Source organism: Misgurnus anguillicaudatus, chromosome 1 (genome assembly GCF_027580225.2).
Source record: "Misgurnus anguillicaudatus chromosome 1, ASM2758022v2, whole genome shotgun sequence".
Taxonomy (NCBI): Eukaryota; Metazoa; Chordata; class Actinopteri; order Cypriniformes; family Cobitidae; genus Misgurnus; species Misgurnus anguillicaudatus.
The window spans coordinates 19,618,524-19,690,612 of NC_073337.2; the positions used below are offsets into that span (position 1 = coordinate 19,618,524).

Consider the following 72,089-nt stretch of genomic DNA (forward strand, 5'->3'; position numbering starts at 1 on the left):
GCCCATGGGTTTGAAATTAACAAACGTGTGGTGTCCATATGCTTTTGGTCATATAGTTAGGGTGACCATAAGTCGTATTTGTTGACTGCATTCAGTTAAAAACATAAGACACAATCGTAGTTTCATTCATACCTTAAAATGTAACAGTTGCTTTTCTGTAATAAAAATAATAATCCTCTATGACGTATGCGGTCGACAAATATGACTTCCGGAAGATGCACACGAAATCCTGGCCAGGACGCGTCCGGGAAGAATGGCACGTATGGTCACCAGGGGCGGCGTTTGCGTATGGCAGGGTATGGCAGTTGCCATACCCTAGCATTCAGACAAAACACCAGAAATCAACAGGTTATAATGATGCTCATTAAAGATCATTTTAAATATTTTCAGTAGAACATATCTGAACATTGGTACATCACTAATATGGATAATTTACACGTGTGCTCGACTTCATGCTATAATACAGGAACCGACATGCGGATGACATCAAGCGCCGCGAGAGCGGTTCGAAAGCAAACTTTTACGATGATTTCTCGCCTCACCCTCGCGGTACTTTGATGTCATCAGCCTGTCGTTCTTGCTTGCAGTGCAGCTTTTAATCCTTGCAGGAGGTTTCATGATGACCGCCTTTGTTATAATCTTTATTTTCGCAAGTAAACTCCTTTTTTTTGTTTTAACATTCAAACAGACTCACGGTTCTCCCCCACACTCGTGCAATGCATATTGCATACATTATTCCAGAAGTAAAATGATTTGTTCTCTGTGGATAAATAAACATGTTCTTACACTGGGAAATTGTTGCGCAGTCGAAGTGTATTAATTATTTGCGCACGTTTTTGAATATGGTGACTTGTGGAATAAAAACTGCACGACGACAAAAGGTAAGACTTGTTTTTGCATTTAGCCCTGTTTTACTAAGAGTTTTATTTAGTGTTTTAGTCTTAGTTGGTTAGCTGGCTGGGTTAACTACGTGTGCTCTATCACATCATTAAAAGTCTTTTTTGTGTTTAGTGTTTATTGGCGGCTGTCATGACAAGATTTGTGAAGGGATGTTACAGTATGTTTTGATATGATATTGTTTTAGTTTATCTGTTGCTGGAGTTGCACTTAGTTAAGAATGACAACATTTGAAAAGCATTTTAAACAACCATGATTTCTATTTTTGCTTTTCAATTGTATATTGCTTTCGTATTGTAGTCAGTAAGTGTACATCCGTGCAATCATAGTATGATTTTGTACAGGTTGGTGGAGTATGTACACATATGGATATAATGTGGTTTCATAGATTCGTTATTTGAAAGGCCTTCTTGTACGAAATTTTTTTGCCATACCCTAGGTTTTCGTGAAACGCCGCCACTGATGGTCACCCTACATATAGTTAAATATTATTATTTTTTGGCCATTTTGCCTTTATTTAACAGTAAGTGAGGAGAGAACTAGGAGGAGAGATGGGAATGGGATTGGCAAAGGACCACGACCCGGGAATCGAATTTGGGTTGCCGAAAGTGTAAAAGCACAACATGTAAGAGCACTGCCCACTACACCATCGGCTCCGACATATAGTAAAATATTTTATAGTTCAACTTTAAATAAGATGGTGAAAGATGATTGATCAGATAATGCTGTTTTGACTTTTTAGTGGTAATACTTTACGTGTTTTAAAGAATGATCAATCTTTAAAACACGTCTGGGTCTTGCTATCATCTGGTACTGATCCCTTTGTTTTTATTTAGTTTCATTACGTATATAACAGAGGCAGATTCTAGTAGCCGCATTTTAAGCCTTTCTGATCTTTTTATAAAGCCAAGCAAGTTGCTATTTTGAAACGTGTTTTTGTGAGCATCTGTGACTCTTACTCCGCATCCTTAGATGTTTGACTTTCACTGATCTCTGGCAGAACACAGCAGGTTTGTTTTGCATCTTTATTCATGCCATAAGGCAATCACTGAATAATTCGGGAATGAGAACGTTCAGCTGTGAATTTATCAAATTTCTGAATACAAAAAAATTCTTAAGCTTTCATACAAAAACTTGGCTGCACTGCTGCTGTTAAACCACACAGATGGGAAGCTGTAAAATGCGCTCGTTTGATTCTTTAACAAGTCAAGGGCTGCGCTAGTGAAATAATTAGGAGGCTTTGGAGCACAGCACGTGAGATGTGAGAGGAACGAGAAATGTCATCATCCAAAATAGTTGTGACATTAAAAACGTCTCGGGCGGAGGTGAAAAGGAGCAAGAGGCAGGTTAATGAAGAAATGTCATAACCTCTTTATGGATCAGAAACTACTTCACAAACTTACCATCTTTGAACTTTGGTAACCAAGGTATTTAAAGACTTGTGTTTTTCCTGTTCACACTGTGAAAATCTCTAATCTCACTGTTCAGAGAACCTGCTTGTATCTTATATACTGTATGAAACATTTGAAATCGTGGTAATTTGGAGATAAGGACATTAGGATTGGACTGGTGCCATTGAAGACATCTCTTTCCTTTCCTAATTTCCTTTTGGGAAATGTTACATTTATGCTTTGTTATGTTTGCATTTTATTCATGTGTGTTTTCACCAATTAAGTTACAGCAAAACAATTCAATTTACAAAATCAAATCAAGAGAGAGTTCACCTGAAAATTTAGTCATTATTTACCAAATCTAAATTACAAGCAAATAGTTTTTTTTTGTGTGGGTATATGTCTGTATTAATAGCTTGTTACTTTAAATACACCAACAAAATTATAGCAGTAGGCCTACTATAGCAATTTTGCTGTAATAATTATTTTGAAAGTATGTACTTAAATAAATACCCTGCTATTAAAAGTATTTACAGTACAAAATAATATCATTTAATACATTTGTAGTATATCTGACTATAAGCAATACAGTCAGCAAAATGCAATTTTATTAAAAAGCCTTTACTTTATTTTTATCACTACACCCCCCTTGCACATAACTTTTACTAATATGTGTATATGCATTATTTAAAATCGGCCTTGTTTGTTTATATACAGCATGTAAACGCTGATGAACTTCCTTGCATAACATACCCTTGTTAAGATATTTCTTTGCTTTTTAAAAAACACTTTACGACAATTTAATTATTATATTCCATCACTCCTGTCCTGTCAATCCATTTAATTTGCCGCCCAATTAAAATAAAGTTGGTTTTATAGTTGTTTACCGATGTTGTTATAGCTGCTTGTAAAAAGCAGACAGAGCCATTAGAAAGGACTCTTATAAGATTTGAAAAGCTCACATTATCTTGCAGGTTGCAGGTAAACATTTAAAGAGACAGTTATACACTGTTGGCCAGGTCTCTTGTGAGAAATCAACATGGAATAGGAGGGAGCAACCGCCACTCACCTCTTCATTTTTGTCTACCAGGTGTACCATGAAAGTATAGATATGATTTCTGAATCCTTGTGCCGGATGCCAACATCATTTACCGGTGCTGCTGTTGTGTATTGAGTGGGTGTGTTTCAGTGGCTCCCTTTGGATTTGCTTCTATTCTCCAACTTGGAGTGAAGCATGGGCGCTACGCAATTGTCTGTAATAAACATGGTTGTTTGTCTTTGTTTTATGGCTGCAGTCACACACTCAGGAGTTATTCAGACAATGGCTGCATGCATCTGAAAGCTAAGGCAGCTGACTTGTTGCCTCGCTGCCTTGTGAGACATTATTTTATTAAACTATATATATAAAAATAGCATATAATGAGATGAGTGCCATGGCAATATACTTTTATCCTTTTCTTTGCAATGTCTGACCCTGGGCAAATCTCAAGTTGTGTTCGACTTCACGTGAAGCTGCTAGATCGGAAGATAATGCGCAAGGTGTCAAAAACGCGTCAGTGCACATGCACCAGCGGGCGCACTGGCGCAGAGCAGAGTGAGACCTTCAGCTTATGTGTCTGGGATCAGCCCCAACCCAATTTAAACCCTGGGTATCATTAACTTTCCTGAACATGCTTGGGCAGGTTTGATGTCGAGTTTTTATAAGATGCAAGTTCAGTCACCTTGGGCAAACACAGCTAACACTGCATATTAAAGCTATTGCCTTTCTTGCACTTGTAGTCAAAGTAGTCACATAAATATGGCCAGAACCTTTCATAAGAATTAAATTCAAGGGGTGCATCACTGGTCTCGTCCGTCTTCCTGGTTCTTTTTGTAAGTTTAGCGAACATCCCCAAACATCAATCAATCAGTATCTGTGGCTAAACAAACTAAACATACATCAAAAAGTAAAAGTGCACAAAAAACGACTCAATTATACAATAACGCGAGAAAAGTTAATGTAATTTGTTACTTTCCAAGTCTGCCCGTGACGTTAGGGGTGGGTTTTCATTATTGTTTTTTATCATTTGTAGGTTTTTGACCGATTCACTTCGTACAAATTCATACAAATTAGCCAACTCGTAAAATATGTGTTGTGTGAGATCAGGCTGATATTTTAATACATTCAAAATGCACAATATCTGGTAAAAATCCAACAGTTGGTTTATAGAAAATGTCAGTTTTTACTACCCAGTCTCACGAAATTTCGTACTATATTTTTTCGAAACTTTTTTATTCTTTTTTTCGTAATATTGTCACAAATTTCCGTTTATGTGTAATTGTTACGTATTGGTTACTCAACTGTTTTGCCCTTTTTTAAACCATTGTCGCTTCAGTTTAGGGTTAGATTTGGTGCTTGCATTAGAATGTGGTTTATACAATTTTTTCTGAATTATTTTTTATATTTTCTGATTTTTAAACCATTGTCGCCTGGCGTTAGGGTTAGAGTTGGGTTTGGGTTAGGATGTCATTTCATGTAAATCTAACCCTAAACCGAAGCGACAATGGTAAGAAAATAGGACATAACAGTTGAGCAACCAATACATGACAATTACACGTAAACAGAAATTTGTGATACAATGAACTCGGAAATTCGTGAAAAATCACGAAAAAAGAATCAAAAAAGTTACGTGACTATTTCACAATTTTTCATGAGACTGGGCTGGTATTTTTCCCAACCATGGTACCATATATTATCATATTAAAGGTATTGCGGAGGATTTTCTTTTTCCGGTTGGGTCATCAAGACTATTGGTCCTCCTAGTTATCAATCAGGAGTGTTGCGCAATTGCATTTTTTTAAAAAGTGGAGAAGGCGGTTCTTTTCTAAAACTCAAGAAAATCCTCCGCTATGTCTTTAAGAAGTTAAAATATTTTTGGTTTTATTATTGTGTGTATTATATTCTCCTCATTAATGACTGTTATAGCTCTTTGCGAAACAATAGTTGTGCAAGTATAAGACTCATGTGGAACAATTAAGGTTCTTGAGATATAGCAAGTATATGAGATGTGCGGGAAAGAAATGCGAGATATGAGTCCAGACAAAGTCGGCCTGAATGACACTTTCTGGATGAATATGTCAGCTCAGGTGATAAGGGGCAGACAGCTGAAATATGTGACTCTGTATGTGACAGACAAAGATTTTATAACTTCTGCTATAGAAGCATTAACCTTTACTTAATTCTAGCAGTACTGAACCTTTAATCTCTTTTGGACTAAATAAGATCCTTTTTTTAGATGCTAAAGGGGTATTTTGCAGAGGGGGTCTTTTATATTCGTTTAATCAAGTCTATTTTTATATGTGCCCCTGTGCATTGAACTTTTTCAAAACCATTTTACAGTGTCTGTCGTTTCAGAATAGGCTTCACGACAAAAATACGAACAAGAGAAAAACGATGAGGTAATAACTACAATCAGCTCTAAAATGATGATTGTTATGTGTGAGAAAAGTTCGCTAACTACTTATTGATGCCCCGCCACCACTGAATCACACGGCATGATTTCATTCACTCTTGAGATGACTTCATTAGCAGGCCTATTTTTAACTCTCTCGTCTGAAGTTTAGGCTCTCACATCTGAAGTTTTGTCAGAAACAAAGACTGCATGAGTCTATGTGAGAGAAAGAGAGCAGCTGTTGGAGCCACGTTGCGGTTCGATGACGCTCATCTTGTTCAATTGTGCGTGACGTGCTGTCACGTACATTCCAGGAAATCAATTGATATCAAGAGAAATCAAAGCAGATAGAAATAAGGTACCTGGGGGTTCATTCATGTGCTTGTTCAACAAGTATATTTTGCAATATTTTTGCATGTTCTATAATCCAGTTTTGTTATAAATCTTGACTTTTTTAGGTTTTCAATATATCTGTCTGGATACCTGCATGTTTAGCTTCACCTTCTTTGAAATTGCTACTGCGGTTAGAACATAATTAGAGATATTTCATAAACTGTCTTCAGAAAAATAAATGACAAAACATAATGCACATTTAAATTCATATCATTGTTTGGTTTCTACATCTTGAAAAGTAATATTGAATGAATTACTAATATACAAGATGTTTCCAAGCCCTCGTGATGCAAGTCGAATCGGACTCGTGTGACCTTTTCTCATTTGTTCCCTGTTTCCCTTTCATTTCCTGTCTTATTGTTCCTATAAATAGGATGTCAAAAAGGTCATACATAAGAGTTACTGTAGGTACAAAATGATGTAATGCACTTATCTTCCAGCCACCAGGCAGGACAAGGCAGATGGGAGCATCCGTTAATTCTCCTTTTCACCTTTCTTCTGTTCGTTTTTGGAACTAGAAGGGTCACTCCAACCCAAATGGGAAGTTGATGAACTTGCCTCATCTAGTGAGTCCCCAAATCCCCCGCAACACCCACCCCTGCACAATGTGACAATGGCTCAGTATGATGAGGTCTCTTGAAGATCACAAAGGGAATCTTGAGCTGGACTTCAAAAATGGCTGAACTTGAAATAAAATTTCTAAAATGTGCAAAGGGTTGTATCTTTACCTCTTGTCTTCTAATTTGATGTTACATGAGGGTACTGCTGTTGGACATTTGGTCTAGCTCTTAATAAACAGAAGATCTTTTAGATATTAGATATTAGGCATTAACTAAGTCAACAACACCAGAGTAAGCTGCCAATTGTTGAATGGTGTGTTTGTTTGGGCTCCGTTTAATCTCTTCCTCTGGTTCCAAGTGTTTTACCATGCTGTGCAATTGGTGTTCCTGTAGCCCATTAGCAATGCAATAGCTTTTATGCCCAAGGAACACATGTTAAAATGCATACCTTTACTGCTACACAGCAGAGGTCTTCCCCGGGCTCCTCTACGCAACCGAAGCCCAGACTCTGGCCTACTCCTCTGGCTTCTGTTCCTCCATCTGCCTCAGCTCTTTGCTGTATTGTGGCTCATAAAGGTGCAATGAACAGCGTATTAGAGCATCACGCTTGCGAAATCACCCTCTTCCATATAATATTGATTACCTTCCGCTATTATTGTAACATGAAGTCTGGCTCGCTCCACAACGTCTGTTAGCTTAGCTTAGCATAAAGACGGCGGCTGATCGTTTATTTCGTCTGTGTTTGTATATTTTGTAAGTCCCAACCACTGATCTGTTATAGGTCTGTAGTGTGAGTGAGTCCCACCCATAGCCCCCACCTTGGAAAAATGAGGAATGAGTGTCTGTAGTCTTTCACGCTCGACAAAGATACAGCAGTTCCTTCTTTCAATGACGCAAAATGATGGTTTTTACTTCATTGAAAGAAGGAAGTGCAACACTGAAATCTGTATTTCTCCCGTACCGTCTCAGGGGAAACTGAGGGAATGATGCACGACCATTCAAAAACATGACTGGGGTTCTAACGATACAAAGCTTAATGCAAATCGGTGAAGTGTCCCTTTAAGGCTTTAGATAAAATCGCTTGCCAAATGTAATGTAAATATAGAGCGGCCAAGGAACTGTTACCTACTGATTGCGTTTAATGTTGTATGTAATGGATTTCATCTTTAGCCATTTCATGCTGTAACCTACCGCAGGTTCAAGTTCAAAAAAGGAAATGTTTAAACCTAGCAAATGGGTTCAATGGCTTGCCAGGTATTACAAATTAATGCAGTTATTCTGTCTGGATGAAATATTGGCCAGCCGAGGCCACTTAAAATGCTTAAGCACCATTTGGCATTCACATGGGTCTCCTCTACCAAACGGAAAGTGGCTGAGCTCCATCATGTATCTCCTTTCACCCCCGCTATCTGTGACTTCGCATTCAGAACCTCCAAGCATCACAAATGCACTATTCAAATCCTTTTGGAGCAAAAACATAAAGGTACTCAAAATTACTTAATGATGTATAAACAACGCCAACTCCTTGTAAAAGATTTATTGCAGCTTTCAGTTCTGCTACCTGTAAAAGTGCGAAAATCGTAATAGCTGAACTGTTAGAAAAGCTGCCACTCGGGGAATCGAAATGTCAGGGAACATACAGACAGAGCTTTGAAAAATCCCGTAGGAAATTATTTTCACAGTAAATCGTCATTGATCTCTCAAAATAGCTTCTCGCAAGTGTAATTCAGAACAGGAATGTGTGTGTGCATGTATTGAATAAATCAATACAACCTAAAATATGTTGCGCCAAGAACATTTCAGACTTACAAAAAAGCCAATGTCTTACTTGAAGTTATCATGTAGGGTTCTTTTAAACAGCCCTTGATAAAATAATAATGTTTATCCCTAGCACCTATAACAAAGATAAAGATGCTTTCATCATTTTTTCTAAGAAACGTTAAACCATTCTTATTTTTTTAGCGCCCACAGCAGTCTTTACTGTATCCACATCGGATAAAGCAAAACAACAAGCAGATATGTGAGCAGCGAGTGTGCCTCTGGCCTGTATTACTGTAGGTCATATCCTACTAAAATGGCAATAAGAGTTTAACCTTTCGCTCTGCTGGGATTGCCTGTAGAATATTAAATTAGGACAGTCGGATGGACAGATGAACTGCACTTTCGGTCTGGTTAAGTGGCCTCATACTGGTATGAAACTCTCATGGGGTCCAATACGGCACGGTTCTCTTCCTAGTCAATAAGAATTGTATACATGTGTGTAATATTAGTTTTTTCAACATCAGTGATGCAGATTTTGGACCATCATAAACAGTTTTGTTGCAAAACACTGGATTGGGCATTTATTATTCGATGAATTGGTGTTACACATTCAGAGAGTTGAAATCAGAGTATTATTGCTGATTTAACATTTAAAGCAGAAACCGAAATAACCAAAAAAGATTTTTAATAAATGATTATCATTCATGAGAAACCGCAAAGCCAGCAAAGATTCAACAGCAAAGTTCTTTCATTCCCAACGTATCGTTTTTTAAATCATTGTTTTATAAACCCAAACCACGTTCATTTCTGATATGCATATGCAAATCAGATTATTTGAAATGTGTCACAGTCGAAACAGTCACGTAGGATTTAAAAGAATTTTTTTCGTACCTCCAACTGTGACATTAAATAAAGAATCATTAGCTTTTTTCATGTTTTTGAATGCATATCAAGTACTTTGCTTGTTAGATTTAATCACTTTTAAAGTAAATGATCTGATTTGGAAAAACTTTGTATTTACAATGAATTAGGTTGTTCTTTTAGTAAATTTGATAAAATAATCAATTTTAATTTAATTTAATAAAATACATTTGTGAATTAATGAGACAACAGTTAATACTAACATCAAATTACTTGAAATAACCTAATTTGACTCATTACAAGTTAATTTAATTAAACTATGTGAATTACTGAGTGGATGCCCAGCAATTTTGTGTTTAAAAGATGTCTAATAGCCGTCCAAACACAGGTCAGACGTCTAGGCTGAAACAAGGCAAAATGGGGACTGTCATTGAAAATTTAATAGACATTTAAGTATAGCCCAAAATCAATAAAACCAAACACATTGTATTCGCTGTTGACTTAGTTTACATAATAGAAAAATATCTCAATTTAATTTAGCAAACATGACATGTAACCAAAATTCATGATTTTTATGCCAGAAATCATTAGGATAATAAACCCTTAAATGTTACCCCCCTTTTATTTTTTTTTTGGGGGGGGGTTAAAAGTTAATGTGCATCTTCATGTGAAAATAACTGTCTTTCTTTGGTCTAGAAGCCTAATCTTGGTCTTGTTTTAAAGAAAGCACTTTAACGTTTTTCACTGAAGTGTCTGGAGTTGAAATAAATTCATATTTTTATAGCAGTTTACATTTATTGTAACATGTAAAATAATTCGATAAAGTATATTTTAAACATAAAATTATAAAAATGGAAATTCACACCAGATATACTACAAAATTAAAGACATACGTCTCAAGTAGTTGTGATCCAAATTTCAAGTTAAAATCACAAAAAATGAGGTTTGTGTCACACTTTTAGTGGTTTTACCAGCAATGACCACTACGTGGCAACGGTTTGCTGCATACTCTTGTCACAAATTAATAAATTACTGTCACTGCATTATTATTACTGCTAACACGTTTTAAAATATGAAAACTACATTCTTAGAGCTTTCCAATGATATATAGTTTGTCAACATAATTAATATGCATTCATATAAAACTGTCACTACATTATTTCTATGATAAGATAACAGTGAAATGTTCTGGGAGCTTTCCAGTGATATATAGTTTATCAAGAGTGTTTTAGGTTTAGAGTAGGGTTTTAGTGTTATAAATATGTAAAAACAAATTGGGCATACATGTGGGACCATGACTTTTTAGAAACGGACTCTTACTGCATCATTTCTTTCCCAAAATGGTGATGATATATGAGAAATACCCTCTTAGAGCTTTCTAACAAATTGGGTTCACCTTTGTCCCAGTGACATTTTAGAAAATGGCTCTCACTATGTCACTCCTTTCCTAAAATGCTGATAATAAATAAAAACTACACTCTTAGAGCTATCAAAAGATACATAGTTTGTCATGATTAAATAAGAATTCACATGCAAAACACGTAGTAAACGTAGGCGTCCTTCTGTCGGGACAGTGACATTTAACAGGATAAAATGTTTTGAGGCACTTTCTTCATAAATGGAACAAATTATTCTCCCTACATAATTATTTTTTATAAAACACTGTTAAAATATATATTCTAGAGGCCAAAATTATATAGTTTGTTGTGATGGATTAAAATTTACAACCAAAATGTTGAAGTAAACTTAGGTGTCCCGTATATGGGACGGGCAACAGTTAAGAGGCTGTAGTAAAGATGATGTTCCATGAAGGTGTTTTGTAAATTTCCTACTGTAAATATGTCAAAAATTTATTTAACACTGGCAATATGTGTTGCTTAGAACTTAATTTGGACAACATTTAAGCAAAAGACCCCTTCACAGTTCACATCACAGGCGGTTCCAACTGCGCATGTCGGGGTCAGAAACAACAGATTGAGTCGCATATTATTCGGTATCGTCAAAAATGCGTACTTGCGTCGTGGGCTTTGAAATTCACACCAGGTTTGCCGTTAAGTTTTTCGGGATTCCTGCAGAGTCTCAAAAACAAAAAATACAACATCTGTGGCGGAAAGCAATTAAACGTGCAGACTGGGACAATGCAAAGATCAAAGAGGCTTGTGTTTGTAGTGCTCACTTCATTTCAGGTAAGTCATCATTTTTCAGCCCTGTTAGATTAAACTAGAAAGCCTAAATAGTATGAACAGTTTGACCCCATGCTGCGCATGCACCCGATAGTCATTCAATGTTTACAAACCTTGAAGGGATCTATTCGCTTTTTTTGCACCCATATTCCAGATTTTCAGTTGTATCCAAAAATGGTCCCATCCTAACAAACCATACATCAATGGAAAGTTTATTTATGATGATGTACAAATCTCAATTTCAAAAAAAATTTACCCTTATGACTGGTTTTGTGGTCCAGGGTCATATATGTGTGTATATGTTATTGATGGTAATGTCAAATGCCCATCTGTTTGTGTGCATGTGCATGCGAGCAATGACGTAGTCCACTGTAATCGGTATCTATCACGTTACCCATCCCGTGTTTATCTAGGGATGGCAGCCTTGAAATCCGGATTAATCGGCCCTGGAAATGAGAGCGGAAAAGAAGAAATGAAAGATAGTGAATTAAGTGTGTGCAAGTGTGAATTATGATGAGTGGTCATGTGTGTAAGGAAGGACAGTGTGTGTTTTGAATCTTTCTTTCACTTAAGGTGACTGAAATAGACCCCACTTATAGCAATAACTGCTTTCTGACGCACTCAGTGCGCTAACAAGTAATTCTGTACTGTAGGTCAATGTGAAAGCATACAATGAGTGACAACACACATAACAGCCTCGCACAGATGTACAAATGAGCTTGTGTCACGTGCTGGATCATGGGACTGAAACAGCCCGTTTTCAAATGACATGGCAAATGAAAGTGTGTCATTTCCAGATGGTTTGATGAAGGTGGCCACATCAGCAGAGCGCAGCTCACGTCAACGGAGGAGCGTGAGAGGACCGCCAATCGAAACACAATAGGCAGAGGGAGGTCGAACGCGCACACACGGACAACAGAGATGCGCTTTTATCTGTAATGCCCTTCAGAAACGGGGATTAAGTGAGATATGACACACACCCAGGTGTATGTGTGTGTGTGTTTGACCTCTCTCTGCCTATTGTGTCCTTCAATGGCCCTCTCATCAGTGAAAACATGTTTTTGTGTGTTATAGCCCTTTTCGCAAACAGATTACGGAAAATACACGGAAAATCGTGTCGTTTGATTTTGGTTCATTCACGCTGTCAATAATTTTCTGGAATCTGTGCATGAATTCTCACACATATCATCAAGATCCCGCAAAGACACGTGATGGGCATTGTGTTTGTATTCGTACACTTGGTAATTCTAAATTATCTTATTTCCCGCAATTTCTCGAGGAAGAAACCACACACATGCATTTTGTTTATAATAAGATCATAAACGAACGCATGACACGCTGTTCTATTTTGTTTTTGTGATATTTAGATTATGAGGCTGGATTTCAAAAATAGGGTCACGATTAATTTTAATAAAATTGTATTTAATATTTAAATAAACTGTTAAATCAGGGTTTAATAGTTAGGTCAAACATGTAAATAATTTGTTCAACATCTAGATAATAAAGTGTTGTAATCCACACTTTTATTAACACTTCAACACTATGATTATAAACACAGCGAGGCAGAAAAAGTCTAAGCAGATATGTGCCTGTAGCTCTTATTTTTCTGTCTCCTGATACAGATTCATCTCTGTATCTCAACCATCGTCTGGCTGAAAGTGCGTGACAGTCGCTGTCTTAGTGATTTGATGCATGAGTTGAAGACAGGAAGAACTGAACTCTATTTATTCATTGTTTGTATATTTGAAGAGTTCAGATGCAAAACCCTGTGACATGTTTCTGACATTTTTTATCAGGCGCTAAATTTTGGTTGAAAGTATACAATTCCTTATTTTCACAAATGTCACTTTAGTAATGTCATTGGTATTTAACAAATGTGAAATCCAACCTCTAAGTGCATTCATGCTTTTTTGGGCAAAAATAAAAAATTAAATGAAATGTAGTATAATTTTGTGGGACCTTGCATTGAAATTACAGGCTTGTATGTGAGTTAATGCACAATGATGAAAAACATTGTAACATGGTAATGCAAAAGGTGTCACTGGGACGAAAATGTCCCCTTTGTGTTGAGTGTTCAAATCTAATGAAAAACGAACCAGCTGACTCTCACACAACCATACGCATACATACATACACGTATGATCGCTTTTGTTTCTCCAAATAAATGAAGCTGTGAGTGATTTAAGTGAATAAGATGTACCATCACTCGCCGTAGAAGCGCACTTGGACTGCAGGGCTTTTCAGCACACCAAAGTCACCCAATTAAGACCTGCTGTGTGTGTGTCACACAGTTAGATGCTGAAAGTGTGTGTCAAAGTAAGAGAGAGTGAGAAAGAAATGAATTAACTGATCTTTTTTGGGTCCCTGTAAGGGTCAAAGACAGAAAAAGACACACAGAGAGGTAAGAAAGATCGATAGATAAAGGGACAGAGGAAGGACAAATGAAGGTTGATCTCTTATCGCTTATATGAAAGAGCTACATCATATGGCGCTTTCTTTTGTGAGCTTTTCCACATTTTTATTTAAATCTTCCCTTAAGCATATCAACTACTACACTGAGCTAATAAATAACACTGTAAAATGTATACAATGTTAGCTTCAGATCCTTAAATTCTTGCCTGGCTCCCAAATCCACACAGCGGTGATCCATGCTCACTGTCTCCCCTCATCCAGAGGTCAGTAGACTATCCAGACCGATAAACAAGCACAGACCAGAGATTAACGCAAAAAAAAAACATGGCGACATGCGTGCATCTGATGGAATATTCTATAATGCAAGGAAGAGACATGATTATTGTTAAATATGACTTCAGCTGTGTTCAGTTGAAGAAAGAAAGACAAAAATCTTGGATCGGGTGACCATACGTGCCATTTTTTCCGGGATGCGTCCTTGCCAGGATTTCGGGGGCGTCTTCCAGAAGACGTATTTGTGGACCACATACGTCATTGAGGTTTATTATTTCAGGTTTTATTTCAGAAAAGCAAGCGTTACTTTTCAAGGTACTGTAAGAATGAAACTACAACGATTGTATATGTTTTTAACTATTTCCCCGCCATTGAAGAGTTAACTCGTCAATTAAGAGAAAACGCTTCCCTGCCAATGATGAGTTTTTCCAGAAATCCATATTTCCGCTATTATCCACCAGGTGGCGCTCTTACCCAACTTGTAAAACCTGGAAGCATCCCCTCAGACCAAACAGTTCAGAGTCCGTCTATGTTTTGAGGATCACTCTGAATCTGATCTCTATCAAAAGTCCTTCACAAAAATGCAATTATCTCGGCAAAATGTTGTATTTTCGAAGAAGCCTACCCATATTTAAGAGGTGATAAAAAGAGAACAAATATAGGTATGATGAAACTTTTTTTTAAAGCAGAGGGTGTGTTTTTTCATTTGATATATTATCTGATCATATATTTAAAGAAGAACATTTTCTGGAAGGCATTAGACTTTTGTGAAAATTATAAAAACTTCTGGCGCTGACTAGCAACTTTTTTAAATGCTGGCTGGCGGGTAAAGAGTTAACTGAAATGTGAGAACCTCGATGATGAATGCGGCCAACAAACATAACTTCTGGAAGACGCACCCAAAATCCTGCCCAGGACACATCTAAAAAAAGCCATGTATAGTCACCCTAATCTTGGATGACATGGGGGTGAGTAAATAATAAGTAAATTTGAATTTCGGGATGAACTTGGTCCATCTTTGTGTTTACCGAAATGCATATGAGAAATTACGACAGATTTTTTTGACCTGAGGCAAGGATAGCCAATAACAGTGCTCGAGCTTTGCGTACAGTTGACATGTTGTTACATTTTCGGAGAGGTGTGCTTACACTGTAGCTATGCGAGAACTATGAATCACGCTTTACTCACCATATTACACTATAAAAACAGATGTGTTAATAACAACACAATCCATGTTATTATTGGAACACATTTTGTGTTACTTTTAACACAACCAGTGTTGTTACTTTTATTTATTTTAACACAAAAATGGATAAAAACATCATTTTTTAGAGTTTACTCCCCTTTTCTCTCTTTTATCTTCACCTCATCCCCATTCTCTTTCATTTCCCATTACTCTCCTCTCTCATTTACTCCCCATTACTCTCCTCTTTCCTCCTCACTTTGTCTCTCCTCTTGTGATTTTTCCACGTCACTACTCATTTCTCTTTGTCTTAACTCTCAGATTCTTTATTTTCCTCTTCTCTCTCTCTCTTTGTGATGTTTTAAATATTCAAAACCCTTGTGAAATTTTCAAGAATCCCTTCCTCATGTCTTATGAATGCAGTTTTTGACTCCTATTATGTGTATAGTGTCAGGTTTTATGGAATGTCTAAAATATATAACTTCATCCAGTGCATTGTTTACCAAGTGACTTTCTCACACCACCAAGGTGGTTTTATGAACTAAATATGTAGAGCAAAATTAAAATGCAAATAACATATCTTCCTATCTTGTTCTGTTGCATGTTTTTTAACATGTGTTTATTCTCAGTGTGCTAAAAATAGCTTGACAAGTGCAACGGTATACTTATGATTGCCGAGCTGACATTCAACAAACAAGGCAAAAACATTGAATATTTCGAGCATATGACTAAACCAGCTCTCTTCAAAAATCAAAGCTTGTCTGCTTATATTTGCACCAATGCATCCTTTGAGTGAGGTTTACACAGACACTTACATTACACCCACCTCAAAACACAACAAAGATAATGAAAAAATGAACTGTAAATAAAAAAATATCTCTACTTCAGTAGATTGTACACACCAGCTCACTTTTTATAGATTTTATGTGCAATTAACAGAAAAAGATGCTTAGGGTGCGAAAAGCTTCCAACACGACCTAAACTCGCTCTTCTTCACACATACCGAAATGGCAACAACGTCAAAACCTGGAGGTATTGGGAGAGAACTCAATTAATTTTTCACAAAAGAGGGGAGAGGGAAAAAAGTGAGAGAAAAAAGCTGAGAGAGGTTAGATACAAGCAGCTCTGTTGAAGCTATTCAGAGGTGTTCAGAGGAGCTGTGACAATAAGACAAACAAAAAGTATGGTCGATATAACACAAAACATATAACAAAGAAAGTAATCTAAACATAACAATCTTAAAAAACAAACAAGCAGATAAAAAAACTTGCTGTGCAAGGAAAAGCTGTGCATGTTATGGCAAAGACATCAGACATTATCAGACATTGCACATCAAACACCTGCTGGATGAAATCAAAAAATAACATAAATGGCATGTATTTTGAAAATTGCATATAGATTCTGACTAACAATGTCCAAACCAGGCACGATGCAACAGGTTTCTTACCACAAGTACTCAATATGAAACTGCTATGTAATGTAACACAATTGCAGTCAATGAAACATATGAAGAGGTTGGTTCCAAAACCAACATGTTTTAAAATTGACAAAACATGTTTATTATGTTTTTATTGTGTTTTATTGTGCTACTTAGATGTATTTTTTAGGTATTTAAGATGTATTTTGTATTTTAATAGGAATGCACTATTAACTCGTCAATTAAGAGAAAACGCTTCCCCGCCAATGACGAGATTTTCCGTCTTTCCGCAATACCGCTATTATCCACCAAGTGGTGCATTTCCGCAACTTAAACAACCCGGAAGTAGCGCCTCACGTGAAGGGGAAAGAACTCCGTGTATGTTTAAAAGATCGCTCTGCATCTGATCTCTATAAAAAGTCCTTCGCAAAAATTTAATTATCTCAGCTTTTTGCTCAAAATTGAGTGTTTTTGAAGAAACCTACCCATGTTTGAGAGGTGATTACAAGAGAACTAATGATGAAACTGTTTTTTTTTGTTTGAAAGCAGAGGGTCTGTTCTTTCATCTGATATATTGTTTGTTTATATATTTAAAGAAGAACATTTTCTGGAAGGTATTAAACTTTTGTGAAAATCACGAAAAATGCTGGCGCTGGCTGGCAACTTTAAAAAAAAACGCTGGCAGGGAAAGAGTTAAAAAACGATATATTTGAAAAATGATAAATGTAAAAACGGAGTTATCTCATTTTGGAACCAAACTTTTCATATTTAATGTATAGCTACGCGAAATTCTAACCCTAAACCGAAGCGACAATGGTTTGAAAATAGGACAAAAAAGTTGAGTAACCAATACGTGACATTGACACAAACAGAAAAGCGTGACATGCTCACGTTCAAACGCTGCGAAACGTGACATTCAGCTCGTTTACATGCACACCAATAATGCGATTATTTCCAATAATGCGAGTAAGGACTTAATCGCAGTAAGATGTTTACATGACTGGAGCTAGCTCTTCACTCCAGTTTACATGCAGTTTTTATTTTCGGATTATTCACACATAACCCAATGCAGAGCACAAATGATGAACTCACATATATGGTCCACTGTTTTACTTACGTTAAATGACAAACACGTTGTTATAGCTGTATTTCATTATCCGATGCCGTGATGAAGATATAAATATGACAGTGCCTTTAAAGGGCGTTCACATTAAAACGATATAAAAATATAGTTTTAAAAATCGTTTTATATTAAAGATAATAGCAGAGTTCACACAACAACTATAACGATAGCGATTTTGGCACATGATGAACAATAAACCATTGACAGCCAATCAAATCTATTTTAACTTGAAGTGCACGCGCACTTAAATGCAGTAAAGCTCATTCATTGCTGAGGTCTATAACACAAAATTACCTCAGGTATACAGTGCTGATGCAGTTGCTGTGAAATTCACTACTTAATGCTTTTTCTACCCAGGGATGGGCAGTATTTTAAATACATGTATTTAAAATACGTATTTCAAATACAAAATAGTATTTTGTATTTTGTATTTTAAAGCCTTTGAAAAAAATGAAATGTAATTTGTATTTAAATACATTTAAGATGAGTATTTTTGTATTTTTAAAATACTCAAAATACTTTGAGCCAGTACAACCAGTCAGGGTGCTGTTTTCATGCATCAACTAGTTCAGACCAGACACCAGAGTTCAGGTAAGCAAATATATCTGTGCAGCTTTTAGTGGGCAATAATTAAAATGTTGGAGTGGGAAAAAAGCAAGAGTGATTGAATTATTGGGTGTGATGTGATTTGTGTTATTATAACTGTCGCGAAAGGAAATTCAAATTCACACTTGCACGTTGGCAGGCAGTTGCACATTGCAGTTGCACTTGCACGTTGCACGACTGAGACAGAGTGTGGAACGCTGACAAATTGGCCTACACTTTTGACTTAAAGGAAAACTACAATTTTTAATATTTTACTATGTTACCTCAACTTAGACAAATTAATACATAACTATCTTTTTTCAGTGCATGGAGGAAGAGCACTTAGTTTGCAGCATTTCGACCTCAGCGCGCAGTAACATCTTCACAGGAGTAATGATGTTACTGCGCCAGAGGTCAAAGTGCTGCAAACTAAGTGCTCTGCCGCCATACAATATAGTTTTCATTTTTATCCACTTAAAAATCTACACGTTTTATTTTGTGCCACCACACTTACTCGTGTAACTACTCATGTAAGTCTTTAAATGGGGAAAACATGGAAGTGTTTGGTGACTTCTAAATTCTTCCCTGTTTAGATCCTAAGGAATTAATTGGGCTAGGCTAAATGCTAACACATTCATGACACACTGTGCAAAGATGAAGTGCACATATTGAAAAAAGATAGGCATGTATTCATTCATCTAAGTTGAGGTAAGAACATAGTAAAATATTGAAAAACGGTGGTGTTTTCCTTTAAAGACCCTTTCACACGTGACGCGGCAAGTGGTGGAATCAGCACACAGTTGCTGCTTTCTCTTTAGCTTTGTGCAGTCGAAGCCTTGTTTACACTTTTGCAATTCGCATGGCTCTACTCTACGGTGTGAACCTGCAGGCTCCTCAGTAAACCTACAAGACTTTTATGCTTGACATGCTCGCCGTTGTATAATTCTGTAAATGACAGAGGGCGACTCGTGAGTAATTGTTCTCAAAACCATCAAAAAGCAGCGATGAGAGAAAGTAGTTTGCCGAATAATGTGTCAAACAGAGAGGTGTGTCTCGTGAGAAGTAAATATGTGGATTTCTTCACATATAAACTGTTTAGGTTGTTGGTCGACGACACATGAAAAAGTTTTTATGAAGTTTTTATAAAACATCACTTTACTTGAAGGTGTGTTCATAAGGCTGACATGACACATTCATAATCATGACATGACACGTGTCATGAATATGAAGGAGATTTTATGGACGTTTATGACAACTGCCATTAAGTGTCATTTGTTCAATTGTGTGGTTTTTGTTGCAGATATGACATTGTTTGAAATGCCTTTGTAATGACAACTTGACATTAACAAATACATTATAACTTGTCAAGACAACTTGACATTAACCAAGACAACATAACTGACCACTTTTTACAAGTGATACAAATTGAATTTGTCATTAAAATGTCATCAAGTGTTAATACTCTGTTAAATAGTTTTATAACAGCATCATGAACATGAATATTCTTCAGTTCATAATGTTTATTTGACCGAGTATAAATAATATTTGATATAGTATTAACACTTAATGACATTTAAATCACAGTTTAATGTAATGTTAACCTACAAAGCTAGGTAGTTTCTTAAGTTTGATAATTATTGTTTATGATTTAGAACAAGTTGTGTTGTATTGGTTTATGTGTCAAGTTGTCAAAGATATCTCAAACAATGTCATCTTTGCATTAAAAATTACATAATTGAGTAAATGACACTTAATGGCAGTTGTCATAAATGTGCATAAAATCTTCTTTATGTTCATGACACGTGTCATGTCATGATTATGAAGGTGTCATGTCAGTCTTATGCACACCCCTTCAAGTAAAGTGTTACCAAGTTTTTTTTTTGTTTTTTATTTCCTACAGGGCAGAGGGAAAGCAAGAGGTACGTAAAATAAAATGAAAGTTTTTTAAGCAGTTGCACAAATCTAAATGCTTTTTGGCATTCAGAAATAGACCCAGATAGATTTCAGCATAATAGGGATACTTGCACTGAATCACCAATTTCACATGTATTTTGTGTATTTTCAAAATACAAAATACTGTATTTGTATTTAAATACATTTTTCCTCACAGTATTTTGTATTTGTATTTAAATACATTTTTCGACACAGTATTTTGTATTTGTATTTGAAATACATTTCTATGTATTTATGCCCATCTCTGTTTCTACCACACTGACAATGCCAAAAGGTAAGATATTATTACACACTACTACATTCATTGTTCAGTTACGCGAAACGGAGCGAGTTGAGGACAGTGTTGAGTGTAACTAGTTACTAAGTAATTAGTTACTGTAATTTAATTACTTTTCCCTTGAAAAAGTAAAGTAAGGGATTACTCTTATTTTCCTTGTAATCTAATTACAGTTACTTCTGATGTAACTAAATACTGTGTATGGACTCTAAAACAATTATGTATACTATAATACAATAGTGGATTTAACATGGTTTAAGTTTACAATTCTCACTATTAACTGGTTGATTATTAGCATTAATATTAATGAGATGTTGGCTGTTTATTAATTCTTAATAGCACATATTAATGCCTGATTCTGCAAAACCTTATTCTACATCCTTAACCCTCCCATTTCTACCAATACTTAAAATTAACAACTTCTTTAGTATTAATAAGCAGTAGTTGGAGTATATTGAGGCAAAAGTAGTTAATAGTTAGTTAAAAGAGAGAATTAGACCCTAAAGTGGGACCAGAATAATTGACGTACTTTTATATATTAGCCTATCCTTGCATGTACTAAATAGGATTTAGAAAGTAATTAGTAATAAGTAATTAAATACTTTTTGGAGAGAGTAATTTGTAAAGTAATCTAATTACATGATTGAAGATGTAATTAGTAACTAGTAATTAATTACTTTTTTTGAGTAACTTACCCAACACTGGTTGAGGACATCTGCTGGTTTCCCGCTGTGTAAATGCAACAAGAACAGCTCTATTCAGTGACATGTAAACAATTGCAAAAAAGTTTTTATTACAAGAAATATCCAATAGGTAAAGCCGTGCTGGTTGAGCGAATTAGCATGAAGTTATCATTATGATGTGGTCACTAATATATTTATCTTTATAATTATTATTACAATGTCCTTTAATGGTTTAATGCACTGATGTCGTGTTATTTGAGCTATTTCTGAATCAAGACAGACTGCCGACAGCGAGTCGTGTTGGCAGAGTTCAGGTAAAACTTCTGTCAAGTTTAAAGCGAATTTGTGCTTAACAGAGGTGGAAAGTAACGAATTACATTTACTCACGTTACTGTAATTGAGTAGTTTTTTTGTGTATTTTTACTTTTTTGAGTAGTTTTTAAAATCTGTACTTTTACTTTTACTTAAGTATGTTTTATTTAAAGTATTGTACTTCGCTACATTTTAAATCATATCCGTTACTGAGTAAAAAAATATTTTAAAAAGCAAGGCGATAAAGACGCACAACGGATGTAAATGGGCGGGGCCCGGGGAACGCGCAAAAAGAACCATGGAGACGGACGAGACAGAATGCAGACCCGCCTCAGTTCAAATCTTATGCAAGAAACCCCTGGTCACATTTAAGCGACCACTTTCCACTGACGCGAAGCGGGTGTTTCATTTCTATGAAAGGTAGGATTCATGCTCTTAAGTACGAAATTGCACGACGCGTTTTTAATACCATGCGCATTATCTTCCGAGGTCTAGCAGCTTCGCGTCAAGTCAAACACAACTTCAAAACGTCCTCGAATGCGCAGGTCATTAGACATTGCAGAGAGCGAGAGAGAGAGAGAGAGAGAGAGAGAGAGAGAGAGAGTAAAGGTCATCAGGTACCCAGGTCAGGGAAGTGAGAAGATAATAAACGTGTCAAATGTATATAGACATGGCACTCATCTCATTATATGCTCATTTAAACTATATATATAGTTTAATAAAATAATGTATGTTACCAGCAATACATCAATTACAACCTTACTATAGTGATTGTATTTACAAGCTGCTGACCACCTTCAAAAGTGCATAAAAATCATTAAACAATTCCATAAATGTTTCTTACTTTAAAAAAGCTTTTTATTTTATTAACTTTTTGTCATTGCACTTTAATTGTAAAGATGTTCCTACAATTAAAAACAACTAGTTTGAGATGTATATTCCCTTGTCGGTTTTGAACTATACTAGAATCCTCCACCTCTTCCCGCTGTAAAAAAAGTAACTTTTACTCTGAGTAAAGTTAAAATGACTTACTTTTTACTTTTACTTGAGTAGATTTTTAGACAAGTAACTTTACTTTTACTTAAGTAAAATATTATTAAAGTAACTTTACTTTTACTTGAGTACAATATTTTAGTACTTTTTCCACCTCTGGTGCTTAAGGTGCATGACTAAAACACACGTGCACTTAATAAGTGCGGTATAAATGCGATTAAAGCGTTTACATGGACGCATACTGCGATTATACTTACTGCGATTATGAGCTTAATCGCATTATTTTTGTCGAATTATTGTGTTTACATGAGGTAAAGTATAATCGCAGTATTGACAAAATCCCATTATAATCGCATTATTGGTGTGCATGTAAACAAGCTCATTGTCACGTTGGTCCATACGTGCCTATAGGTACATAATTTTGTGATATAGCACGCCATTCCAATTAACGACTAACTTCTTGTTATGACGATGTATGTCACATGATGTATCAACATGGAGGATGTAGTAAGTCTAGCCTGATCGTACGAGAATTTGTACATATTTTATGAGGTGGCTAATTTGTATGAAATTTTACAAAAACGTACGATTATCATCAAAAAACAATGAAACCCCACCCCTAACATCACGTGTCAAGGCAAAAAGTACAAAATAATCATACAAATTAATGTGTTTTAGCCACCTCGTAAAAAAAATACATACAAATTGCCATGAGATTGCATTGATACGTATGAATTAATTCATACTACCATATTCTTACTATAGAACTGTTTTAATGGTCAATGAGTATCTTTCATCTTATTCAGTACCTACTGTCACAGTATGATTCTGCATGGAGGGATTGTGTATCTCATTCGCTTTTATTGCTAGTGTTTCTCTCTCAAACATTTGTTTTCCATGTTTTAGGAGGAGTGATTTATGTAAACATCGTAATTAGTTGGTAATTAAAGTTTTAAGGTTTACAGAAGTGACTTGTTGCAGTGGGTTTGGTGAACTTGGAAGCTGTCGTAACAGCTTTCTTAAAGCAAATTACACAAACTGCCTTCTCTGCTAATGATTTTTGTGTGGTCAGATGATTTGAGGATGACCAGATTGATTGTTGTCATGATAATTAATTCATACTCCACCCACTACTCTTCCCCTGGTGATTGATAATTTCTGTTCTGTGATTGGTTCTTGTCCTTTCTAAATACCCAGCCTGTTGTTTGTACATTTGTCAGTTGTTGAATACGTATCATGTTACTTCAATTTCTGTTTCGATTGCAGAAATCGTTCTGTTTCTGTTCCGTGTAACCTTGTGGATTTGATATTAAACTCAATTTGCTGCATTTGGATCTGCTGCCTTTGCCTGCCTCTCACCTGCATCATAACATTATTGACATCAAATTCTGTCTGTAAAGTAAAGTAACCAAAGCTTTTTCTCAAACTCCTATGTAATGCCTGTAACCATAGTGACATTCACATTGGTCTCTTTCTTACCATTTTATAAATAGTTTGTATTCTCTATTAATACTATTATATGTACAGTATGCATGCCCACACAGAAATCTGATATATGAAAACATGTAAAACATACACATATTCATGGATTTAACCAGTGTGAAATAATATACAAAATACTAGAAATTGTATTTTTATAGAAATGTAATGCAAGGCACAAGTGTGATCAATAAAAACCCAGCTAAAATTTTTTTTTTGTGATTTACTGGTTTTTACATAAAGTCAAAGATTGAAATCAATGTGGCAATGTGAATTGGTTGATTTAATACAATGACCGTACCTGAAAAATGTTATTCCTTCTATTTTTCATGTTGTATCTAAGCAAGCAAGGCAGAATTACAGTCACCATATTGAGCATTACATTTTCTCCTATTCATAAATGAGTAGACTGTCCCATTCCTTTATATATTTGTATACATTGGCTGGGGTGTATGGGGTGGTCCTAACCAACCATTTGGTTTCCCCAACCATATAGTATCTTAGTCAGACACATTCACATTTGCGTAATAAGCCATGCGCATGCATGCACAAATTTATCCATCCCGTTAAAAGTGCACTCAAGGGAAAATAAAGCCAATTTTGTTTGCATTACTGCTTGGAATTCAAGAACATTTACTGTTCTGAAAGCAAAGCAAGGAAGAAATAAATAAAAGAGGCATAAAAGGGCACCGGAGGGCCGGCCGCCACGACCACAGCAAACTAAACTTAATTGGTTCTTCTCGGATAAATAATGCAACTGAACGCTGGAGTCAAAAGAGCACTCCCTGTCATTTCTCTTCGAGAGCAACCAGTGGGACACGAAGGACATAACCGAGACCCGCGGCTTTACGTGTCAGAGCCAGAAACCAACTCTGGGTCAGTGATTGGTCAACAGCTGTTCTGAGACACGCATCATAGTGAAGGAGCTTTAGTCACTGTCAACCAATCACAGCTGCCACAGGTGTACCACAGCCAATTAAACATGGGAGAGGGAGTGAGAGAAAGAGAGAGAGGAAAGTGAAAAGAAAAATGAAGCGTGAGACAGGCAGACAGACATGTGTAAAGAGAGGCTGTGAGTTAGCAGGGAATAGTGAATTTATAGACATAAAGAAGTCACAAGGAGGGAGGAGAGAGGTGAGAAGAGAAAGACAGTAACAGCAAGAAAAGAGAGAACGTAGCATGCATGAGCTGAGAATGGGAAGGCTTTCTCACTCTCTCATCCAATCCACAGACAGCAGTTAATGAGAGAGAGAGAGAGAGAGAGAGAGAGAGAGAGAGAGAGAGAGAGAGAGAGAGAGAGAGAGACTATAGATATAAAACCACGTTTCTGCCACCTGAAGAAACTTTGTGACGCTTGAAAGACTGTCAGAATATGTTATTAGGGGACAGATAGGCTAAAAGACCGCAGAAGAGATGCTTCTCTTATGGAAAGCAACGTAAAAGCTCTGAGAGTTGAAGGCTGACACCGATGGTTTTGACCTCTGTGTTGACACTTTTAGGAGGGACGAACCCCTTTAATGGATTTCTGATGTTTTTTCGAGACACTGCATTTGTGCAGGTAAGTACGTTTGCTCTTTTACTAGCACTTTTGCTGTTTTTTATTTTTATTTCTTTAGACTCAAATGTTCTTGCTGTTAGCTAAGATATAATACCTACATTAAGACATTGAGAATTTAAGTAAATGAAGTACTGTAAATGTGACTAAATTAAATAGTCTGTTTATATCAGATTTTACATCTATTTGTTTTCGATGAACCAAAACTAAATTTGCCTTTCAAATTATGCTAATAGAAAGGAACACGTCATGAATATGGATTAGCACAGAATTAGATGCAGTTCATGGGGTATCAATACAGTGTATTCTTCTTCTTTTGCCCTGTTATCTTCTGTTGAGTTGATATCTTCTGCATGCTTTCGAATATTGAAGAAAAAGTATTTTTGTGGTGTCTTTAAACAGTACGGTGGGAATCTGGGAATTAAAGTGAAATTTAAATTAGTTTTTTTTTTTAATTTGGAAATACTAAATAAAAAAATAACAAAAGAAGTACTTCATCAAAATTAAATATTCTACACTATTTTTAGGTCACTAATCAAATCTCTGACACTGACCTTTGTACAAAAGGTCATTTTTTTTTCCATTGAAGCACACATCATTCATCATTAGGTTTTGCAACCTGTGGAGTTCATGCCAGCTTAAGTGTTTATTGTAATTACAGCAAAAGTGTTTCTCCCAAAACTGACAATCTTACATGGTATTTATGTTAATAATTTAAAGCAGTATCTTATACTAAAGCAATAAGCCCCAAGAAGCAGTGGGTTACCACTGCATTTTATAACAGCTAAGGGGCGTTGTTAGGCACTTCCGCGTCGTGCCTAACAACGCCCCTTAGCTGTTATAAAATGCACTGGTAACCCACTGCTTTGCGGGGTTTATTGCTTTTATAAAACAGTTACTTCACATGCATAACGTCAGCAGGATTTCATAAAATAAAACACAAATAAGTTGTTATTATATTAGTACAAATATTACTCTTCCGCCAAACAAAGTAGTTCCTCAGAATCAAGTGCGACTAAAAGAGCGCAGTTCCCAACCAACACAGACGCAGCAAAGACACAATGAAAATATAATTAAAGACTGTAGTGTTTATTTTTATAAATCAACATTCATCTAAAATATACATTAACATTTATATCGTGCAACTGTTGTAGTGATAATCAAATATGCGTGGAAGTATGCTTAACTTTAACTCTTTCCCTGTCAGCGGGTTTTTTTAAGTTGCCACCCAGTTTTAGTTGAATGCCTTACAGAAAAATTATCTTCTTTAAATAAACATAAAATATCAAATGAAAGAACAGAGGCTCCACTTTAAAAAAAAAAGTTTCATCCTACCTTCATTAGTTCTCTTATCACCTCTCAAATGTTCAGCTAAAAGTGGAGATAATTCAATTTTTGTGAAGAACTTTTGTAAGAGATCAGATTCAGAGCCATGAACAGTGGCTGTTTCTCAATGTCAAGGATACTTCCATGGCAGGACTAGTCCTTACAGGTCACTTCCTTCAGAGGCTAGGCAAGGCTCCTCTCTAGCATTTGGATAACACGTTAAATGGAACAGGCTAGCAAGTGCACGTCATTGCGTCAATGAAAGGTGTACTTTCGGTGCTGCGCGCATAGGATTGTGGGTGATGTCAGCGCGTGAAGAGCACGAAGGATACACATATGCTTCCTTTCCTGTATATGGGATATTTCTCGAACGATGGACTCAGTCCTTGGCTGAAATTCAGAGGATCCTCGACATCGGAACAGTCCTTCGACGGACATCGATGACGTAGCATCCTCGAAATTCTGGCTTACGAGAATCCTTCCTCGACATTGAGAAACGGCTAGTAAGTACTACACGGTGTTTTCAGTGCTGAGTGAATGCATCAGTGTTTAAGTTGGGTAAGATCGGCATCTAGTGGATAATAGCGGACCTATGAATTTGAGTTAGAAACCCCTCAGAGAACGTTTTCTCTTAATCAATGAGATAACTCAACAATATTTATTGACATTTATCTAGATATCGGCATTAATTGTGCAATTGTAGAAAAATTAAAAATATGATTAAAGACTGTGTTTTTTATTTCCATAAATCAGTACGCAGCAACAGTGGCGCAGTGATACTTATGCAATGCGGTCTGAACCGCGGGGTTACCGGGGTATTTTATCACGGCTTAGAACGCTTTTCAACCAAACAGAATGAAGAACCAGAACGGCCCGTTTTATAATATGTATTATTTGTTACATTTGTAAAAAAAATCAAGAATTGATTAAACTAGGAAAATGTGTAAAGGTCTAACGACTTTGGTCCCACCAGTTTGTACATACACAAAAGTATACAAAAAATGTACTATGTGCAAATAAAATATTTCATTAAATCTAAAGCAACTAAATAAGATATTTTCTCTAATGAAGAGATAAAAGAAAAGTTAATATATTGAAAAAATATGTTTTTCCTTTAACCTGACTATATTTAAATATAGAAGAGGGGCTTATAATGACCCCTTGCCCCGGTCGCTGACCCTGTGCTCGAAATCTTAACCAGTATTATTTACAATACTTTTCCATTAATTAATGTATCATGCTTTTATCCGAATCAACTTAAAGAGCATTCAAGGTACACATTTAATCAGTACAGTATGTGTGTTCCTTTGGATTGATCCCATGACCTTTGCGTTGCTAACGCAGTGCTCAATCATGTTGAGCTATAGGAACACATTTAAACCCCCATCACACAGCATTTTGATCCCAGAAAATTCTGTGTACCTTCTGTGTGAACACAAACACATTCTGGAATTGATTTTGTGATCACTCCCGTAATGAGGACATTGCTGTAACATTTCCAGAATGCGTCCTTTGTGAACAAAAGGGCACCGGGTTTTAAATGCAGTTCAATGCTCATGACCAAAATGTCTGAAATTGAAAAAAAAAACAGATATGGGAGCTTATCACTCTTTGTTCGCCAGCTTAATTTATAATCAAATAAAAAAAGGCACGTGTGGTTTCTTGAGCGAGAAATTGCACGTAATAAGCAAACTTAAAGATGCTACGAAAAAATTCCATCACGTGCACGTTTACAAATACATTATGCTGCGTACACACCAACTGCAAAGCATCGCATTCCTCGCTCTATATTCTTCGCGGGATTTAAATAATAATTTGTCATGCAAATTTTTCGCTTCAGTTTAATGTATTCACCTTGCATGAAGTCGAGTTTAACGTTAATAGTGTGTGTTTTCGTGGCAATCGCGCCCCCCAATTTGCGTTATTTGCATCGCCCCACGTGAGTTAACGTCTATTCGCGTCTTTACATTGACTTGGTATGTAATCTGTGCAAATTCACAATTGGTGTGTACACCCCATTACACGTCATCTATCTTTACGGGATGTGTGTTAACGCATGCAAAGATTCCAGAAAATCATTGGCAGTATGAATGAACCAAATTCACTCTCTTCAGATATATCGCAGACACATTTGTTGTGCTTTTTCTGTATTTGTGTTTGAAAAGGGCTTTAGACATATGAAATACTATTATGAAGGTACACACAGTGTTCTGAAATGATGAGTTTTGGAAACCATAGCAACTAATACAACTCGCACATTTCGACACACACGTACACAGAGTGCCCCAGTGACCCCTCCAACCCCCATAATGTTATTGCTCACAGCTGCTCAAGAGGTCTGATTCAGTTTGTTTGGATCATCTGCTAATGGACATTTGGTGGAGCAGGTCCAACAGAATCACACTGATGCTGTCGAGACCTGGCAGGTGACGGTAATGCAGCTGGGCTTCTTAGCACCTGTTGCTCACTATGCACAAACACCTCCCTAAGTAAGGCTCTGACAAAATGTCACAATTCACATAAAGCTGTACGAATCTCACGCCTCTGCTTAGCATCTGCAGAACGGTGATTAAGTCTATTAATAACTCTCTAAAGAGCACAAACTCCAATTCAAAGAAACTCAGGTTTATTTAGCTTTGAGTGCAGATGAGTCTGTTTCAGACAGTTTTATGAACTCGGGTGTGGATCAGTGAACCACATCTGAGGGCACTTGAAAAGATGGTCTGGGGTTAAGTTCATGTGCAATCCCTTACAAAAATTAATCATTGTTTAACTACAGTTAAAACCAAAAACGTTGGTTACTATGGTTAAACCATGGTTACCACAAAATAATATAAAAAACCATGGTTAACCAGCTTAAAAATTTAATCAACTTAAAATTTACAATAAATTTCAACTTACAAGTACAAGTTGGAACTTAAAGCAATGATTAAATTGGTAACACCTAAAAAAGTTTTTTTCAACTTATATGTATGGCCCTAAGGTGACACTGGAGTAAAAAAATCTAAAGTTTAGTTTCATGTGCTCACGTCACTTGAAACTTTCATGTGCTCATGTGAAACTTTCACGTGCGCACGCAAAACTAAACTTACATTTTTGCTCCATATCCACTTAGGGGCTCCGTAGTTTAAGTAAAAAACACTTTAGGTAAGAAATTTAAGTTGAAAAAATATACATTTGTTTTGTAAAAAAGGTTAAGTTGAAATAACTTAAGCTAATTTAACTTAATTTTTATCATTAATAGCAACTCTTTAATTAAATAGTAAATTAAAGCTTATTAAATTTAAGTACAACAAGGATTTTTTTACTGTGTGCATTTTTTTGTTGGCCAAAACAGCACTGCAGACAAATGGAAGCATTGTTTTGTGTGTGTAATCATCTTTGTTTTTGTGGTAATCCATCTTGATCTCACCAAACTTGGTACATAATTATTTTAGAAGTTGGCTAATTCGTAAGAATTTGTACGAAGTAATTGTGCAAAACCATCCGATGATCATAAAAAAATAACGAAACCCCTCCCCTAACCCCAAAGTCACACCGTCAAGGCAAATCGTACAAAATGTGTGAATGTGGTCGTAGTAATTAATATGAATAAGCCACCTCGTAAAATACATACAAATTGTCATGAGGTAACGTTGGGTAATCACCTTTCTTAACTCTTTCAGTTAAGAGAAAATGCTTCCCTGCCAACAACAAGTTTTTGCGGCAATCCATATTTCCGCTACTATCCACTAGGTGCATCCACTGATCCAAAACAGTAAAAACTCTGTGTATGTTTTGATCATCGCTCTGAATCTGATCTCTGACAAAAGTCCTTTACAAAAATGCAATTATCTCAACTTTTTGCTCAAAATTTTCTATTTTTTAAGAAACGCAATGTACCCATATTTGAGAGGTGATAAAAGAGAACAAATAAAAAAGTATAAAAAACATTTTAGCAGAAGGTCTGTTCTGGAAGTCTGTTCTGGAAGAATTTTATGAAAATCATAAAAAATGCTAGCACTGGCTGACAACTTTTTTTAAAACGCTTAAAAATGCAGCATAAAGTTAAACAACTTGGGTTTGCAAGTCAATTCAACCTACTATTTTAAGTTTTGACCTGTGAATAATTGACATAACTTATAAAAAAATTGAAATTGTTTAACTTAATTTTTTAAAATGAAGTAGCATAAAAATTTATTTTGATTTGACACAAATGCTACAGTGCATGGAAAGAGACCTGAGGCATGTGGAGGAAGTCTGGATCGAACTTGGGTTCATATACAGAGCAATCAAACCAAGTGTGAATACAGTCTAAAAGTGTTAAAAATAGGCACTTCCGATCTCCCTGATCATGTAGTGACCCACTGACCCATCTTTAAGGAGCCTGTTCGCTTTTAATACTGTACATATTTCATGTTTGGCAGCACCCTAAACAATTACAGCTCCATTCACATGATGGGTAAGAATCATGGGCGATTAGACGCCTTATGGCCATCTGGCACTAAAATCCACAGGTTGGTTGCTATGGCACTGTGGACAGCAACAGCAAGTGGGAGGATTTTTTATTTATTGCCCATCCTACCCACATATCAACCTCCTCCTTCCATTGTTCAGTGTGACATGCACAAAGACATTACGTGCCTGAAGAATCTCTTGTGAAATGAAGGAAGTAGATCAGTATGTTATTTCAGGCCCTTGGCGATGAATGTCAACACCAGCATGTTCTGTGCAGTATAGAATGTATACTAAATCATTACCAGATCTGACACCTGACTCTTGGTGCGAAATACTTGAGTCATATGAAGGACTAGAAACCACAACCTGTGATAATCCCAAGCAGAATATGTCCCTGGATCAACATATTTTGCTGGTCCTGTAAAGAAATATACGGTATCTCTAACCATAACCTGTACATGACTGATTGACAAGACACATCTCAATGATTTCTCTAGAATTAGAAAATTGTTGAATTTCTTTTGCCTATATTTTGCTCAGGCATTGCTATTTCACAGCTCAGGATACTTTATTGAGATCACAGTTGTTTCATTTAGGTGTCAATTATTTGCAGTCGTTCTAATATTCGCTATGAGAAATGAAGAAAAAAATGTTTTCGTAACTATTTGATGCAAAGAACCCTTAATAAAATATGAAGTCAGCTAAACATTTTCATAAAGACCCATTTATGCTGTGTTAGATAATAAATCTTTGCTTAATTCTATTGGCTTAGTCATTTTTGTTTTCCCGTTTTTCCTTGAAACGTTCCTCCTTTTAGCCCATTGAGAGTCGCTGGACTTAGAAAACCCCTGCTTACATAATTTTACTTGGGTTGGTTTATGGGTAAATACCAAGTTGTATCTGGGTGCATCTTTTGAACTTAAAGGATAATTCCGGTATTTAACACTTTGAGTCTCATTTCTGGTTTGTTTTGGATGAACTACACTGATGGACACAGAAATTTTGACAATGGGTCGTGTCTTGAGTTTTTGACTCGTTTAGAAGCGTCTCTTGACTGCTTTAGAATGGAAGTCAATGGCCATGCACAAACATGTCATTAAAACAACACTTAACGTTCATTTTCAAAACTGTGCTACTCACCGAGTGGTTCGTGGTGTTCGTTGATGATTAAAAACAAGTTGTGTAGCGAAATACAGTTTCTGTCGTGTTTTATTTGGCATTTTGTAAAATTCCATTGACTTATCTTGGAAGACTGTTTGCTCGCTGATATATCACTCCGCCGCCGGGAAACAGAAAAGGGTCTGTTTGTTTTTACATGTGGTTGTAGTTTTTTCGCTCGGTTTCTCTCAGAAGAAATTTTTCCCATATTTGTAGGGCTGGACCAGAATATTCGAATATTCGTTACGTGGGTTGACATTCGATTTTCAGTTTTGAGATTCAAATATAAATATATATAAATATTTTACAGCGTTAATGCAGAGCTTTTGCCAGACAGGAAGTGCGCTTCACGCTCCCGCTCTATAGGTGGCGCAGAGAGACCAACATCCATAGCCAACAGCAGCACTAGTGGAAGAGATCACCTCAAACGGAAAGCACGCTTCCTGCTTTGGCATTCACGCTAATAGTGTTGTAAATAACGTTCAGTTTCTTGCAAAAACTGATTGATTTGCTTCACAAGACGTCAATATGTCACACGGAGTTATGGGGGATTACTGTTGTATTGGATATATATGCTTTAGCTCTTAAAGTGTGCGGATCTGTTGACTTGCATGACGGAGCACTGGGGTTTCTGCAAAATATCTTCTTTATTGTTTTGCTGATGAAAAAACATATTGGATGGTGTAAGTGTTTTAAATAAACTTGATTTTGAAAGTATGCTACCGTTTTATTACAGTTTGTTGGACTACGTTCATTCATGCTTCAGACTCAAATATAGAGCGGAAGTATATACGCGGTTGTGAGGTATCTGAAAAAATAGTTCCACTATAGCAAATAACACAGATTGAAATCATACATTGCGCCAATATATTTGTTTTTAACCATCAACGAACACCACGAACCACTCGGTGAGTGGTACAGTTTTGGAAATGAACGTTGGGTGTTGTTTTGATGACGTGTTTGTGCATGGCCACTGACCTCCACTCCGAAGCAGTCAAGAGACGCCTCCAAACGAGCCGAAAAGTCAAGACTCGACCCACCGTCAAAATCTCTGTGTCCATCACCGCAGTCCATCCAAAACAAACCAGAAATGAGACCCAAAGTGTCAAACACCGGAATTATCCTTTAACTCAAGTTAAAATAGAGCTAAACCCAAATCCTTGTTAAAAGGGCAACTGATGTTGTTGAATGCCAGGTCCTTAAATCCATTGAGAAGCTGAGATCAAGTAGGAAAAGGTCAATCATACCTTGTACTCATAATCCACTCGGCACTGTCTGGCACAAAGCCGGCGGGGAACGTAAATACCTGGAATCTGGAAACATTGAAGCCGGGCTACTTGATAGCAATCTTACCGCGGTGAAGAGTCATCTCTGTGTGTGTTGGAGTGTGATTGAGCAGAAGTTTCTCATTTAAGAGCCATTCAAGCAGACGGTACCCAGGTCACAACAGATGCCGCAATCGTGGATTAAAGCTAATAAAAAGCAGAGTCAAGATGGGGAAACAGTCAGAATGAATTGGGATGGATTAAATAAAACATCATTCAGCTCATTGAGCATCTCTGGATGTTAGTCAGGATGTACGTTTTTAATTCACTGTGGCTGAAAACCAAACTGTTAAAGATATATGACACCGTCATGTATTTTAACAATTCATTTTTTAAAAAGACTTCATGTATCTTTAATATTTTGTCAGTAAACAATAGTAAAACTTGTTGAGTGCACCATATCTTTACAGTCTCTTTAAAGGGAACATGTCATGAAAATCTGACTTTTTCCATGTTTAAGTGCTATCACTGGGTCCCCAGTTCTTCTATCAACCTAGAAAATGTGGAAAAGATCAATCCAGTAACTTAGTTTTGGTAAACCATTTTCTGCAAGCATGTGAAAAATAGGTAATTGAAATTTGGTTCCCCTTGTGATGTCAGAAGGGGATAATACAGCCCCTTAATATACACTATCCAACCACGGCACTGCCATTTAGTGCAGAGATCAGCTCATTTGCATTTAAAAGGACACACCCAAAAATGGCACGTTGTTGACACCTACAAAGTGGCAATTTTAAAATGTTATAATAAATTTTGCCATTTTCAGCCATAGCTGCATGTCACTGTGGAGGTACCCCTTCAAAAAGTACACATTTGCACCTAAAAAGTTCATATTAGTACCTTAGAGTTACATATTGGGACCTAAGGGTAGGGCTGCACGATTTGGAGAAAAAATCTAATTGGGATTTTTCTCATCAAAATTGCGATTCGCGATTTACAGTGCGATTCATTAGTATATAATAAAAGAACTACATCCAGGTTTGTTGTGGTGGTTTTAATAGCACCAAAGAAAGATGCTGTGCTACTGTTTATTTAAAACCTCTTAAACATTGTACCAAGTTGTCTGCAGGACTTCTGCTATTCTGCAGACAAACTTTTTTTTTAATCTAAGAACATTAAAAAATACAATTTAATTTTTTTTTTTGGAAGTTTTATTTAAAATAACATACATGTATTTTGGCTGTCACTACAACAATGCTTCTGACAAACAATTGTTTAGTTTCTCTTTTAATCATAAGACTATACTCATCTTGTTTTACTTTTCAGGCATCTGTAATAAATGTAAATATATTAGTTATTAGAATCTATGATTTAACATAAGCAAAAAATACAAATAAAAGACTGCACAGTCCTCATTGTAGGATTTTAAATGTGGAGCTGCAGAAGCTTGTTCAGTTAAGAGTAATGAGTGATTTAAATTTTTGGTGTGTAATAAACATTTCTGACACAAAAAGCACCAGGTTACTGTCACTTTAAGACACAAGACAGCTTTAAAACTGCTCTGCTTCAATATACTGATAAACATCCAGCTGTTTATGTTCACTTAGACAAGAAAGAAAACTTAAGTTTAGTGATCACGCGTGTGCTGACTGCTCTCTGTGTGCGCGCTTCATGAACCCTCATGCCTGTAAATATTCAAAGCGGCGCAGATGTGCTTGTGCAAGAAAGTATAATGTACCTGTTTCGTCTGCTGTGTTCCGGGCTTTAATGAAACCTGCTTATAGTCTGATGAGGCGCTTGTCATTGTTTGCGATGCATGACGAGAAACGGACGTATATACACCTTTCTTTAAGTCCAACATTACACAAAAGGGAAATGTTTTCGCGCATTTCTGCCCTTTCATTTGCCGGTTAATGAGTTATTGCGTTTTTAAAATGACTGAATCCAAAATCTGCCAACTTCATGACATTCCGCGTTGTGCAGTTAATTCCATTTGTATGCATTTCGCGATTCTGTCCGTGTTTTCCGCATCGCGGAATTCATATGGCCGTACACTTTGTTGAGGAGTTGAACTGCTGCTCGCGCTCATGTTTTCCAAATGGTGTGATGACGTGTAGTCAGCACCTCAGTGTTCATGCACTCTATTGGTCTAAACTGCATCAAACGTAAAATGCGCATGAAGCAAACTGTCAAAAACTGCGTACTAGATGATTGTTATATTTAATAGTTTTGAATCGAAATAATCGCATTTCTTGCGATTCGAAAATCGCATCCATTCACATCGGGATTTCGGTTTAAAAACGATTAATCGTGCAGCCCTACCTAAGGGTGCATATTAGTTCCTCAAAGGTACATATTGGTACCCAGCTAGTCATCTTTTCCCCACAAAGATCAAATGTCAATAAGCGTCTATGACAGAAAACAGATTTTATAGCATCACTTCCTTACAACGTACGATCAAATTAGAAACTATAAGCTGATCTGCAGTCTGCCTACATCTCTGCGGTTTCTGAGACTCATTTCAGTCCGTATTATATCTAATCTCATCCTGCCATCAAAATAATTATCTCATTTTAAAGTGTGCTTGTCCTATCAATTCTTTTTTCATTTTCTACATCTGAGTTCTCCTAATTGACAGTCCGAGGGCTGCGCTTCTGATCGACTGTGACCTCGCACATAGCAGCTGTGCGCAGACCACTCAAGCGTTGAGTTTATTCAAAACCCTAATGATATTTTACCATGTAGGATCCATCGCTGTTAAAACGTCTGTAATTGGTATAGAGGGAATAACGGTTTGCTTTTATAATGCATCAGCTATCGCCATAACATCACCTCCATCACACAGAGCTCATAGCAAAACATAGGGCTGAATTCAAAAGCATAAAACCTTATTTGCTCTCACCTGCAATCTTCTTCAAGGTCATTGCACTTTATTATTTAAAGTATGTGCTGTTTGTCTGGTGCAGATAGCACTAGTTGTGCTTGTATAGATATAAAACGCTAACCTTCTCAGTGAATTCCCTTACAGTGCCTGTAAAGCAGATTTAAATTGGCATTTTTCTCTAACAAGTGTGTATTGAACGCTTTAAGGCCACATGACAAGAGAAAGAAAGAGATTACGTGAGAGCAAACATTGAGTCACCAGTTGATCTATAAGATTTGAGACATGAAAATGAATGACCAAAATCTCATAGCAGGCAATTTTCTTGAAGCTCCAAATGGCGGATGAAGAGAGTCTGCAATCATATGTCACCTCACATCACCTTTATTCATCTCTGAAATGAAATAAAGCTGAAACCTTATCATGGTCTACAATTGGACTAGTGCCGTTTAACAAAACAAATGGGCGCTAAAAGAGAAGCTTTGTCGATTATGTTAGAAACATGTTTTATAAACCTCTAGCTCTGCACTGCATCAGCTCACCATTGGCGTAACTCCGATACTTCGCAAATAACAGATATTAGAGCTTGAACTGAAAGTGTCAGATGTGTCAATCAATGAAAAGCCATTGCTACAACTCTACAAATACACATAAACAGTACACTCACCTAAAGGATTACTAAGAACACCATACTAAAACTGTGTTTGACACCCTTTCGTCTTCAGATCTGCCTTAATTCTACGTGGCATTGATTCAGCAAGGTGCTGAAAGCATTCTTTAGAAATCTTGGTCCATATTGATAGGATAGCATCTTGCAGTTGATAAAGATTTGTGGGATGCACATCCAGGGCACGAAGCTCCCGTTCCACCACATCCCAAAGATGCTCTATTGGGTTGAGATCTGGTGACTGTGGGGGCCATTTTAGTACAGTGAACTCATTGTCATGTTCAAGAAACCAATTTGAAATCATTTGAGCTTTGTGAAATGGTGCATTATTGTGCTGGAAGTAGCCATCAGGGTACATGGTGGTCATAAAGGGATGGACATCAGAAACAATGCTCAGGTAGGCTGTGGCATTTAAACAATGCCCAATTGGCACTAAGACATCCCCCATACCATTACACCACCACCACCACCACCACCAGCCTGCACAGTGGTAACAAGGCATGATGGATCCATGTTCTCATTCTGTTTACGGCTAATTTTGACTCTACCATCTGAATGTCTCAACAGAAATCGAGACTCATCAGACCAGGCAACATTTTTCCAGTCTTCAACTGTCCATTTTTGGTGAGCTCGTGCAAATTGTAGCCTTTTTTTCTATTTGTAGTGGAGATGAGTGGTACCCGGTGGGGTCTTCTGCTGTTGTAGCCCATCCGCCTCAAGGTTGTGCGTGTTGTGGCTTCACAAATGCTTTGCTGCATACCTCGGTTGTAATGAGTGGTTATTTCAGTCAAAGTTGCTTTTCTTTCAGCTTTAATCAGTCTTCCCATTCTTCTCTGACCGCCACAGGATGGCCGCATACTGGATGTTTTTTCCTTTTCACACCATTCTTTGTAAACCCTAGAAATGGTTTTGCATGAAAATCCCAGTAACTGAGCAGATTGTGATAATAAAAAGATGTAAAGCTGCATGTACACTGCCAGCGAGCGATATAAACTTGTTAATTTCAATGAAAGCATGGTAACTTTCATGAGCAAGAGCGACAGTGACCATTCGCGACAGAAAGTGGGTTTGTTCAGTGACACAATGAAGTTAAGATAAGTTAAACTTTATGCAAATAATGAGTGATTTTCGGAGGCAACTACTACCAATGGGAGTTCAGCGGTGGAGTTCACGTCATCCTTCTTTTAACTGTTACTAGGAAAACCAGAATTAGTGACACCTCCCAACGACCTCATTCAAAGAGATAACCCAGGATAAGAAATGACTTCCAACATGATTTACAACCAGTAATGGGACAAAGAGACAAAAGGGCACGACAAGAGAATAAACGTCAATCCCATAAAGTATTGCAAATGACAAAAAATTGATTTGATGTCATGATTATAATTTAAACGCAATTTCCAAAACGATTAAGGTGAATAACAGGGAACAATGGCGTCAACAGTTGCATAAGTTACATCACTGATGAACAATCAATGAGCTCATAGGTCTGTCTTTAAAGGCTGATATGTTAAAAACCAATTCTCCCAGTGAAAAAATTAATGTGATTTTTTTCTATTTAACTAATAATATTTTTAAATAGAGATAATATTTCATACAAACACACACACATCGCATCTAAAATCGACCAAGAACATCACATGCACGATTTAAACACCATTAATGTCTGATGATGTAACATGTACGCAAGCAAACACACACTCTCTTCCCCTTCACCTGGACATTTTATAGCTGCTGTGAATGACCCCTCAATCATCTCTAAGCTTTCTCCTTCAACGTCATAAATCTTCTAAAGGACTTTTAGCAACACAAAGGAAACGTCATTTCTGAACACCATGCATGAATCAAACCGTTTAACGTTGAAAAACACTTCCTGTCAGTCGTTTCTCAGACATAAAAAGACAAACGGCTCAAAGGGTGAGACTGCCGACTTTCGTTCTGATTTACGCTTGCCATTAGTTTTTCTCTGCTGCAATTCAAAAGTTGACAAAAGACAACTACCAAACATTTACTAATAAGAAAATCTTTAAGCTTACATTTAAATTATTTCATAACAGCACACGCTTTTCTGAACATCTCACGAAAGCCTGGCAAGCTTTGATTAGCTCAGAGAGCAAATCACTATACTGAAGTGATGAAGGCAGCAATTACCTTGATCATTTTCCTTTGTTCTGTTATGATGGAATGTAGCAGCTCCGAACCGTTCTGGCTATAATTAAAACCGGCGTAACCTGGATGTGCTTGAAGGTGGGAACAGTTTCAGAGCTAAACCAAGAGAGGGTTCTCGATGATGGCTTGACAGCCATAAGCAACATAAAGAGATAAATAAACAGTAGATTGAGTTGATCGAGTAGATCGTAACTACAAGTGAAGTGTCAATTGGTATCTTTAAGAACTCTTAGTAGATTATTCCTTCACTATTCCCTACAGTATATAGCAAAGGAAATCGAAGACACTAACGTAAATAACATGCGACGGAGAGTACTGTTTTGAAATTGTCATTATAAACATTATCGCCTATTTAGTAATTTGGTTGCACTGCGCACTCTTGTTATTTATTTTTTATTATGGTGCGTTGATCTATATGGGGTGGGCTTTCCTGGTCCTGGAGGGCCACTGTCCTGCAAAGTTTAGCTCCAATCCTAATCAAACACCTCTGAAAAATCTAATCAAAGGCTGCAGGATTACTTGGAAATGCCATTCAGGTGTGTTTAATTAGGGTTGGACAAACTTTGCAGGACAGTTGCCATCCAGGCCAGGAATGCCCACCCCTGATCTATGGTTACTTCATGTATGAGGTCATAATTCGTACTCAAATAATTTTTTTTTAAATTTTATTTTAGATTTTAAACTATAGGAGGACAGATCCTATATAAAGTAATTCCTGTGTAGTAATGCATAGTGGTTTTATGGATTGTAACGTAAATCAGTAAAATTCATTTTATCAGTGTTTGTCACTTTTGTCATTTTGTTTGATGTATTCATTGAGAACAATAACAACTGCTTGCCATGTTTACTTACGTTTGCTTTCAGTTTATGTCTGTTTACTATATTTAATACAAAACACTGTTTATCACATTTATTTATTTTTAAGATTTCATAAAGTAGAAAAAAATGTCAACAAGAATAAACATAAAGAATAAACGTTTAACTCTGCAAACCCTGTACCGGGTCCAAAATTAATTATTATGATGACGTAATATAAAAAAAATTCCTTTAATTTTTAATGGTCTGTCATGGACCCAGTACCAGATATGAGATACTATTTGAAAGCTTAGAATCTCTACTTTCTGCAAATATGCATAACTTTGACATATATTTTACTGTAAGAAAGTTATTCACACTTAATTTACACTATCACCCCCCCATTTTTTATATAATTTAATATTCACATATTTCATATTTTTCAAGTATGACAAACATGGGCAAGTCTTATATCAAATGAAAGCTCTCACTCTCAGTGATTGTTATCATCACATATCCAACAATCGTCGAATGAATAATGAGGGAAAAAATTGTCTTTTGTAAACGTTTGTGAAACTTAAGCGTGAACTGCCTAGATAGCACAGTAGCCACAAATGCTACACCATCTTTTTCTTAGGTCCTAATCTAAAAAATGAGTCCATTCACAGCATTTTCTTTGGTTGTGTGCATGAATAATCCCTTGCTATTTATTATATGTGCAAAACAAAACAAAGTATTTTTATATGAAAAATGTATTTTCACACCCTTTTGAATTCGACATGCTAAAGAGATCATTCTTTTGGGTTGTTTACTGTCTGCTGCTGGTAACAACCAGAACTGTCTGCAGTCTGCTCCAGAGTTATTCACTTTCAAAGACAATGTTTACAACACAAAAAAGAAAATTGGTTTGTTCATCATATGAGAAACAACCTAAATAACAATATTTATCACAATCAGCAGCTTTTTGTGTAACTTCAAAAGGTTTTCTGTAAAATGATATAAAGATATTGCATTTATTCCACTGTATGTGGTTATGGGAACACTTAACTTAATACATATTTATAGGCGGAAATTGAATACAAAAAGGATATTATTCCTCCCTTAAGTTGGAATAGAATAACTTTTGCATAGATTATGATGGAGAAAAAAATAATTTTCGTCTGTAAGCTGACAATTGCTGGAATCAAACAAAACTGCAGGTTGCTGGAGCACCCAGGGCCAGAGTTATACACTTTTAAATACAGACTTTAGAAAAAAAACACCAAAAATCTCCTATTTATTTTTGTGTTTATTAGAGGACTGCCAACACATACAACCATGTTTAGCACTTTCAACAGTGTTTTATGTAATTCCAAAGGGTTTACTGTAAAATTATACCAAACTTTTGTATGTGCACCTCTGCATGTGGGTATGGGAAGCTTTTAAAAAATTGGGTAGGCCAAATCCAGGCGGAAATCCGCAAAATAGCCTCAGACATTTCACAGGGTTTACGTAAGCTGATGTTAGTCAGCTGGTTGTCTTTGCTGAAAAATGGGTGCAAGTGTACTTAGGGAGAATCAGAGTGCATTGTGGGTAAAACAGTTAATGAATGTAGGGAATGAAATTGTTCACTCAGGTTTGAATGAGGACATCACTAGGCTAAAGCCCATCACAATGAATCATACATACATCAATATTTGAATAGCCATTACAATATTGTCACAGATGTCTGAAGTAGTAAATAGATTAAAAGAGAATTAATTTCAATATATTGAATATATTGATTATTACATTACCATATCATTAGATAAACCTATTGCTGGCTTACAGTCCACATTGATCAATGTCGCAATCGAGTTTGTCTGAAAGGGAGTCAGGGGCCGCACACAAAGGATTTCATTATTTCAAAATGTAAGGGCCACAATAAATAAATGCAGCAGGTTTTTTATAGCATTATTTTAATAATTATTGCACCAAATGAACCGATTACATTTGCAGCCTTAGTAAATTTCACACACACTTTGAGAAGGTCAAAAGATATGAAGCCTCAAAAGGGCACTTCCGCTTAGGGGATAAATATTTAAAGCATTCCACCTGTAATGAAACGACCTTTCTGCATGAACTTAATCCCAATAATGCGTCTCAATAGGCTCGTATGTGCAAAATCAAACAGTCCATGCTTGAAGGTGGAGCGTAATGAGATTCAACCTTCTAAGTCCGTATGCTCTAGGGCAGATGACTATGTGACAACGACATTCAAACTTTCTAATGAGATTATTCACCATATCCTCTGTCAATAAACAAACAGAAGTAAAAATAAAATAAAATAAAAATAAAAAAAATAAGTAAAAATAAGTTATTTGGGTCTTGCAGATGGACATTCTGGGAGAGGAGAGAGATGGTTGTGTGGTGGTTATGTATCAATGTGCCCTGGATGAAATGTTCCGGTCTGATAAACTTACACAGGGGTGTGTAAGTGGGGGTTGTTCTTGTCTTTTCCCTGCTGTTTCCATTACCAAGCCATGTCTTGCCTCTGATGACATTTACAAACAGAACGCAGGGTACGAGAGTCACAGGGATAGATTACCAGAGTGATTACCAGTGACAACTACCAGAAACACGTTGCTTGTGTCTTTCTGTATCTTCAAGAGATTAACTGGTCACATGCAAAGCTTTTTAGATATCTTCTAGTTCCCACACAACGACAAGATGTACTGTGCATGAGACATATGGCATATTTAGGCATCAGTAACTAAAATATAGAAAAAATGTAATAAAACACCAAAAGCTCAACTGCCGGATCATTTGACACTTCTACAAATCTAATGACAGCTACAAAGAGGCTTTTTAGGGTTATAATAGGGTTAAACAAATTAAACACGCCCATTTTATTTATGAAGTGGAACTGAACTAAAATGACTGAAGAGGAATTGCATTTCAAACATATTCAACAAATTCACACAAAAACTGCGACAATTTTTCTTACATCATTAATGCAAATTGTCCTAATTAATACACAGATTTGTAGCCTAATAAAATATTTTTCTCAATGATTGGACACTATTTTTAACCTTTTAAGCGTCCCCCACCCTATTGATTTAAATCTACACTCTTGGAGCTTTCAAACAATAAGTTATACAGTTTGTCATGATTAGATAAGAATTCATATGCAAACATTGAAGTAAATATAGTCGTCCTGCTGGTGGGACAGTGACATTTAGCAGAAAATACATTTTTTGAGGCAAACTCTCTTCAAAAAAGAATCAATTACACTCCCTACAAAATTTATTTTATAAAACACTGTTGAAATGTCTATTCTGGAGGCTTAGACCTTTCCAACGATATATAGTTCGTATTGATATATTAAAATTTACATCAACAATATTAATGCAAACTCAGGTGTCCCGTATTTGGGACGGCGACGCTTAACAGTTTTAAACTATGTTTAAACTATACGTGACCTAGCTAACTTAATTTTTTGGTGATTTACTGTTTTCTACATAAAATCACTAGCCTGATGTTGTCATACTCAATTCTAGTCAGAATTTGAGTCTGATACTGCTCCATTGGGCTATTATTATGGGGCGTGTCTTAACCGAAAAATGCCTCTGCACTCAATTGGATAGACCTATGACCAATCCGAGCAACGGAGTGTGTAACGTATGTTGAAATGGCGTCTTCAGCAGCCTGACCGAACTGCTAGTTATTTCGCTACAATGACACTAACATTGTGATTATACTAAGTCTGAGTTAGCGAACGCACATCAGCACCTACTATTTTTACAACATTTCATTTATATCACAACATTAAGTATTAAGTCATACAGTCAGACTACCTCTTACCATTTGTACGTAAGGTGAACTTCATCCACGACGATACCCATTACAATGGCTTCAAAAAATATCGGAGCCTAGCATGTCCCTCCACTTATTCAGCAGCCACGATTCCGGGCTTCTGAAAAGACGCTGGCAGCTAATTATATCTATCTCGTCATGCACGCCGAGTTGCATCGCCGTGATACCCATTTCAGTTGCTTCTTTAACTTGGTCCTCCATAAGTGCGACCAATGGAGAAACAACAATGACAATAGGGTTTTTATGTCCCGTCTTCAAAGCGACCATCGGAGCTAGCTGATAAATGAAACGTTTGCCGAATCCTGTGGGAAGGACGGCAAAAACATCTTTCCGATCAACAAATGCCTTGATCGCGTTTCTCTGTTGCTCTGTCGATATCTTTTAGAACAGACTCAATGTCAGAATCCACATATCTGAATTCTACAGCAGCAGCCATTTCGTTGTAAACAGATTCAACACACGCGCTCTTCGGTGACGTGGTTGATTACGTTACTATTGATCATCTGTCCATCATCGTATAAAGCCCGCCCTGACAATTTGATTGGTCGACCAGCTTTGGGTTTCGCATAGAAGCTCCTCAACGGAAAAACCCCGGCTATAAAATCACCCTAATAATGTAAAGAGTATATAATATTGATATCTTTATTATTGACTGAGTAAGGCCATGTCAAATAATAATGATTCAATTCAATAATGATTGAATTTAATGTTAAATGAATGCGTGAAATCCAATTTGATGCTCCTAAACTTATAATTAGATTTTAAGACTTTGCCACAGACAGGGTCACATATTGTCAAAATATTTAACATAGTTATCATGTCTGATACATTTAAGGGCTAATAATAATAATAATAATAATAATAATAATAATAATAATAATAATAATAATAATAATAATAATAATAATAATAATAATAATAATAATAATATATTAAAAACTACATTAACAGCAGTTTAAATTCTGAGTATTGGACAACTCTGCTTACTAAAAACAGACCCTCCAGAGAATAAAAGAGTATATCCACTAAAGTGGAGACCTCGCTGATTGAACGATAAGGTTGACGTGAGCTGGAACAAATTTGATTGGGTTTATTTACGTACATGCTCACAAGTGCCTCCCGTCTTTATTGTGGTGCACGTGCACGTGGACGTTGTCATGGCAACCTTCACCTGTTGGTGCAAGAGGGGAGAATTTCAAACAGTTCGCTATCAAAGATGTCGAGTCCATATCCCGATATGTCTCACATCGAATAAAAAACCTGGAAACTTAGGAAAAGGATGTTATGACAGGTCATCCTATCCTTTATACCTTTATATGAAACTTTCTTGTTTTTAAATAGGTGCAATTAATTTTAATTGGCCCAGAAACTGCTGATGCCATTAAAAATAGATTAATAGAGAAATATGATAAGTCTGGGGTATTATTCTGAAATATGGCTTTACCTGACTTCAATTACAAGCTTGAAAATGATATAATGATAGAATCAGCTATTAAACAAGCTATTAAACCTGCAGCTGTCTGGAACAGATCAGAATGAGAAGTAGGGGAGAGCAAGTAGAGGTGTAAGTATCATTTTTCAGAAAAATTGAATTTTAAAAGATAATGTTTTAGGCAGAGATATATATTTTTGCCGTTGTCAATAATTCACAAGTGTGGTCTATCAATACCAGGTGGAATTTTAAACAAATGTAAAACGACTTCAGTATAATTTCACTTTGAACAAGTTGCACATTACTTTTGAACCTCAGCTGGGACGAAGTAACACACAGGTCAAAACAAAGTAACACAACAGAACAAAATAGATTTTGTGTTACACCTGTTTTAGTAAATATACATGACTATGACCTTGTTATATTGTAACTGCAAACATATTTTATAGTTCATCTTTCAGTTTAATCAAATGTTTTAAAAGCAACCCTACAGTACAAACTTGAATTGTTGATTAAAAATTGTAAACATCAACAGTATGAACAGTATTAATTTTAATTAAACCAAATAAGAATATTATAAATTATCAACACAATGCAACAGTATTCGAGAAATCCTACAGAAGCCACTATCGAAATGCTCTTGCGGTACTTTGATGTCATCCACTGTCAGTCCTTGCGGTGCCACAAGCAGCAGCAGTGCTGATCACGACACCTTATCCAATCCCAGATCCCCAGCACATTCAGTACATGTTTAAGAGGGTCAAATAATACGATTTTATGTTTGCTTTTTTATATAGTCCGTTACTTAGCTGTTTGTATAAGATCAGCATAGTTACAAAGTTTGGTCTCAATTCTGAAGAGATCGCTAATCCAGACCTGCCTAAAACGCATCAATCTGAAGGATTGAATCATTTTCAACTTCACTAGGACATTTTGGCGCTTCTGATTCACATACTGTAAGTGTGTTTTAATTTATGTTTTTGATGTTGACCCTGTAAGACCACATTTTATAGAATCTATGTTAGTTTGTCACAAGATCAAAATGAAGGGGATAATGTTTTATTTACCTTTAGTGCGGGAGTCACAAGTGTTTTGTTTTAGACAGGTAAAGTAAACTTTATGGTTCAAAAGTAGCCTTACTGTGTTAAAAGTAGGCTACCTGCTGTAAATTAAGAAACTATTAATAAACCTATCATGTATGTTTCCAGGGCATAAGAGTTATAAATTAATATTTAAATTGGAGATTAGCTATCGTTTTGACAAATGGCTTAAATACACTGTATACAAAACCATATATGCACTGCTGCGACAGGCCACATATTGTCCCGTATTTCAGAGTGAAAGAGTTGGCAACCCTAGAGACCCAATTTTTAGAATATTACAATGAAAAAAGTTAGATCAACGTAAAAAGTACTTCAATTGGTAACACCTAAGTACATGTTTAAAATACGTATAGGTGAAAAATACTTTTTTTTTAGGTGTTACCAATTAGAGTAGTTGTTTAAGTTGATCCATCTTTTTACTTTTTTGTAAGGGTTAGTAGCATTAGTACACTGTAAACAATCTTAATTATGCAAGTAAATTCAGACTACTCTTTAAAGTTTAAAAAAGTTGACATAACTTATATAAACAATTTAAAATTGTTTAAAGTAACATAAAAATATATGTTTATTTTATATCATTTTTACTGTGCAGAATAAGTTGACATGTACTTGCAAAGTCATGTCAACTTACTTATTATTTATCTTGACAAGAGATGAGTCGCTACAACTTGAAAAAAGTCAACTTCGTTTTATAAGTTAAAACAACTCATCTCTAGTCAAGATAAATAGGTTGAAATGACTTGTAAATCTGAGTTGATTCAACAAAAAATTTAAGGCAGCAAAGTTTTTACAGTGTGCAAATTATCAGTCATATACAGAATTGAGTGCTTTTTAAAATACATTACAAAATACAAATTCACATTCATTAGCAACATGTTGAGGGCTATCTTATTCAGTATACACCAAATAATTAATAGATTGAATCTTTGTTCAATATACTTTGTTAAGTGAACATTTTTAAGTTGGACTTTTTACAGTGTCAAAATGATTTGCAGCGTGTTAGTGTCAGACGGGTGTTATTTTGGAATAACATACCTTAGAATGTCACGACTAGCCAATCAGAATCAAGCATTTTGAGTACCGTATAATAATAACTAATAAAATTGTCAAAAAAAGTCAATGTATGCTTTATTATTAGTATATTTCAGATTCCTAAATACGCTGATTTACCTTTTTGCTAAATTATTCTGTCTAACACTATACCTTAAAAGTATAGTGTTTTGTCCATTTTCTACCATGCACCTCATATTTGAATAGTTTAATAATGTGGAGAGATGGGACTAAAAGCAAATATCTACAAAATTCCCTCAAACATCAGTTTTGGCCACTATTGTAGGTGCACAGCGTTCCTAATAGTCAATTGGCGATTGAAGACTTCTTACAGTCATTTTAGAAGACGTTGCCCTTTTTTAACTTGTCACATAAGTCTTATGAATTGATAATGATGCCTATTTAAAGCATGGAGAGAAATTTCAATTATCACCTTTCTTCTTTGCCAGCAATATCAGAATGTAAGTGTTGAACCAATCAACATGGCCACCTTGCACCTCGACGGAGAAACTCGCATACTCTTCAGAGAATGTGACTACAGCACACGCTGATGTCAGACGACGCTACACACTCCACATACCTCTACCAAACTCTTCGCTTGTGACGTTTAGAAGGTACAGTATGAACTTTGGCTAGACTTTAGTCTAGAAAGTGAATGAAACAGAGCAGGAGCAACAGCTATAAATGTCACCTTTGATGCATTAGTGAGGCATATTATGAACACAGCGAAAACATATCAAGAGACAGAACAAACAAATATGAAAGAAAAACACAGATGAAAAATGGGGAGAGGCTCTATTACTGTCAGAAAAGAAAAACAACATGCCATATGCCATGCAAAAAGCACAATGCATGCATACAGATGACTAACTGAGGTCGCTTGTTCATATTTACTGTCTCATCTTGTCATCTTTTCTTTCTTACAAACACATGCACAGGATAACAAACACTTATAAGCATGCATTTCATACACAAAGCCCTATTCATCTTCATAAACAAGCTACAATGTCCTTATTCTTTCTAAATGTCCCCCACAGATGTTGAACCCAGGTTGGCAGCAGAACTTTAGGGCACCATGGTCAATGTGACGCCCAGTACAGACCCACTGACAGCCTACGAGGGGTACAACTACCTCGCCTTGATATGTGGTGTGCCTCTCATCCTCATTATCATCCTGGGGAATGTCCTAGTTTGCCTTAGTGTGCTAACAGAACGCTCTCTTAAAACCGCAACCAACTACTTCATTGTAAGCTTGGCGGTGGCCGATCTCCTGCTGGCTGTTTTGGTTCTCCCTCTTTACGTCTACTCTGAGGTAAACACAGATGGGTTTTTGTGGCAGTCTGTTGATTCTTTGACCCATCCTCAATATCTTTATCTCTTTGTTAACCAATGGGATTAGTGAATTAGCTAGGGTGGCCATTCGTGCCAGTTCTGCCGGACACGTCCCGAACATGTTTTCGGGTTCGTTCTCCGGAAGTCGCGTTGGTCGACCGCGTACGTCGACCGCGTACGTCATCAAGGTTTAATATTTCGGGTTTAATTTCAGAAAAGCAACAGTTACATTTCAAGGTAAGAATGAAACTACAATGATCCAATTGTATGTCTTACAAGAAATAAATCTTAATTTTCTAATGTATTTTAACTGAAATGTGAGAACCTTTATGACGTATGCGGTCGAGCAACGCGACTTCCGGAGAACCGACCGAAAACATGTTCGGGACGTGTCCGGCGGAACTGGCACGAATGGCCACCCTAGCTAATTCACTAATCCCATTGGTCACAATAGTGACCGTAAAGAAGTGTTTACATTTATAATGCTTTATAATGGTAAGCGCACAGCTGATTGTAACCAGTGACTCCCATAGTACGAAAAACAAAATATGATGAAATTTAATGGGTACCATCAACTGTGTGCTCACCATCATTTATCAACATATCATCTTCATTATTTATCACAATACTTCCATAATATTTGTTTTCCTACTATGGAAGTCAATGGTTACAATTAGCTGTGTGCTTACCATCATTTATCAAAATATCTTATTTTGTGTTTATCAGAAAAAAATTATTCATACAGGTTTTATAACAACATGAGTATGAGACAATGATGACTTTTAAAGCAACACTAAAGAACTCTGGCTCTTTGCTCCCCCTACAGGTTAGAAGCGTAATTGTTCATTACCACTGTCATAAATACTGCAGCATAGCTGGCTCTGATTGGATTGTAGGTCTGCCGTAAAGCAAGTTTTTGTAGTTTTCACTCGAACTACAGGACCGCTACCCGACGGTTGGAAACTTCTTTAGTGCGGTTTTGGCCGATAGAGGGCTGCAAAGCGAATGTGAAAGTGCCATTCACCCTGTTTTATGTGGATAAACCACTGAAACTTTTTTGGAAACGTTATTTTAAGGTAAAAAAAACTCTTTGGTGTTGCTTTAAGAATTTTTATTTTTGGGTCAACTATCCTTTTAAATGCACTGTTTTAACCAATTCATTGAAATCTGATTATAAGTAAGCATTTGTTACCGCATTGGATCGTGCTATGTAAGTGTGGATTAGTGTAAATCATGTTGTCTTACCCTATATATCTCTCCTGGTGCGTGTATGTGGGTGTTTTAGTTTTTGGGAGGCATATGGACACTGAGTATGTACATCTGTGATGCCCTGATGACTATGGACGTGATGCTGTGCACAGCCTCTATTTTGAACCTATGTGCAATTAGTGTGGACAGGTGAGACACACACACACACGCATATACACACTCATTTACACTTCGACTGCTGTCTATTAAAACTAAAACCTTACATCAGACTTTTGTGTGGGAAACCCGACTACACACCTACTGCAAATGCATGTGGGCTGCCACACTCCCTAAAAATAAGTCAATCACTTGCGGTGCCTAAGGAAAATATGAAAAAATTTGGAAATGTGTAGAAACACATTACACAAGGTTAAGGAAAATGCAAGAGGAAGAAATTCAGGTCGGTAACTCAGTGATGTAAAAGGCTTAAGGGCTCATTATAGTTGTGCATGTGTCCTACGGCGTAGCCTCGTCAGCTTTCATATACAGCAGGGATAAGCAAGTTCGGTCCTGGAGGGTTTAGCTTCAACTTGCCTCAGTACACCTGCCTAAAGGTTTCTAGTATGCCTAGAAAGACCTTAATTGGCTGCTTCAGGTGTGTTTAAATATGGTTGGAGGTAAATTCTGCAGGACACCAGCCCTCCAGGACCGAAGTTGTCCATCCCTGATATACAGTATACTTCTCCACGAGCATGAGCCCCATCATAGTAGGAAAAAAGAATAATATGAAAGTGAATGGGGCTCATGATCGGTTTGGTTACAAACATTTCTCAAAATATCTTTCTTTGTGGTCATCGGAACAAAGACATGAGTGAGTAAATAATCACAAAATTTTCATTTTTGGGTGAACTATCCCTTTAATACACAAAAATAACCCAAAAGTTTACGTTGATTCCAAAGACTGTGATGTTATCTGGATGATCAGTGAGGTTTTGTGATAGCTGTGGTAATAAGTCTCTTGTTTGATCTGGTCTTTAGAAAAATCCCACAGGTCTTGCACAGTCTTTGCCTTATTCAGTATCTTCTGCATATTTAACCCTCTACAGCAGTGACTGAGATTCATCTTTATACACTCAGTACAATTGAGAGACTTATACACAACTACTACAAAATATAAAAACATTCCCAAGAAGGCAACATGATGCATTAAGAACCAGGGGTATGTAAACTTTTGAATAAGATGATATTCTTTCAAACGACAAACTCATTTAAAAAACAAATCATCTACACGATTGAACAAGAATCATATATTGAGGATTTTTGTGGTTATCAATAAACCTTTAGCTAATATTTAATGCCTTTCTTTGTGTACCTCAGATTCAGACTGTGAATTTCAGCTAATTCAGTGCTTATGTGTGATTGGTGGTCCGGCGGGATGCTAATGAAACCGCAGCTCCCGTTTGCACTCCTGCACGACGTGGAGCTGAATATCATTAAATACAAAGTGGGGTGAGCAGCACCGCATCTCGTAAACAATATAAAGCGACTTCAAGAGATCCCAGACCGAGGCAAAGGGTCACCCGGTCTTTCAGCCGTACAAAAACAAAGAGAGCTCGTCTCTGAAGATGAAAACAAAGGCCTTGGAAAGGATGAAGATGAATCAGACTTATGAGATCTCATGCAGTTAAATGATTGCACAACAATCTTCCGTTGTCTCAGCAAGTCACAAGTTAAATATTAAACACGCATACAATGCCTGTTTTAGGAGTTGTCAATCACGATTTTATGCATTTATGTGAGCTTCCAGTAATAGGATGAATTTTTAATAGGCAGTTTAAGCAAATAGATAACGAAGAAAACCCACAAGTGCAGCGATTTTTGTGTAAGCATATCAGTGAACACCCCTGACCACTCGGTGAGTTTCACATCTTTGTAAATGAAAGTTTAATGCATTTTAGGAAGGATTGTTCCAGTGCACCTATGCAGCCATTGTAGGGGTGGGGGCTGATACAACAAACACCCGAAAATTCTCGGGCCTGCATCATATGTCCAAATTTCAGTCAAAACCGTTCCAACTCATCATAAACAATCTGAAAACAGGGCCCAAAGTGCAAAATACCCAACTTGTCCTTTAAATAAATTATTTGCAACCACTTACCTTAAAAAATTAAGTAAATTGAATGAATAAATTGAATGAATTTTTTAAGTGTATGTGGTCATGAAAATACTTCATGCATATAAAAAATTAGACAGACGGCTACCAAAACAATAACACTAGCAGAGCGTGACCTTCCTAATGTGGCAGTGACGTGACATATTTTTAGGCTGAGAGTGCCCTTTAGTGGTTGGGAGTATTTCCGTTGTGTTGTGGCTTGATTCCGTTGTGTTGTGAACTTACATTTGCTTTTGGGCCACATTATGAATGCACACTACACACCATCAGATTCCATTCACAAACAAGGTGCCTCTACATGTTGAATAGTTCCGATTTGGGATTGGAGTGCATCCGACGTGCTTCCGAGCTAGGGTGGCCATTCGTGCCAGTTCCGCCGGACACGTCCCAAACATGTTTTCGGATTCGTTCTCCGGAAGTCGCGTTGCTCGACCGCATACATCATAAAGGTTCTCACATTTCAGTTAAGATTTATTTCTTTTAAGACATACAATCATTGTAGTTTCATTCTTACCTTGAAATGTAACGGTTGCTTTTCTGAAATTAAACCCGAAATATTAAACCTTGATGACGTATGCGGTCGAGCAACGCGACTTCCGGAGAACGAACCCGAAAACATGTTCGGGACGTGTCCGGCGGAACTGGCACGAATGGCCACCCTATTCCGAGCAGATTCAGACGCTCTTAACACATTGCGCACCACAAGAAAACTGACAAGATAATCGGTTCAACCACAAAGACGATCAGGACTTTACCTAGGATTGAAGGGGGAAAATCAGCTCAAATTCAGCCCGATTCTCTTTATGTGTGTGGCAGCCTTTAGGGTGTTTTCACACTTGGTCCTTAATGATCTGAGTGCAGTTTGCTGGGTATTTGGCCCATATGTGAACACTCCAAAAGTCCAAATGATCTCAGATCTGAGTATGGTTCTCTTTTGGGTAACAGTATGGTTTGCTAAAAATGTGCAGGTAAAGGGTTGGTCTGCAAAATAAGTGTAAACGTAAGAAGTCTGAGACCATATAACTGCTTGTGGACCAAAACTGGATCTGAGTCCTCTTTCAGGGACAGAGACAGTAAAAATAACTTGGTCTTTTTTGGTTCACTTTAAGACATTCTAAGTTTGGTTCTCTCAAAGAGGAATCAAGTGTGAAGACACCCTTACACATACAGTTCATTATTGGGGCATCTGTAACCATGAAGTTAGCATAAAATTAACATAAAGTTAGCAAAGCTAAGTTCAGTGTAGGTTAAGCAAGTCTGACTTATTAACCAAGAATCCTTCTATACTCTTCTGTTGCAGGTACATAGCAGTAGTGGTTCCTCTAAAGTACAACAGGAATCAGTTTAGCATTCGTCAACTGGCTTTGATAACAGCCACTTGGGTGCTTTCCCTGGTTGTGGCCAGTCCTGTCATATTTGGCTTGAACCATGTGCCTAACAGGGACCCTCATGTGTGTAAGCTGGAGGACGACCAGTTTGTGGTCTACTCCTCCATATGCTCCTTCTTCGTACCCTGCCCCGTCATGCTCTTCCTGTACTACTGGATGTTCAGGGGACTGAAGCGATGGAGCTCCGGTCGTAGCCGATCGCACTTCCGTCGGGCTCCCAAAGGGCATCATGGTCTGTCTTTGAGGTTGGGAGCAGCTATTCAGAAGGACAAGGGCGGAGTGAGGGAAAAGGTGGCGTACCTCATGCCTGGAGGTCTCAGTCCTACATCTTTATCCGCCATCCCGACTACTCCGGTCTCCTTAACTAGCCCGGTTACTCTTAGTACGGAGGAGCATGCAGAGGGACAAAATCCAGCGGCAGAAAGTGACCCCATGACCACCCAAATGGACAGTATGTCTGATGCAGAGATCCCAGAGAGGCACACGGAGGATGACAGCGGGCGAGAGAATGGTGTGGGGAAGAACCATCGGTCGCATGCGGGGAGACGTCACAGCAAGAGCAATAGGGTGAGCGGACGAGAGCGGAAAGCGATGAAGGTGTTGCCTGTTGTTGTGGGTATGTATATCACATTTATTTATTAATCATACTTAATATTGCAAGGCTGGTTTATTATAGTCTAGATCAGGGATGGGCAACTTCAGTCCTGGAGGGCCGGTGTCCTGCAGAGTTTAGCTCCCACTTGCCTCAGCACACCTGCCTAAAGGTTTCTAGTATGCCTAGTAAGACCTTAATTGGCTGCTTCATGTGTGTTTAATTATGGTTGGAGTAAACTTTGGGTTGGGTTGGGTAAACTCTGCAGGACACTGGCCCTCCAGGACCGAAGTTGCCATCCCTGGTCAAGATGGTGGACAAGAAAAGCCATAGTATGTAATGTTGTAAATGTTCATTCATTCGAAAATAACCCCTCAAGTCATTAATAAATGCATGAGCAAAGAAGTAAACCAAATGACAGCCGTTGGGGTGGTCAACCGTGATTAAAAACACGGCTAAAACTCATGCGTGACATGCTTTGCGGTGACACCTGCTGCGCTTATATTATTAACATGAAAATTGCTTTTTTAAGACATATCCTCTCAAGTGGAAACACATAAGGCCGTTTCAAGGGCATTGAAAGCGCTTTGATTGTGACCATATGATCCCCATTGTACTTTATACAGAATCAAATCTTAGTATGGTGCAACACAACAGTGTAAATGAAGAAAATACAATAGCTGAATGAAAGGGTAATTAACATTATTTTAAAGTGCCCACTGTGAACATAATAGACACAGTGCCCCGAATATGGTTTGGTCTTTTGCAAACCAATGTATTTTGTCTTGAGTAGCCAGACCTTTTACTGAACTAAATGTGTCTGGTGCTTATTATGGATCATACTGATAAAGAAACGCCCACTTGACTGACATGTGGTTTGATGTTGCATTTAGGGGCGTGGTCTCAGAGATACATTATAATAATATACTTATATAAATGAAAACACAGTAAGTGTAAATTAAGTTTTAAAATGAAAATACATCAGTATAGTACATTAAAAATGTGTCTCCTTACTTGTGGAAGTTGCGTAAGTCAGCCAATCAGATTAGTCAATCAGGGCTTATAAGATTAAAGGGATAGTTCACCAAAAAATTTAAATTTGGTTGTCATTAACTCAACCTTATGTTGTTCTAAACCTGTATGAGTTACTTTATTCATTTTAATACAAAAGAAGATATTTTAATAAATGGTGGTAAGCACAAAGCTGATAGAACCCATTGACTTCCATTGTATTTTTTCCTACTATGGAAGCCAATCGGTACTGTGAACTGTATGCTTACCACCATTTATCAGAATATCTTATTCATAAAAATATATTGTTAAATAAAATAAAAAATTAACCTAGAAGAATAAAGGAAGGAGAACAAGAATGTATTTCAACTTCTCAACCTCACCTTCCCGTTCCCAGGTGTTTTTCTCGCTTGCTGGACTCCCTTCTTTGTGGTCCATGTGACTAAGGTGCTGTGCAAGTCATGCGACATCGGGCCAACGCTGATCAGTGTGGTCACATGGCTAGGTTACGTCAACAGCGCTGTCAACCCCATCATCTACACCGCCTTTAACGTGGAGTTCAGGAATGTCTTTCACAAACTGCTCTGTTGTCGCTCCTGAGGTTGAGCTTTTTTTGGAGGATTGTTCTATTGAAGACCAGGCTTTATATTATTCATGACAAAACATACAAATCAACTTGCTGAAAGATCATACAAAACATGATTCCTTTTGGATCTTAGCGCACAATGGTCTTTAAGGAAAGAGACCAAAGGAATGGATGACTGGACATAGACAGCACTGGAGAATGTACCATTATGAAATATTTCTGATGCCTTAGTTAACCGAACGTTTTTCTTGTAAATAATACAGAATACTGTTGATTTCATAGCCCAAAGGCATAAAATATGTGAAAATGTCCATATGGAGAATAACAGTCATTTGTGTTTGATATGTGATTGGTATCAGTGTTGATTTTTATGATGTTTCAAGTGCCCATGTTGTTTCTTTAAGGTGTTGGTTTGTTTACTGTAAGCCGATTGGACAGGCATCTTTTGTGATGAAAGCACGATGACGCATTTGGAAAAGATCATTAGGTTGACCATGTAAGAGCTGAATGGCTGTGTTCGGAATGGGATATTTCTGCACATTTTTCTATATGGCAGGAAAAACATTTTAACAACTCATTATATCGCATATTTTATAAAGCGAGTTACAATCTCAGAAATGAAGATATTTTTGCATTTTAATAAATTTTAGACCATCTGATCAAACAATACAAAACAATTGCATATGATTTTGATTCAGTGAAAAAGGAACGTCAAGTTGAGCAGAATGCATTGTGGGATACAGTATAGAAGCGTGGTATAATGCATATTTTGGCAAATTTGGGTATTCTATGCATACAGACAATTACGATATTGTACAAAGTATAATCAAGGCTAGCATGCAATTCCGAACATAGCCATTGGCTCTTAAAGGTGACATTTTTTCTCCTTAATTTCCCTGGCAAACTGAGCTAAATTAAACCCTGCAAAACCATACAGTATACACGCTTTGCCAGGGAAAGAGTGCCTGATTTATTAAACAGTCAGAAATTAACAGGTTTTAAAAACCTTTTCTTACCTACTGTATGTACAGCACTTTCAAACTTTGTTAGTTACAATAAATGTGACTTTAAGCAGTTTAGTAAAAGCCATGTGTCCTCAGACGAAACAGAAAATGGGCCATCTGCTGGGAGTGTATATACTTTTGCCAAATCCAACGGATGCCTTTCTCTGCCCGAGCGCACACAGTCTGCCAATTTAATTCATATGCGTGTGTGATTCACCAAACATGTTTTCAGCCGTGATAAAAAAAAGTTTTGGGATTGTGGGTGTAGTAGTTAGCTTGTTAGAACTGGTGTTGTAAAAAAAGACTAATGAGTATTACTGTTATTGTACAATATCACTGGTGCATCTGTCACTTTTTGGAGATGTGTGTTTTTGTCCTGCTTAAAGTGTACAAATGCTACAAAAATATATATATTATACATTGGAATTGTTACTGTAAGCCTGAAAAAAACAATGAAAAACTAAATAATTTTATTTAAAGAAATAAATAAAAACTGTGGAAGCTATAAGTGCATGTTGTCAACATACAGATATATATGAAAGCACAGATGCAAAATATGCTAAATGCACCTCTATAAAAATTGTTATAATGATAGTGACAAAATGCTTTCAGCACTTATTATACGTTCATTAAATACTTCAAATCAGTTTAATTCCCGCCCTCAGGCCATTCTGAAATTTCAGTTTGTTGGCAGAATCCTTTAAACACCATGATGATTTCTCAGTGAAATCCTCAAAGTGCAAGGAAGAAGAATTGAATGAATGACGGTGCGCGTACGTCACAGTGCAAGATTTAACCTTTACCTGGTTGTTTACCGGATATATTAGGATTTTGAACAAATGTATTCAGAAAAGACAGAGATAAGTTACTGGAGACTTTTTTTAAAATAGAGATTTGATTTTGCACGCACTTAGAGGGAGTTAAGTGACATTTGTGAAACTAAAACATCACTTATAACCTTTTCATTGCCATTAAAATGATATTACTGAACCCAAACATAAGTGCCTGATAAAAATGCATATATCAGACACACTTAGAGGGTTTTGCATATGAGTTCTTCATAAACAGACATACAGTACTGTGCAAACATCTTAGGCTACCATGCCAGAATTAGTTTTGTTGTTTTTGCAATGTTATAGTGATCATATATTATTGTTTCTCAGTCTCTTTAATAGAATACATCTAGAAAATACCGGAAATGTGTATAAACTGTATAAAATGTAAACTGAGTGTCACGTGTAAACTCCCCTTCCACTTGAGCAATAACAGACTGCAGGATCTCTTAAACCTAAATTAAATTAAATCCAAATTTTTAATTTTAAAGAAATTAGTCTTTTTACTTCATTTTGCTCAAAAACGCTCAAGATGCATTTAGTGCCAAGAGAGGTTACACTTAACACCGACGATGCCTAAAGAAGACATTTAGTCCTAAAAATTAATTTTTTTTATTTGTACGTATTTCCTGTATTTTCTGCTTGTAGCTTAATAAAATAGATTGAAGAAAGTATAAATTTAAATTTATAAATATCGGTGTGCATTTCGAACCATTTAACTTGCAACCAAAAGTGAGAAAATAATCTTTGTTTGACATTTAAAAAAAGATCACATTATTATGCACATCATTCACTTTATAATCCATGTATCCCGTCTTGCTCAAACACTTTGCTGCATAATACTGATAACAATCCTTCACTACATTCAGACACTTGAAGCACTGATTCATATCTATGATTCATAAACAGGGTTGAAACCGTGCAGAGTAACACCATTTAGCTTGTGATGTACAAATTAGTTCTGCTGTGCTCTGGGGAGCTGCATGTGGCTGACTGATTCTAAAAACATCTCAAATAGCTTTCACCGAAGGAAGGAGGTAAAGAAACAGTTTACCTAAAAATGAAAATCCTGTCTTTTATTTATCAACGCTGTGTGCAATGTTATGTTTTACATACTATCAGAAAAATTGCCAAATAATGGTCCATAGCTGTCATAGCTGGTACCCTTTCAAAAAGTACACTTTTCCACCTAAAGAGTTCATATTAGTACCTAAGAGGTACATATTGGTACCAAAGAGTGCATATTAGTACCATACAGGTACATATTAAGATCAAATGTATATAGATCTGTACCTAAATGGGACATACCCTTTTTAACAGGTACTGCCCCAGTGATGGCTTTTTGGGAACATTTTTGACATTTTATCTGGCAGTTTATGTGCTGTTTCTTCTTTGTGAAGTCTGACAGATGTGGTCACTATGAACGGTCATAGTATAGTAAGTTCTGAAACAATAAGAAAGTGACATCATTTTAAAATTTTGGGTGAACTGTTCCTTGAAATTGATCTTATTGGTGATCAGGAAGAAACCCGGCACATGTCTACCAGCAGAGACCCCAGCCATCCTGCCATTCCACATCAAGGATGTTTCAACCCTCCATTAGTGATGGGCCTGTTTGTGCCCCATAAACACAGCTGGCAATGCCCAGATGGGAACACAACATGGAGTTACTAAGACGAAAATACACATAAAGCAGCCTTCATAAAGGCTTTGGGCGGTGTAGAGGATGTTCTCCTCATGGCAATCTGGGACAAATAAACCGCGGACTTGTCGGAAAAGCTCTCAAGTCGATACTAGAAGTAAACAGTCAGCTGGCATTCACTGTTTTGATGTGCATTTAAAATAATCCCACTGTGGGGAAAAGGCAACACGCTGGTCTGCTTAACAAGGGTAATGACTCCACCGTGCCTCATTCGGTGTGGGTGTCCACACTCACAGCGGTACGCAAAAATAGATTAAAAGGATTGTGTAAGCGCCGCGTGGACCTCCGGGTAACCAGGGAAACAACACACAGTGAGGTGGAGCAGCGGCCTTGTACCGTCTGAAGGGCACAATGGAGATCAGAGATTTTCAGCCTAGCATCTACACGCCGGTAATGATTAATAGCCGCGTCACTGGAATTAAATGTCAAATGATCAGTTAATGAGAATTGGTTAATGAGTCTAAAAATTACGTTAATTTAGTGGAGCTTCAATGCTGTACTATGGATTTCATAGATGTTTTGGGGTCAAGTGTACACTGTTACATTACAGAGGACTAAATTTAAGTGATAATGTTTTAAAGATGCTACATCGACTGTGCCATTTAGGTTATCACAGGAATGCAACGGAAAAAGTCACAAATGTAAAACAAGATGAGAGTAATTTTATATAGGGGCAGTTCCCCAGACAGGGTTTAAGTCTAGTCCCAGACTAAAATGCATATTTGAGTTGTATTATCTGAAAACAGCTTGCACTAACATAGCTTTTGAGATGTCAAATAAATCTTTGGTGTCCCCAGTGTACGTATGTGAAGTTTTAGCTCAAAATACCACATAGATCATTTATTATAACGTGTTAAAATTGTCACTTTGTAGGTGAGTGAGCAAAAATGTGCCGTTTTGGATGTGTCCCTTTAAATGCAAATGAGCTGATCTCGGCACTAAATGGCAGTGCCATGGCTGGATAGTGCAGATAAAGGGGTGGTATTATCCCCTTCTGACATCACAAGGGGGGCCCAAATTTCAATTTCTTGCAGAAAATGGTTCATCAAAACTAAATTACGAGGTTGTTATTTTTCACATTTTCTAGGTTGATAGAAGCACTGGAGACCCAATTATAGCACCTAAACATGAAAAAAGTAAGATTTTCATGATATGTCCCCTTTAAAATACATTATTGCCATTGTTTTGTCTCAAGACTCACATCAATAATGCTTTTTTGTAGAGTATGTTTTTAAAAACAACTTAAATGTCCTAAAAAAACTGAGCCCTTGTACTGTCTTAATCCAAACCCTGTGGGAAACTACCCCATAAAGTCTTAAGGGGGTTGCACACTGGACCCGCAGCTCAACGCCGTTCATAAAAAATCGAACACATTGTTTTCTATGAGTATAAGCACACCAGCGCCGACAGGTGCCGCCTTTCCGCGGTGCCCAGCTATGACTCAGGAAGTTGCTCAAATCCCTGTTGCGCCACTCACATGGTTTAACATTAAATAACATCATATTTGTCCCAAATCATTAACGATGAACATTGGCTGCTAACGTATATTTTGAATTTTGAAGTAGATGCTATCTGACTAAGCTTGCGCTAATGTGCACTTCTGGTGCGATACCTCTGAGTTGTCCTAGACGCGGCTCGATGCGGCACTGAGTGCGACCCCCTTTAGTCACGGTTCACTTTAATTCAGCATTCATCTAAACATTCTCTTCTCGTGCTTCATGGACAAAATAAATTAGCAAACCAGACAGACTTTAGCTAAAAAATATTATTATTTTTAATACCATGTTGTTATTTTTGCAATCCCAATTAGCACTGTTGCACAAAAATCGAACCACTTCATTTATATGAAATGTTTCTGGTTTAACGTGCACATTATTTGTTTGTCCCCCCTTGTTCTCAGTCCATGCGAGCACACTTACAAAGCATATGTGTGCTTTGTGATACTGTAGCTTTGAGAGCGGGTGTATAATTGAAAAGTGTATAAAAGATGACCTCGACATCACATCATCCCTGACACAGATAGCGCCGCAAAATAAGCTCATTCTCGGCTGGATTATATTCACAACACAATGTCATAGTGACTCATAGTGTCAATTTACACCTCCCAGAGCTTCTGTGATTTGCTTCCATTTAAAGCAAGATAACCTTATCTCTTTACTGATCTTTGCTTCTCATTGTTCTTACTGTTAAAGTATAGCGGTGCAACTACGGTATAGTGATACAGTATTGCTGTACTGTGGTAAAATATTCATGGGACAAAAGCTGCACTGAGGCTAACTACACCTTTGTATCTAAGGAGTGCATATTAGTACCTCGATGGTACATATTGGTACCAAATGTATACATATCGGTACCTATACATATTATGACATTTTTCTGCAGAGAGAAAATTAGTGACAGCAATTTACAAAAAAAATACAAAAAACTCCTTAAATATAATTTTATTGCTCTAAGTTTTCTTTAATCTGGAGAATTAAAGAGATAGTTCACCCTAAAATGAAAATGTTGTCATCGTTTACTCGCGTTCATGTAGTTCTAAACCTGTCCTAACAGAACACTCTGGGCTGGATCAGCACCGAATCCATACAAAAGTCAGCATCTCCTGTGCAGATCCGGAGTTGTCTGCTGGGTAGGAGTTTCTAATCTGTTGAACACAAAAAAATATATTTTGATAAATGATGGTGATGGTACGCATTGACTTTTATAGTAGCCTACTGTATTTTTTTCCTACTATGGAAGTCAACTCTAAGAACTCTGGACACTGTTAAAATACACTACACATGTGAGATTAATGCGGTCTGTTCCTCAGGAAAATATTTTGCTCTTCATTGACACTGTCTAGGAGAAAAATTAAAATATTATTTGTGATTTTTTTTCTCATATCTGTTCAGTTTCAATATTCAAGGGGGATTTTTATATTTTATTGTTTTATTATTTTATGTTTTAGAGTTTCAGTCCTCTTATCTGTATGGAAGAGATATTAGAAGAAAATTGAAGATTAAATTCAATAGCAGCCAACTGGAGTTTTAGACAGTTTGTGCTATAACAGACCACAGTTAAAAACTCATTATTTCCATCCCAAAAATAGCTGAATTATTTTCATTATGTTTGTCCTGTTATTGCCAAGGAAATCTGAACTATTAAAATGGCTTTGTAGTTTTAAATTTAAGCACTGAATTATCTGCCATCCGTGCTGCTGGCAGACATGCTGTAATGTCACACCCTCTATTTTAAAATACACCATACTTTTAATTAACACCAGGTCTGTTTAAAAGACTGTTTTAGCTTTTGTTATTTTCTCTTTGCTAAAGGTTCAGCATTAGTTATAATAAAAAATCATACGGAAGCACTGATCTGAGGTCACTTTGTTTTATACTTTTGCATAAACTTATTTATATCTACTAAAATACATTCTCAAATTTTTATTTACAGCGTAGTACTGTGTACTGCATGTCTGCAGAGGACCTTAATCTTTTCACACTAATTGTCAATGATTAATGCACAGGCTGATGTTAGCCGTCCATTACCTTCACACATACTGGTGAAGAGTGTTGACAGGCTGTTATCTAGGTTTAAATTTGTAATTGCGTGCATTAATGAAGCATCTTTTCGTATTTCTCTGCATCTTGAACAAATAGACACAGCAATATGTTTTAGGAAATGTACAGGGTCTAAAAAAGGTTACGTATACATTTGAGCATGTAAATAAGGAGCATCACTGATATCACAAGATATCAAGGTTGTATTTTCACAGAACTTTCTTTATAGGATTGTATGTAGGACACAATAAACCACAAAAAAATATTACTTTTATTTTCACAGATTGGGTCACTTTTATCCACCTAAAACGATCAATTGGTTAACATTAATTGCAAAAATAAAATGTGAACGTCTATTTTTATAAGTTATCCAATGCAAAAAACAAACAGACAAGTATAAGGCATAACTGTATTCTTGTTACTGTTGTGCCATCATGTTAGACAGGAATCCAACCATTACTGTGCTTCATTACACAAATTCATATTGATTTTCAGGCAGTTAACAGCTGTAATGAAGACGTGGAGCAGGAGCTCAGCTGCAGACGAGAAAATGTGGAGAATATGACCGACATTGCCCTTACTGTAAATCGTAAACTGTTCTGAGCACAGCTAAACATTTTCTGTACTGGTTTGGGCACTATAATTAACAAACCAGTAAAAATTTAGATGATAAATGAGCATTAAACCCAGCTAAAGTCATTTTTTGTGAATACCTGTTTTTTAAAATCATCTTTTCAACATTGTGAGAAAATATAACCTTACATCTTTAATATTGACTGGGTAAGGTCATCTCAAAGATTAAATTCAATGTGAAATCAATGATGCTCCTAATCTCATAATTAGTTTATGAGACTTTTGTCTGGAGGTCATAAAATATCTTCTGCTGTAAATACCTTCAAAAGTATGTACACGCTGTCATTTTTCTGAATTTTTGAATAATATTTTTTCCCATACAAAGACTAAGATAGGTCTGGGACTTCATTTATAAAGAGTGCCAGGTCAGGATCTGAGCAAAAGTATGCACTTTTGCTTGTCTTCGTGCTTCAGTTTTTTGGAAAATAAGCCATTCTTTCTGCTCCAAAGGGATTTGAACATTGTCAGGGGATCTTTCACATTATGCATTGTTTACAAGGTGGAGATTTGAAACTGTTCAGCTGCGTGCACTTTCAAGATCATTTGTGATTTATAGATTTTGCATCTATGCCCGGTTGATAAATGATCGTAATGTTAAAATTTGTGATCGTTTCTATGTAGCCTTTTGTAAAGCGGCCCCTTATCCAAGGAGTTTAAAAAATGACAAATAACAGCACAAAAGGCTATGCCAAGTACTGTATTTTCCAAGTCTTCTAAATACAACAAGGCATTGAATAACCTTTCGTTTAACTATTCCTTCATATTCCAATTTTAAAGGCCTTATTTAAATTTAATGCTAGTCAGGGTTGCCAGGTCCAGCTACATTAATATTGTTGTAGCAGGCTGTTTTTCATGTCCCCGGGTTAAAGCGACCCCGATAATGTGATATTTAGCCCAGGGTATGCAAATTATAGCAGACGAACCCTGCCAAAAACATAGATTTTACCGCTGTTTTTACCAGAGAACCCCTCTTGAAACAGACTTGGGCTAGTTTTAGCCTAGTTTTGGGTAGCAATTGGGCAGGATTTGCTGTGAAAACCTGGCAAGCCTAACGCTAGTATACTTTCAAAGATATAACAAAACTTTTAGCTGATGTGTCCAAATGCTAGGTGAGACCTATTTTTATTAAAATGCAGTGTCTAACTCTCTTATTGCAGTTATAATGTAATGTCTTGTCAGGGGCTCAAAGCCAATCATGAGTGTTTCATTTGCTATTGAGTGCTAATCAAGACATTCATTTAGGTGGAAAAAAGTCAAATAACGAAAATCAATGTTAGGACGTCTAAGGCATAAAACAGGAGGAAATGTCAGAGAGAGAGAAAGAGTTTTGAAGTAAAAAAAGACAAGACATAAATCACAGCGTGATCAATACATAATTACACAACACTATTACAAGCTCACGCACATAAACTGTGACATGTCCACACACTCACACATCAATAAGATACAATGCAAGCCTAATTGACCACTTTGAGAAACAACATAATAATTCATGAAAGAATGACTGTGATATATAATTGCTGATATTAAAATGTCATTCTTTGTTTGTTTTAAGTGTAACAATGTACAAATCCTTACAAAGAAACAATATTAAATGTAGTACAATCACATTTTCCATTAGTGACATGTAGGCTATGTGAAATATGAAAAAATATTGTTAACTATTACGCTTATCATTTCAAATTTACAGCCATCTCAGAAATCATTCACTAATCATACATCAAAGTGCATTTACTATCCAATCACGACTCACGCCTATAAACTGTACACAAGTATATATAAAAATGTGGTTTTAACAATTATGTAATTCAGGATGGCAGCCAATCAAAGACTTCCTCCTCACAGACATAGTGAGAAATTAAACGTATATTCACAACACGGCTGAGAAGAAAAACTATTCTTAAAAAAGTTATTAAAAGTGTGATAAAGAGCTGTTTTGGATGTTAGTATTAAATAACACATGGTCCTCATGGGGTGTATAGAGAATAAATAAATGTGGTTATGTCCAAAATGGTAGTCTGAATAGACTGATGCTAAAAATATTTTAGCATGTAGTTATCCAGGTTCCTTCTACATACAGTATATCTATTTCAAATGCATATATTAAGCTCAAACATCACAAAATCATGGTTGTGAAAATGTAAAAACGAGTCTGCTTGAAATGAAATGAAAAGCTTTATTCCCTTCTCTAGCAAGGCAGGAAGAGGCCAGTTACACCAATTTTCCAGAGGCCAATCCATACTAATATTTCTTGCCTCCTAAATTCAGTGTTTTGGAAGTGTTTCTGTGACACTCGGGAAAAGTTTTGATGGAGGTCATATTTCACCGAAATAACCACCAGATCCATTCGAAAAGAAATATTCTTGACATCTGTGCCCACAGTCTTATTTAATTGTGCTGCCAGCTCTGAAGGAAAAGTCGGTAGATCAGAATAATAACAATGCTGCTAAACCAAATCAAACCATGTAAGGAAATTGGCATTTACGCAGACAAAAAACAGGAGATAGTAGTGGACAAACAACAAATAAATAAGAAAGAAGGTAAAAGCAAAAAGTAAAAGACACAAAGAAGAGAGAAAGAGAGAGAGAGAGAAAGAGAGAGAGAGAGAAAGAGAGAGAGAGAGAGAGAGAGAGAGAGAGACTGCCTCCCTGTGGTGAAAATAATTAGCACTGCATATGCCACATTAAACATTAAAAAAGACTATAGCGCAATGTTTTATTGACAATTTGGCATAGATCTTTTAAAGCATATGTATTTATATGTATATGTTTATATGTATTAAAAGTGACAAAAATAATTTAAAGAAGAATTAACACATTTTGTAAGAGTAATTGGTGTAACAACATTCGTTTCCTCTAACTTTCCAAAACTAGTTCTACATTTACTTATCGTTTACCTAATAGACCTTATGTAATCTAAACTTTTATGCTATGGCTTTCTGATTCCATAAAATGCTGGGTTATTTTCAACCCACTTTTGGGTCAAAAATGACATGATATCGTGCTTTGCAATGTAAACAAGGACAGTTTGTCATCAAAAACTACATCAAGGTTTCTGGCAGTTTTGAAAGGAGTAATGGTTGTGTTGCCTTTTTAAATGGATAGGTCGTGCAGCTCCGTCTTGGGTAGGTTTAGCTGGAGGTGGTGTTTCTTTATCCAAGCAAGCCGAGATGTCTGCTAAGCAGGCTGTAATGCATGCTGTTATGGTGGGATCATCTGGGTGAAAATAGAAATAAAATAGCACTTAAAGTGGTTCAGTGGCTTGTAATTATAGGGAAACCACTTTAAGCCCTATAGCAAATGATGCTAGAACCATGAGTGGTGCCATAAAGTGGTTCCCTATGTGAGACCAATGAACCACATTTACATTTACAGTAGACATTTTTACATTTAGGTATTTGGCAGACGCTTTTATCAAAAGCAAAAGAAACAATAAAGCAAACCACTTTTACCAGCGTATTCAGAAAGTAAAATTGTAAACAGATCAAATCCCTTTAACTGTATAAAAATAATGGCTAAACACTAGTATTTAACACTAAAATCAACAGTTTGTGTGTCACGGAAAAAAATACTCAAGTTTAATGATGACAGAAGTGTACTTTTTGGGTAAAATATTCCTTTAATAGTCTTATATAAGCCTTAACACTTATGCGCGGTTTCCTGTACAGGGCTTATCCCAGTGCCAAACTAAAATACATGTTTGAGCTGCCTTCATTTAAAAACACTTCATACCGATACATCTTAACATATATCAGTGCCATTGTTTTGTCTCAAGATGCATACTTGAGTATTGTTTTTGTGTAAAGTTGGTTTGTAAAAACTTAAATGTAAGGCCTAGTCCTGTATTAATCTAAACCTTGTCTAGGAAATGGCCCCCTACAGTTTATTTTATAGTTTTACTTTTTACCCAAACAAGCAAAACGACAGCAGTAAATATTATTTTCTTTTCTGTTCAGTGCAAAGGATGTTGTGTTGCATGGCAACAGACTTTATTGTGAGACAAAAATGATTATGAAGGGAATAAAGTGCAACATTGCATGCACAATAAACTGTATAAACATGATAGGCACAAGACTGAATTTCAATACCCATGCCTAAAAACTTTGATACATATGTTGATATGACATATTGATCATCATATTATTATTTTTACAGTGTAATGAAAAATCATTAATTTGGGATCCACCAATCTGATGACATAGGAATTTGTATGAATTTGCATTAAGTAAATTGTACAGAAATTGTACAATTATTAGGAAAAAGCATTAATGAAGACCCACCCCAAATCCAACTGGCATGAAAGCATCCTTAAACATAGCAATGACATTGTACAAATAGGCAAATGAGCCACTTTAAAATAGTTACAAATTTCTGGTCATGCTACGGGACCAGCTAAACCAAGTAAAACCTGTTAAGACTATCTAACTGTTAAGACATCTAACATCTTTAGTTTTCCCCAACAAGGGCATGTATTCATGTGAGCGTATGTGCATGTGCGTGCATGCTGAGCTCTCTCCCTATCGAGACAGGTACACCTGTTAGCCACGACAGGAGCTCTAAAGGTGAACTCAGTCTAAGATCCATCAATTCCAAAACAAACAAGAAAATCTCCAGCGGCCCCTGTCACCCTGCAGATCATTACAGGATAATGTGCCTAAGAGGTAAGGATGAGGAGTCGTCAGGAAAGGACAAAGATCAAATATGGGTGATGGAGGATAATGAACTCCTCTACGTGCACGCTGATCGATGGTAACCATTCCTTTGGCTGATTATGAGGTGGTAAGAGCATGAAGGGTCATTGTGAAAATGTTATCTCTAGATTCGGTACCTGTGGCCAAATGTGGGAAGTGAAGGAAAGCATTTAGTGACACCTGTAATCACTACCCATGAGGCCAATTATTTTACTCAGTAAGCAGTGGTCCCACTGCAAAAGCTCATCCAAATGTTATCTCAGAGAGAAAGAAGGGTGTGAGATTGTGAAATAGATAGACAGGAAGTGAAACGAGAGAGAGAAGGTGTCTTAAAAGTCGTAATCCTGTGTCAAATTGAATTAAAGATATGTGTTACTCAAGTTGCCTTCTAAATGGTGAGATAGTGAGAGAGACAGCAGTATAAGACAGGAGTAGACGTTCCCTCACTCAAACTCAGATATTAAAGCTTTAAAATTGATTTTGAAAATTGATTCGATTTTAGTTAACAAGCTGTGGTGACAATAATAACCCAATATTGACTTCTTAAACAAATTAATTCTTATCATTACAAGGAAAGCTTACTAAACATGTTAAAGAGTTCACCCAAAAATGAAAATTCTGTCATAATTCTGTTTACCCTCATGTTGTTACAAACCTGTATAAATGTCTTCGTTCTGCTGAACACAAAGGAATATATTTTAAAGAATGTTTGTAACCAAACCGTTTTGAGCACCATTGACTTTCATAGTATTTTCTTTCCTACTATGGAAATAAATTGTGCTCCTGATTCCAGTTTGATTACAAATATTTTCATTTGTGTTCAGCAAAAAATATACAGGAGTGAGGGTGATTAAATGATGACAGAATTTCATTTTTGGACAAACTACCACTTTAAGAGAACTGTTCTGATATTGGTAACACTTTACTTTACACTTTACAATAAGATTCATTAGTTAACATTAGTTAATGTATTACCTAACATGAACAAACCATGAGCAATACATTTGTTACAGTATTTATTAATCTTTGTTAATGTTAGTTAATATAGCTTTTAATTGTTTGTTCATGTTAGTTCACAGTGCATTAACTAATGTTAACAAGATTTTAATAAAGTATTAATTGTTGAAATTAACATTAACAAAGATTAATAAATGCTGTATAAGTCCAGTTCATTATTAGTTCATGTTAACTAATGTAGTTAACTAATGTTAACTAATAAACCTTATTTTAAAGTGTTACCAAAATATTTTACATAAAAATATTTTTAAGCCCACATTTGTATTCATTTGTAAGGGAATCACTCTTATATACACTGTAAACAATTATGTGCTGCCTTAAAAGTTTTAGTTGAATCAATTTACAAGTCATTTTAACTTACTATTATTTATCTTGACTATGAGTTGTTATAACTTATAAAATATAGTTAAAAGAAGTCAACTTCATTTTATAAATTGAAGCAACTGATTTCTTAATGAATGAAATGATGCTTTGTTAATCTGAGTTGATTCAGCTAAAAGTTTAAGGCAGCAAAGAATTCTTTACCGTGTGTGTCTGAATCTCAGTATGTTATTTGAATTATATAATTATTATAGTATTTATTATATGGCCTTAAATTGTTTTTATTATTGTTAAGTCATGCTATTTTAAATAAAAAATATTAAGAATAATATATATATATATATATATATATATATATATATATATATATATATATATATATATATATATATATATATATATATATATATATATATATATATATATATATATATATATATGAAGAGTTTGGTTCCAAAACGCAATAAATGCCATTTTTGAAAAAAAACGAGTTACTGCCAAAATCAGTATTATATCAGGTCAGTATTTAAAAGTAAATTCTTAATTTTACGCAAAATCCAATATCTGTCGTGTTATTCTATCATCTTTTCTCCCTTTTTTCCCAAAATGCAATAAACGCCACTCCTCCTTTTCTACAGAATGCAATAAATCCGCTTCACAAATTACAGCACACCATTCCAAGCAATGTAAACACATGCTCTCATTTCACTGTTAAAAAAATGCAGCTTGAAGTTAAAATAACTGGGTTTTGCAAGTCAATCCAACCTACTATTTTAAATTTGATCAGTGATAAGTTGAGATAAATGAAACCACAAGTTAAAGTAACATTAAAATATATGTTGATTTGACAAAAATAATGAATTTTTTTACAGTGAAGTTTAGAATTATTATTGTTATTCTGTATTTTACTACACTTTATTTTACATTTATACTTGCACACCCTAAGACTCTAAGAGCAAGAAGTTGTATCATGTGACAATACTGTATAAAACAAAGAAACCAGCAATGTTTGCTCACCTTGGATTGCTTTAGTGCCAGACAGTGTCTTATAACCAACACTCTGGGTTTAACCTCTCTCCCTCTCTCTCTCTCTCTCTCTCTCTCTCTCTCTCTCTCTCTCTCTCTCTCTCTCTCTCTCTCTCTCTCTCTCTCATCCTGTCCTGGAAATGCTCTGTAAGCCCTCACTGGGCTGTTTGCGAAAGCTCTTAATTCTTGCTAAACACATGCTGCTTTCTCTCTCACTTTCTTTTGCCCTCTCTCACCAGCCCTGACTTAAATTGCCAGGCAAATCTTTGGCATTGTGTGCCGTGGCTACCCACTGTCCTGTGTGGCGCAGGTATCTGCCCATCACACAGGAGAGAGATGTGGCAAAGAATAGGACAGGCCGCCACAGGAGGTGACTGCAGGAGGTGAAAAACAAAGGATATTTCCCGCTGAGCAACGGTGAGAGAATAACTGAGAGAGATTGTGTGTGTGAATGTGTTTATTACAATTGACAAAACATTGACAACTGTTGCTTTCTTGCTATGCAAAAAGTTGTGACCATAGTTTCCCAGAATGCAGAGGATGTTTGTATTTTGTAAGCCATTCGCTTCAGAGAGGTTTCATGATAGGTATTTTAATACCGCTCCCCAGAGATAAACAATATGGACCATCCATCTGATTAAATGAAGCTTGATCTTATAAACCATGACATTAAAATAAATATGTTGTGACTTCAATGAGGTCATTGAATGTCTCATCACTTATTCTTATATAATGTTTTAAAGTCCTTTATTTTTCAGGCATCTGATAGTCCTGCTTTTTGCTCTCACAATGAATCCAAAAGCTTTCTTACATTCATGCAATTGGCAGATGCTTTTATCCAAAACAACAATATTCATATAAAGGCAGCAAGCATCATTACATGTTTTACAAGCTGGATTTTGTTTATTGTTGGTCTCTTCTTGAATATAGGACTTATGATTTATATTTCCCCTCAGAAATTTCTTAAAAATTTCTCTTAAAGTGCACTGGCAATCACAATTTAGAATCTTCAGTGTGAGATTAGACTAAACAAATCAAAACAACATAACATAGCGACATTGCTGAATCTGAAGTGAGTTCGTTCTGCACTCATTTGTACACATGCAGACTTATGTACTGTAGCAAGCTATGGTGCGCGCCAAGAATATTAAACCATATTGTGTTGTAATCCCATAATCTCAACTGTGGCAGAGACCTACTTCCTATTTTGCCTAT

At 36.4% G+C, this 72,089-nt stretch overlaps 2 protein-coding genes across 3 annotated transcripts in view; both read left to right on the plus strand.

Moving 5' to 3' along the window:
• Positions 1 to 25,230: 25,230 nt before the first annotated feature.
• drd4-rs (dopamine receptor D4 related sequence) lies at positions 25,231 to 56,456 on the plus strand. The gene is made up of 6 exons (XM_055189752.2): positions 25,231 to 25,725; positions 48,289 to 48,453; positions 48,877 to 49,151; positions 50,457 to 50,569; positions 53,833 to 54,536; positions 55,921 to 56,456. The coding sequence occupies exons 3-6, from the start codon at positions 48,915 to 48,917 to the stop codon at positions 56,121 to 56,123; spliced, it is 1,257 nt and encodes a 418-aa protein (XP_055045727.1). The 5' UTR covers positions 25,231 to 25,725; positions 48,289 to 48,453; positions 48,877 to 48,914; the 3' UTR covers positions 56,124 to 56,456.
• Positions 56,457 to 71,024: 14,568 nt separating this feature from the next.
• cdhr5-rs (cadherin-related family member 5, related sequence) overlaps positions 71,025 to 72,089 on the plus strand; it is a 15,838-nt gene continuing 14,773 nt past the window's right edge. For both annotated transcript variants that reach the window (XM_055189749.2, XM_055189750.2), the window contains exon 1: positions 71,025 to 71,291. The gene's annotated coding sequence lies outside the window, so the exon portion shown is untranslated. The remainder of the gene's footprint in view (positions 71,292 to 72,089) is intronic.

What these genes read in the sequence shown, in the direction of transcription:
- drd4-rs (XM_055189752.2), top strand. Translation starts at nt 48,915, where the DNA reads ATGGTCAATGTGACGCCCAGTACAGACCCACTGACAGCCTACGAGGGG. An exon ending in CTCTTTACGTCTACTCTGAG is followed by an intron (nt 49,152 to 50,456) that starts GTAAACACAGAT and finishes TGGGTGTTTTAG; the next exon opens with TTTTTGGGAGGCATATGGAC. An exon ending in GGTGTTGCCTGTTGTTGTGG is followed by an intron (nt 54,537 to 55,920) that starts GTATGTATATCA and finishes TCCCGTTCCCAG; the next exon opens with GTGTTTTTCTCGCTTGCTGG.